At 52.2% G+C, this 62,426-nt stretch overlaps 3 protein-coding genes and 1 long non-coding RNA gene across 5 annotated transcripts; 3 read left to right on the forward strand and 1 right to left on the reverse strand.

Annotated features, from left to right (window-relative positions):
- The first annotated feature begins 13,978 nt into the window (after positions 1 to 13,978).
- Positions 13,979 to 20,235, forward strand: CCL22 (C-C motif chemokine ligand 22). The gene is made up of 3 exons (XM_003998096.5): positions 13,979 to 14,100; positions 15,503 to 15,626; positions 18,503 to 20,235. Exons 1-3 carry the CDS (start codon positions 14,028 to 14,030, stop codon positions 18,585 to 18,587), a joined length of 282 nt encoding a protein of 93 aa, XP_003998145.2. The 5' UTR covers positions 13,979 to 14,027; the 3' UTR covers positions 18,588 to 20,235.
- A 7,238-nt stretch (positions 20,236 to 27,473) lies between these two features.
- Positions 27,474 to 39,333, forward strand: CX3CL1 (C-X3-C motif chemokine ligand 1). 2 transcript variants are annotated; one of them, XM_023245001.2, is made up of 3 exons: positions 27,474 to 27,676; positions 34,142 to 34,262; positions 36,162 to 39,333. In XM_023245001.2, exons 1-3 carry the CDS (start codon positions 27,607 to 27,609, stop codon positions 37,270 to 37,272), a joined length of 1,302 nt encoding a protein of 433 aa, XP_023100769.2. In that variant the 5' UTR covers positions 27,474 to 27,606; the 3' UTR covers positions 37,273 to 39,333. The 2 variants fall into 2 exon arrangements, with proteins under 2 accessions (XP_023100769.2, XP_023100770.2); XM_023245002.2 differs by lacking the exon at positions 34,142 to 34,262 and having other exon boundaries at positions 27,519 to 27,676.
- A 1,980-nt stretch (positions 39,334 to 41,313) lies between these two features.
- Positions 41,314 to 45,014, reverse strand: LOC123382253. Its single transcript, XR_006590347.1, has 2 exons — positions 44,450 to 45,014; positions 41,314 to 41,389 (listed from the first exon to the last, which is right to left on the reverse strand). It is a non-coding gene; the product is annotated as an uncharacterized LOC123382253 (long non-coding RNA).
- A 9,741-nt stretch (positions 45,015 to 54,755) lies between these two features.
- On the forward strand, positions 54,756 to 57,132 carry CCL17 (C-C motif chemokine ligand 17). Its single transcript, NM_001009849.1, is given in 3 exon segments — positions 54,756 to 54,825; positions 56,267 to 56,384; positions 57,021 to 57,132. Coding segments are annotated over 3 exon segments (300 nt in total).
- The last annotated feature ends 5,294 nt before the right edge of the window (positions 57,133 to 62,426 follow it).

The raw sequence follows: 62,426 nt of genomic DNA on the forward strand, positions 1-62,426 counted from the left end.
CAATCTGGCAGCGCGAGCATTACTGATCCCCATTTCACAGGACTTGAACCTGAGCCCAAGGGGCATGAGGCTTTTTCAGCCAAGCTCTCACTGCCAGGCGGTGGCAGAGCTGAGTCAGAGTCGGGATCTCTGAAACTTTAGGGTGTAGGCACAGTAGACACGTTCTACAAGTTTTAAGGTGTCTCTTGTTTTGTGGAATACTGAAAGCCCAAACCGGATGCCCCAAAACATATCAAAATGGCAGAAGGGATAGACAGAATGTGCAGGGCTGCTGGCTTTTCTAAGAGGAAGAAAGCAATTGCGGTTTTACAAGGGGGTTTGCTCTCTGATTCCAGGCCAGAGCCAATGCTCGGCTCAGAATACGGTGCTGGAGGATAAATCACCTTCTCCTTGCCCGGCCCCTGCTCCTTGCGGGACTTTGATAGCTCATTATTTGCAAAGACTGGTTGGCTCATCCTCAAATCTGTTTCCTTTTCTTCTTGGGCACTCAGCCAGATTTTGTTTCCCAGCCTCCCTTGCGGTCAGGTGTAGCCACCTGACTGGGTCTAAATTCTGGTCAGTGGGATGTGAACAGAGCCGATGTGCCAGCCCTCAGGCCTGGACCGGAAAAGCTCTCCTGCTTCACGTTCTATTCCACCTGCCCATCCTTGGCTTCATGCGGATGAACGCAGTGACTTGCTAACAAGAGCAGAGCCACAGATGGAAGGGCCCTGGGCCCTTGAATCACCACTTGCAGAAAAGCTGCCCACCAATCGGGAACACCCATTTTGGACCCTATGTGGTGGGAAATAAACATCTATCACGATTGAGCCCTTATTTAGTTGGAGTCTTATTTGTTACAGCATCTGGTGTTACATTTTCTAGCACGTTACCTTACCTGCTTCCAATGGTCTTTTTTTTTTTAAGCCACAACAGAACGTATATCCTTCGTGTGTTTAACAATTTCTCCATCTCACATTAACTAAAGATATTTTCTTAAACCTCTCTCTGTACCTTAGAAATACAATGGCACCAATGTTTCATCCCCCATCCTTCTCCCTGGGGTGGGTCTTCCTTTCATGAATCTGCCATCACAGAGAATTCCCAGGGGATCTTCAGAATCAGAATTGGGATGCAGAGATTGGAGGAGGGGCACTGGAGGTAGCAGGTGTAGACCCTGCTTCTGAGTTTTGCTGTAAATTGCAGTGTCTGAACGTGACGTTGGGTCAAGACACTGTTTTCTTAAGACAGGAGAAATAACAGTATGGTACATGTCTATGAGATGCTCCAGAAGAGAGGGGAAACTGATGCTGCCGGGAAGAAATGGGAAAATGGACAGTAATGTCCTTGAGTAGGAGAGGGGATTAGTCAAGCAAGGGAGATGCATGTCTGTGGGCAGATGCCGCGGCTGATAACTTCTGATAACTTTTCTTGGGGAAATCAGAATCAGGGTCATCAGCTGAGAGTGAAGACCGAGGAGGAAGGGTTGAAGGTTTGAGTGGAGGGAAGAGAGAATGAAATGATTCGGGGGCAGAGGGAGGGTGAAGGAGCCAGGGAAACGTGGTAGGACTATTGGGCAGCACCAAAGGACCACGGCAGACTGGTGATCTTGAATGGACAGTTGGAATGACTTCGTACTTCTCCCCAGCCATGTCCGTCTGCACTGGTGCAGGTGCACTGAATGGAGCGCTGGGTTTCACTCCAGTCGTAGTTGTGCCAGGAAGTAGCAAGGAGATTGGGAGTTGAAGTTATTTGGGCAAGAGAGCTGAGGGCATAGGCAAACGATGTTTGCAATGAAAGACTGTGGAAGTTGAACTCAGTAAGGAGAGAAGTAAGGACCTGAGCAGGGAGCAAGAGACAAGGAAAGGGGACAGGATTGGTCTGGGAGGGGTGGAAGGATTGTTGGAACTGGATACTCAAAGTCAGTAAACTGGACTGATAGACGGTGGTGGTTGGTGAGAAGTGTCTGAAATCGAGATCACGCCCAGTGCAGTTATGGGTAATGATGTGGTCAAGGGTATGACCTTGGGAGTGAGGGGCTGAGGTGGGTGGAAGATAAGTTCATCGGAGTAGAGGAGATCATGGAGCTGAGAAGGTGGTTGTCGAAATCACCAGCATTGGGACAGAATCACACTGGAGAGAATGACTACGATCCGGGAGCTACAGCTGTCAGCAAGTGGGGGCGGAGAGGGCTGAGACCAGAAATGGTAAGGGGCGGTAAAGTCTGGCGACATCCATTTCAAAGAATCTAGGGGCTTCAAGGAGGAGAGAAGAAGAATGGCTAGCTTGGAAGTAGGTTTGGAGAACAAGGAGGATGCTTATCCCAGCCTTGGCCCCATGGTGAGAACAGCCACTGCTAAGAAGCCTGCAGGGGAAGCAGGTTCCTCAGAGGAGAACCAAGTTTGGGGAAAAAAAAAAAAAAAAAGCAAAAAGATGAAGGGAACCGGAAGACCCAGACAAGGATGTCCATTCATTACAGAACTCTTAGTATTAGTGATCATCTGGAAACAACCTAAATGTCCATTGCCAGGGGAGTGGATAAATAAATAATAGATCCATCCAAAATAAAATTTGCTACACACAACAGTGAAAGCGAATGTGCTAGATCGATGTGGATCAAAATGGAAAAGAAGTTTACAAACATGAACTTGAGTGAAATAAGCAAGTTGCGAAAGGTTACTTATGTAAGGCACGCAAAACAATACCATCTTTACTTATAAAGCTATAAAAGGATACTGACATCCTTGGGAGGGCCCCCCAGCAGCTTCAGTGTGGCAGTTTGTGGTTACACTTGGAAAGCAAGGGAGGGGAAATGGATGGGCGTAGGGGTAAGGTAGCTTTGGTTGTATTGCAAATATTTTACTTCTTCATGAAGAGAGAGAAATGAGCCAAAATACAAACCAAAAGATAGCAAAGTATCAGCTCCCATTGAATCTAGATTGTGGGTCCCAAGATTTATTTTACTTTTCTGTATGTTTGAAAGATCTCATGTGAAAATTTAAGAGATTAAAAAAAAAAGAACAGAGGCCGTAAGGGCGGTAGGGCGGTAATCACGGGCGGTAATCAAGACGGTGTAGTACTGGCCTGAGGATAGGTAGGAAGTTCAACAGACTGGAACTGAGAGTCCAGAAATTACTGCATACAAGTGACTTTTGACAAGGTGCCAAGACAGTTACAAGAGGGGGAGAGAGAATCCCAAGCGGGCTTCACGCAGTCGGCTCGGAGCCCGACGCAAGGCTCAATCCCGTGAACTGCAAGATGATGCCCTGAGCTGAAATCAAGAGATGCTCAATCAACCGATCCATCCAGGTGCCCCAAAGGTGCCAAGACAATAAAGTGGGGGAAACCATAGTCTTTTCAACCAGTGACGCTGGCACAGCTGCAAAAGAATGAAGTTGGACCCCTACCTCCCATCATATACAAAGGTTAACTCAAAATAGATCTAAGACCAAAACGAAAGAGGTAAGAATATAAACTCTTAGAAGAAAACATAAGGATAAGTCTTCATGCCCTTGGATACGGCAATGGTTTCTTAGAGATGACGCCTAAAGCACAAATAATCCAAGAAACAGTAGATACATTGGATGGCATCACGATTACACACTTCGGTGCTCCAAAGGACCCTATCAGTGAAGTGAAAAGACAAGCCAGAGAATGGGAGACAATAAGGATCTAGGATCAGGAAACACGAAGAACGGTTACAACCCAACACCAAAAAGACAAACGACCCGATTTAAACATCAGTAAAGGACGGGGGCACTTGGCTGGCTCGGTCAGAAGAGAATGTGACTCTTGGTCCCGGGGTCGTGAGTGTGAGCCCCATGTTGGGGGTGGAGTTCACTTGAAAATAAAATACTAAAAAAAAGAAAAGGGCAAAGGACATGAATAGACATTCCAGAGAAGACATACAAATGGCGAACACGCACATGATAAGACGCTCAGCATCATTAGTCATTAGGAAAACATACATCAAAACCACGACGATGTATCACTGCACACCCACTAGGGGGGCTGTAATCAAAAGGGCAGACAATAACAAGGGTTGGCACGGGAGTGGAATAACTGGAGCCTCAGGCATTGCCGGAAGGAATCTAATACGGAGGAGCCTCCTTGGAAACCGGCTGGCAGGTCCTCTAAGAGTTAAACGTAGAATTATCACATGACACCCCAATTCCACTCCTACTTACACACCCCAAAGAGCTGAAAATACACGCTCACGCGAAAACTCGGACACAACGTTCACAGCAGCATGGTTCACGATAGCCAAGATGTGGGAACAGCCCAAACGTCCGCTAATGGATGAATGGATGAACAGAAGACTGTAGGTCCGCAAGAAGATATTATTCAGTCATAAAAAAGAATGAGGTAGCGATACAAGCAACAGCACGGGTGAACCTTGAAAAGTCAGGTTAAGAAAGAAGCCAGACACAAAATGCCACGCGTTTCGAGGTTTCCTCTCTGTGAAGTGCCCGCAAAAGACAAACGCGTAGAGACAGAGAATAAATGAGTGGCTATCAGGCGTTGGGGACAGGGGACATTGGAGAGTGACTGCTCATGGATTCAGTGCTTCTTTCTGGGGTAATGAAGACGTTTTGGAATTAAATAGTGAAGGTGGTTACACACCTCGTGAATATCTTTAGAGCCACAGAAGTAGATGCCTTTTTAAAGGGTGACTTTTATAGTACGTGAATAGCATCTTAACAAAAACACCAAACCTAGGATCGAATCCAGACTCCCTCATGTGGCCCCAGCAGATGGCTTCCGGTCTCTGAGCCTCGGTTCCTCATCCGAGGCGTTGGCAACTCAGGCTGCACCCGGCTGAGACAAACTCCACGCGCGGCTTGCGACGGTCTCTGGTGCTTTTGTGCCTAATCTGACCACGGCTGCAGACGGTGAGCGGTTAGAGTGCAGCTGGGCTCTGGTGTCAGACCCGAGCGCAAATTCAAGCCCCACCACTCGCTGGCTCTGACTGTCTCTGTCCTTATGTAACCTTAATCTCCGTTTCCTTAACTGAGAAGGGGGGATGCCAACAGTGGCCCCTTCTAAGTGTGGTTGAAGGGAGACGAGGAGACAGTGAATGTAAGGTACAAGACCCAGTGCACCTGGGACTCAGAAAGCAACATGGGGGGGAGGGGATCACCATCGTCACCATCTTAGCGGCCCCAAGTCTTTTACTTCTTCCTCCCCACCCCTCTCTGTCCATATCAGGACTTCCCACTTGCCTCATCGTCTGTTTGTCTGGCCCAGGTGGTGGCCTGGACCTTCAAAGACCCTGCCTCCTGGTTGGGCTCTTGACTGACTCTCTTTGCCCACAAGCGCCCAGAACTGCCAGCGTGCTGCCCCGTGCCTCAGTTAGACGTGCCCATCCTTCCTTCCGGCTCCGGGGAAAACTGAGGCGCTGATCTTCACCCAGCCAAGTTGGGGGGATGGCAGGATGCCCCCCACGAGGCTTCAGGGCGGGGTGGGGCCCACAGCCACTCCAAAATCAGGGACCTGGTGATTTCTCACAGCCCCACGTGGAGCCCCCTCCTGGGCCACCCCCCACTCCCGCCTTTGCTAGAAAGGGGAAGCTCCCAGGCAGCCGTTCGAGGCAGGGACTTTCTCTTCGCATCTCAGTGGAAACCAAAGCCCGGTCAGTCTACTTCTAGGAATCCATCCGCCAGATGCATTCCCCTTTGTAAGCTTTGTAAGCCAAAATTTATTTTGGCATTTTTTTTTTTTATGTAAGTGAAAAAGACTGGAAAAACCCAAAATGTCCATCAGTAGAAGACTGGCCATATACATTTTGGTATATCCATACAGTGGGAAAGCACACAGCCATTGGAAAGAACGATGTACCTGATGCACTGCAGGGCACTGCTTCCAAGATGCATTTTGGGTGCAAAAGACACGGTGCAGAACAGTCTTTTCGTATTTACTGTACCTGCCTGCCCTCCCGCCCTCCTTCCCTCTCTTCCGTTACTTTCAAAGAAATGCTTTTATATATGTGCTTGCATATACATGCAGTATTTCCTTTTTTTTTTTAATTTTTGTTTTGAATGTTTATTTTTGAAGGAGAGAAAGAGTGTGAGCAGGGGAGGAACGGAGAGAAAGGGAGATACAGAGTCCAAAGTGGGCTCCAGGCTCTGAGCTGTCAACACAGAGCCCGACCTGGGGCTCAGGCTCACAAGCCGTGAGATCACGACCTGAGTGAGCCGGAGTCTGATGCTTAACTGACTGAGCCACCCAGGCACCCCACATGCAGTATTTCTGAGGGACCAACAAGAAATCATTCAATGTGTTTTTCTCTGAGGGAAACAAACAAAACCCAGAGAGGGGGTGGCAGGCAGAGGCGGGAGAATTACTTCTGAGTCTATCCTTTTTGTGCTGCATAAATTAAAAATGGCCTCTTTTTTAAAAGTATCTTTTAAGTTTATTAAAAAAAATTTTTTAATGTTTATTTTTGAGAAAGAGAGAGACACAGAGTGTGAGCAGGCGAGGGGCAGAGAGAGAGGGAGACACAGAATCCAAAGCAGGCTGCAGGCTCTGAGCTGTCAGCACAGTTTATTTCTTTATTTAGGAAGAGAGAGAGAGAGAGAGAGAGAGAGAGGGAGGGAGAACGAGCAGGGGGAGGGGCAGAGAGAGAAGGAGGCAGAGGATCTGAGTGGGCTCTGTGTTGACAGCAGAGAGCCTGACATGGGGTTTGAACTCACCAACTGTGAGATCATGACCCGAGCTGAAGTCAGAGGCTTAACTGACTGAGCCACTCAGGCACCCCCCAAAATGGTATCTTTTTGAGTAACTCAATCATGTACATGGAAAAAAAATTTCCAATCCTACAAAAGGATATTTGGTGGAAAGTTAAGTTTCCCCTCCATTGAACACCCACCCATACATACCCAATACCCTGCTCTTGCCCCAGGGGCCAACCCATGGGATTTAAACTAGGTATTTATGCAAATGCATATTTGTATGTAATCACATAAACTTTTATTGTGGTAAAATAAGCATAACATAAAAGTTCCCATTTTAACCATTTCAGGTGCACAGTTCCGTGGCACTAAGTACACTCACATGGTTGTGCCATCACGGCCACCATCCATCTCCAGAACTTCTCTGTCTCCCCACCAGCGCTGTCCTACCAAACATCCCATCCCCGCCCCTCCACAGCCCCTGGCACCCACCATGCCACTTTCTGTCTCTGTGAACTTGACTACCTCTCGGTACCTCATACAAGTGGAGTCGTCACAGCATTTGTCTTTTTTTTTTTTTTTTTTATTTTTATTTATTTCTAGGCAGAGTGCAAACGGGGGAGGGACAGAGAGTGGGAGACACAGAATCCGAAGCAGGCTCCAGGCTCTGAGCTGTCAGCACAGAGCCCGATGCGGGGCTCCAACTCACAAACCATGAGATCGTGACCTGAGCCAAAGCCGGGTGCTTAACCGACTGAGCCACCCAGGCGCCCCATCTCCTTCCTTTTTTTTTTAAAAAAAAAAATTTTATTTATTTATTTTAAGAGGAAGAGAGAGAGCGCGTGCGCGATCTCGAATGGGGGAGGGGCAGAGAGGGAGAGACAATGCCAAGCAGGCTCCGTGCTACCACTGCAGAGCTGGACTCCGGACTCGATCTCACGAACCGTGAGATCGTGACCGGAGTCAAAATCAAGAGTTGGACACTTAACTGACGGAGCCAGTCAGGTGCCCCAGAATTTCCTTCCTTTTTAAGGCTGAATGAGATTCTGTTATGTGTACATACCACACTTTGTTTATCCGTTCGCTTGTCAGTGGACATTTGAGTTGTTTCCACGTTCATGTATTTTTTAATAACCAAAAATTAACTTAAACAAAGGAAGTTTAGCGAGAGGATCTGATCTGGGAGCTTTTCAGAGCCAGCTCAGAAGGCTAGGGGCAGCATCAGCCGCCCCCTAGGAGGAGAGAAAACGTCCCCTTCATGGGCAACCGCTGGTGGTTCCCACCTTCAGCCCTGAGAGGAACTCCCCTTTCCTTCCTTTGAAAGTTGGTCCCCTGAGCCCTGCCTGGGAACTCAGGGCTCCTCGAACGCTGTACCTGCCTCGGCTCCTGCTCCAGGGAGGCCAAGGGCACTGGGGGAGCAGAGGCTGGCTGGCTGCCGGTGTGGCTCACCTTCCTTCCCAGCCACAGGCAAACGGGGTGATGGGGTGGCAGAGGCTGAGCCAGCAGGAAGGGCTTGGGGCCCTGCTGAGTCCCTCCCTGGGGATGCAGGTGCTCTCCAGGGGGAGCCCCTGTGCCCACCCATGGAGGGGCCTCAGTGCTGGAGGGCCCCATGTCAGAAAACCCCGGGTTCAGATGAAGAACCACCAGACCGGTTCTCTGCCTGTTACTTGCAATTTTCCAATGACGGCTAAGTTTTCACGGGATGACTGCCACATTTAAAAAACGTTTCTTCTTTTCTCCTCACGTTTTTAAAGGGACACTTACATGCTTGGGAATTCTGTAGTTCAATGATCACTAGCCCATCCACTACCTAGCTGCAACGTTGTTAATATTGTGCTATACTCACTTTGTCTCTCTCTTTCTATCTCTGGGATATCAATATGCATATATAAATACATAGACATACACAATCATATATATGTGTACACACACATATACATACACATACGTATATAAGCATATACACATGTACCCTTATACACATACATCTGCATATACAAACACACATATATGCATACACACAACACGCATATATGCAATATGTATACATGCACACACACGTATTGCACATGCACATGCATATACACACACGTATACTCATATATCTATATATACACACACATCTATATATACACATAAATGTACACACACACACACACACACACACACACATATTTCCCCTGAACAAGAACTCTTCAAAGTAAGGTCATCACGATCTTCACCCCCAAATACTTTAGTGTGCATCTCTTAAGAACAAGAACATCCTCCTACATATTCTTAAAGTCTTTATTCCACTTAAGAAGGTCAACAATAAAACCCTAATATAATCTAATATTTAATTTTCCCCATTTGTCCCTAAAAGGTCTTTTTCATGTTTATTTTATTTTATTTTATTTTATTTTATTTTTTATTTTATTTTATTGAGTATTTATTTTATTTGTGAGAAAGAGCACACTTGAGTGGGGGAGGAGCAGAGAAAGAGGGGGACAGAGAATCCGAAGCGGGCTCTGCGTTGACAGCAGTGAGCCCGATGCAGGCTCGAAGTCACAAATGGTGAGATCATGATCTGAGCTGAAGCCAGGCGATCAACTGACTGAGCCACTCAGGTGCTCCTTTAATGATTATTTTTGAGAGAGAGAGAGAGAGAGAGAGAGAGCGCAACAGTGTGTGTACAGGAATGGGGGTTGGGCAGAGAGAGGGCAACAGAGGATCCAAAGCGAGCTCTGTGCTGACAGCAGTGAGCCTGATGCAGGCTCGGTGAGATGATGATCTGAGCCAAAGTCAGAAGCTTAACCTCCTGAGCCAGCCGGTCACCCCCAAAAGGTCTTTTATAGCTGTTTTTCCAAAACTAGAATTCAGTCAAAGTCTACATATTGCACATATTTGGCTATGTCTCTTAAATCTCTTTAACCTTAAATGTCTCTATCCGCTTTTTTTAAAAAACAGCATTGACTTTTTGTTGATCCCAGGATAGTTATCTTGTAGAGGGTCTGGAAGTTTCCACCTTCCAGACATGTCTGTCTTCTCATGGGGCTATTTATCTTGCTCTAGCCTCTGTATTTCTTATAAACTGGGAGTTAGGATTAGAAACTTGATGGGATTCTTTTCTTTTTTTTGAAGACTTTTTTAGAGCTCATTTTTAAGTTCACAGCAAAATTGAGAGGAAGGTATAGAGAATTCCCATACACCTTCTGCCCCCACACATGCCTAGCTCCCCGGGTTATCAACATCCCGCACCAGAGTGGTCCATTTGTTACCACAGGTAAACCTATCCTGACACGTCGTTAGCACATAGTTTACATTACGGTTGACTCTTGGCTTTGTGTTTTCTATGGCTTTAGATAAAAATATGCTAAAGACACATATCCATCGATGCAGTATCATGCACGGTATTTCCACTGCCCTAAAAGTCCTCTGTGCTCTATTTCCCTATTCTCTATTCTCCTCCCTTCCCCTAACCTCTGGCAAACGCTGGTCTTGTAACTGTGCCCATAGTTTGTCTTTCCCAGATTGTCATATAGTTGGAATCATACAGCATGCAGCATTTTCAAACTGGCTTCTCTCACTTTGTAACATTTAAGTAAATTTAAGACTCCTCCATGTCTTTTCATGGCCTGAGATCTCATTGTAACTCATTTCTTTTTAGCACTGAATAATATTCCATTGTTTTGATATGCCACACTTTATCCATTCCCCTACTGAAAGACATCTTGGTTACTTTTTTTTTTTTAATATTTTAATGTTTTAAAGATTTTTTTAATGTCTATTTCCTTATTTTGAGGGAGAGAGAGAGAGTGCTTGTGCACAAGTGGGGAAGGGGCAAAGAAGAAGGGGGGGGAGTCCCAAGCAGGCTCCGTGCTGTCTGCGCAGAGCCCTCCGTGGGGCTCTGTCCCATGAACCGTGAGATCACGACCTGAGCTGAAATCAAGAGAGCGACACTTAACTGACTGAGCCACCCAGGTACCCCCATCTTGCTTACTTCTAAGTTTTGGCATTTATGAATAAAACTGCGATACCGTAGGCCTTTCTGCAGACATAAGTAACTTGTCTTGGTATTTACCCATACTGAGGAGCGCGCTCACTGGATCCTATGGTAAGCATGTGTTTAGTGGTCATGTCTTCCAGCAGCAAGAGGGAACTAATGCAAGCCCCTGTCGTGTGCCAAGGAATTGCCAAACTGCATTCCAGAGTGGCTGTGCCATTTTGCATCCTCGCCAGCGATGAATGGGAGTTCTCATTGTTCCGCATTCTCGCCCGCATTTGGTGTTGCCGGTGTGCGGTCTGGATTTTGGCCATTCCAATCGGTATGCAGGAGTATCGCATTGTTGTTTTAATTAGTATGTCCCTGACGACGTATGATGTGGAGCATCTTTTCACATGTTTTTGTTTTCTTTAAGAGTTATTTATTGGGGCGCCTGGGTGGCTCAGTCAGTTAAGCATCCGCCTTCTGCTCAGGTCATGATCTCATAGTTTGTGAGTTCGAGCCCCGTGTCGGGCTCTGTGCTGACAGCTCAGAGCCTGGAGCCTGCTTCGGATTCCGTGTCTCCGTCTCTCTCTGCCCCTGCCCCACTCGCGCTCTCTCTCAAAAATAAATAAACATTAAAAAAAAAAGTTGCACACTCCTCTGACCTAGCCAGCTAGGTGCCCCTGTTCTCTTTTTTTAATTGGTAAAATATATACCACATAAAACATACCATTTTAACCATTTTTGAGTGGCATTAAGTACATTCACATAGCTGTGCAACCATCACCACTGTCCTTCTCCAGGACTTTCTCATCTTCCCAGACTGAAACTCTGGACTCATTAAGCACTAACCAATCCCTCCTCCCTCCAGTCCCTGGCGACCAGCATTCTAGTGTCCGTTTCTGTGAATTTGACTACGAGCAACCTCATCGGAGTGGGATCATACAGTATCTGTCCTTCTGTGGCCGGCTTTGGGTGACACCTTTTGCCAAGAGGTCTTCCCAGGCGATGCCGTGCACTGAAGGTGCATCTCCGTTAGGAGGCTCATAGGAATAGCCGCTGCCAGGCTCTGCCCGCCCCTGCCCACCTCTCCCACCTGGCCACCACCTGCTCCCCAACCTCTCTGCCCCAGCTGCTCAGCCCTCTCTCACCCTGCCACGGCCTTAGCACTTGCCTTCTCCTCCCTGGCAGGCTCCTTGGTATCTTCTAGATGTCAGCTCGAATGTCTCCTTTTCATAGAGGCCCAAGCGTTTCCCTGTAGCCACAGTCTCTTGTTTTCTGTTTGATTTTCTTCCTGACGCTCCCCATAGCCTGATATTGTACCCCGTTTGGTGTGTGCCTGCTCACCATCAGCCTCCAGGGCAAGATCTACAATAGCAGGGACCTGTTCCCTGGTGTGTCCCAGATCCTGGCAATGCACTTGGCACACGACAGGGGCTTGCATTAGTTCCCTCTTGCTGCTGGAAGACATGACCACAAACTTAGTGGCTTCAAACTACGCAAACTTATGATCTTACGGTTCGGGAAGCCCGAAGTCCTAAATTAGTTTCAGTGGATGGAAATGAAGGCGTTGGCAGGACTGTGTTCCTTCTGGAAGCTCTAGGGGGGAATCTGTTTCCTTGCCTTTTCCTGCCTCCAGAGACTGCCGGCACTCCTGGGCTCACAGTCCTGCGTCACCCAGACTTCTGCTTCTGTCACTCCGTCTCCTGCTGAGTCTGACCCACTCTTATAATGACTCTGTGATTACGCTGGGCCCACCCAGAGAATCCAGGAAGTCTCCCTATTTTACCCTCTTTAACTGAAACACATCTGCAAAGTCGTTTTTACCCTGTAAGGTCACATATTCACAGGTTTCAGAATTAAGATGTGGGCACATTGGGAGAACCATTATTTTATCCACCACAGGGCTCATTAAATACATGCTGAATGAATGGATAAATGAATGGATGGGCCCCTTTGCAAATGGAGTGGTGAGTCCTGAATTCCAAGGCTGGCTCAGCCACTTACTGGTTGTGTGACCTTGGGTAAATCCCCTCTTTCTCTGAGCTGCAGTTTCCTCCTTCATTAGATGTGTTCTGGGCACCCACAGTGTATCCCACTCTCAGTGGACCCTGGGAATACCAACACAAATAACAATAGACCCTCGCCTTCCAAGAGGTAGAGTTTGGCTTCTGGGAAGGGGTATGAGAAGGACAAAACCTGACATAATCTGCTCAGGCCCATGTTCCAAGTCACCCCACTGAACTTTCAAGTCCTGAGGGGGTGTGCTTACCTAGAAGGTGACATTTCAAATGATGCATGAGTAGGAGTTTGTGTGGTAGGGAAGCAGAAAGGGCACTGACGGCCAGGGACGGTCTCTAGACCTCTTTGAGGAACTATGGGGAGTGTGGTGTGATCTCTTAGGGGAGGGAGACCGGTGTGGAAGGGAGCATGTCTGGAAAGGAGGCCTTGAGGGCCACAGTCAGGAGCTTGGGCTCTGTCCTCAGGTCAAAGGGCCAGAGCTGGGTTTTGAAACAGGAGAGAGGCCTGTGCACTGAATCTGGGCCACACTCTGGCCACTGTGGTGTGGAGAGGGGATTGGGGGCCAGCATCTGAGCCCAAGGTGGAGGTGGCCTGGACTGGGCAGTGACAATGGGGACGGAAGTAAGGGGACAGATCCAAGAGACACGTAGGAAGTAGAATCAGTGGGATATGGTGAGAGATGGAGAAGGGGATGGGTGAGGAAGAGCTTGGAGACCGCCGGGAAGAAAGAACAGGCAAGATGGAAACGTGTGGAAGCTCTCTGAAACTGTTGAGGGGATCACGCATCGGCCCAAGTTGGGATTTGGGGAGAAGCGGCAGAAGATGCTAGTAATGGCCACCGAAACCAGCCCAGGGGATTCTCACGCCTCTCCTTTTGAAGACAGATCAGTGATGAAGTTCATCAAGGGTATGGATGGGCCTCTGTTCCAGGTGAGAGTTAAGGTCTGGGCAGCTCCTGTCCACATTCTCACTTGCCCTACAAACAACCACTGGGGTAAATAGGTAGGCTTGTGAAACCATCTCCCCCATTTCCAGATGGGTGAACTGATCCCGGAGATATCCAGCGACATGGTGAAGGCCCTACAGTGTGAGGACTCTGGGGAGCACAGGCCTCTAAGAGGCCCAGCTCAAGGGGGATTTTGCAAGTCTCTTGAGACCCAGAGGGAAGGACACGGCGGGGGTCCCCTCTGAGCTGTTCCAAGCCACAGAGAATTTCCTTTTATTTGGAGGAAGCGGGAGTTCTTCTTTCGTAATGTGAATGTCAGAGATTCTGGACCCACCGGTGACTAAGAGTGTCTGGGGCTCGTGGGTGTCTCGAAGTGCTTAAATACTTGGCCCTCCTGTCATCCGGTGATTACAGACACCTGAGCTGGGACACATAGGACAAGAGCATGGCCAGCCCGAAGATTCTGTTCCTGGCTGTCCTTGTCCTCCTTGCTATGACACTTCAGGCAACTGAGGCAGGTGAGGCTGGGGAGAGGGAGGACTCCCTGTAGAGGCCAGGGTCAGACACTGGGGTGTCTTCCTCATGTAGCGGAAAGAGGAGTGGACTGAGAGCAGATGACCCCGGTCTGCCGCTGGCTCCGGACTAGTCATGTGGCTTCTCTGGGCTTCGGTTTACACATCTGTTAAATGGGTAGTCTTTTATTTCTTAGTTTATTATTTATCTTGACAGAGAGAGAGAGGGAGCATGAGCACAAGTGCTGTGCCAACAGCACAGAGCCTGATGCGGGGCTCGAACTCACAAACCTTGAGACTGTGACCTGAGTCGAGATCAAGAGTCGGATGTTTAACCGACTGCCACCCAGGAGCCCTAAATGGGTAGTCTTGAAGGCCTGGAGTCTAGGATCTGTCTCAGCTGGGGTGGGGGGCTGTGGTGGACATGGCCTGCTGTCCTTCTCCTCCAGAGAACTCAAGCATAGGATGCTTGGGGTGTGGAGAAGGAGCCACCAGAAGGAGCCATGTGGGACGGGACAAGGAAGGAGCTGGCATGAGGGGTGTCCCCTTGGGAAACTGGTCCTGCTCTTCTACCACTACATTTTTGCTCCAGAACCTGCCCTCAACACCGAGGCCTTCCCTTCCCTTCTCCATCTCAGTGTAAATCCTCCTGCCCTGTGTTGGATAAGGGCACGAGCACTGGGCTGGGAGACGGGCAGCCGTCTTTGGGTTTCCTGAGGGCTTTTCCTGCATCGAAGGCCCCATAACTTGGTGCCATTATCACCCCTTCCACCGGAGGAGGAAACTGGGCCTCGGAGACGTTAAATGACTTGCCCAGGAAGGCCTGGTGACTCAGGGCAGAGCAGGCCCCGTAGCCAGGTCTGCATGACTGGACTCTGCCCGGGTCCTTATCCTGACTCTCCAGAGTCCCGCTGTGTGACTCTGGGCAAATCGTCTCCCTCTCTGGATCTCAGCCTCCCCGCGTGCACCGTGAAGGTCACGGGAGGCGTGAGCCGCAGCAGACTTCTTGGATTGCCCGGGGACTCGTCAAGACGCGCGTGGGACTCAGCAGGGCCGGGGCTGGGCGCCGAGCATTTCTGACAAGCTCTAGGTGACACTGATAGCGCTGGCCCACGGACCTCGCCTGCAGTAGCCGGGGCTTCGTCCTGTGCAGAGTCTCTGGGCCCCGCCTAGAGGCCCCGGGCATCGTTGAATCTCAGTGGTTGTGAATCCCCCTGCCTCCACCTGACCGACCCGGATCGGAGACACTGGGCCCTCAGTGTCCCTCAGAGACCCCGAGAATGGGGACTCAGAGTCCTCCGGGCACCAGCCTGCCACACGGGAACAGAAATGCCGGCTCAGAGGCTGGGGCTGAGAGCTACCCGTCTGTGCCCCGCCCGTGAGTCTTCTGCACGTCTCCCTCCTCCAGGCCCCTACGGCGCCAACGTGGAAGACAGCGTCTGCTGCCGAGACTACTTCCGCCACCCCCTGCCCTCTCGCATGCTGAAGTATTTCTACTGGACTTCAGACTCCTGCCGGAGGCCCGGCGTGGTGTGAGTACGGAGCCGGGGATGCAGGGGCTTAGAGAGCCTGCCGGGCTGGCTCAGGAGGGCCCAGGAGCAGGTGGGTGGGCAGACCCAAGGACGGGAGGAGTGCAGCTGGTCTCTGTCCTTGAAACGGCTCGGCCCAGCCCGGGGGTGTACCGAGAAAAAAAAAAAAAATCATGCGATCATTCAACAAATTATTTTGGACGCCTACTGCCTGCCAGGCGGCCTGCCGGGTTCCGGGGATGCAGAGCTGAATGAGCAGGGCACCAGCTGGCGGTTTACACGATCCAGTGCCTAGTGCATGGAGGCAGCGCAGAGCCGTAGCGCGGGGTGCTCCCATCAGAAGCATCTGGGGCCCATCCTCCCCAGCACCCTGGGAGTTGGCGGAGGCAGCCTATTCTTACCAGAAGAAGGCTGAGGTGACAGAGAACGCGTCCTACGGCCAGGCGTGGTTCTGGGGTGACCGTGCTAACTCGGGTAACCCTCCCCGCAGAACTACTAGGAGCGCGATTATTTCTGTTTTTTTTTTAAGTTTATTTCTTTAAGAAAGAGACCGAGAAAGAGTGTCAGTGGGGGAGGGGCAGAGAGAGAGGGAGAGAGAGAGAGAACCCCAAGCAGGCCCTGCGCTGTCAGCAGGGAGCCCGAGGAGGGGCTCGATCTCACAAACCAGGAGATCATGACCTGAGCCGAAATCAAGAGTCAGACGCTCAACCGGCTGAGCGCCTCTGTTTCCGTTTTACGAATGGACAAAGAGGTGCAGGGAGGGGAAGTGATTTGCTCCAGGCTGCCCTGTTAGAACCAGGACTCCTGGGTCCTTGTCCAGGGCTTTCTCCTGGGGTTCTTTTTCTCCTTTGCCTCTTTTCCTCCATTTCTTTACTTCCCTTTCCTTAGCCTGGAGCCCGGGCCTGTGCCTGCCACTGGCCAAGTGACGGGGCCTGTCCCTGGGGCTCCAGCTCCTCCAGACTGCTGCCTGCCAAGCCCCTCACCAGGGTGTCTGGGCTTAGGGGCTCGTGACCCCCTTTGGGGCTCCTTCATTATGTCTTCATTTGCTCCCCCTTACTTCTTGACCATCCCTCACGGTGGGCGGGGGGGGGGGGTGCTGCAGGTGAATAACAAAGAAGGCGGAAGTGGGTTCTTGTCACTTTGACTCTGAGCCTCCGTTTCCCCATCAGTGTAACAGGAGTGATCACCTTCATTTATTTTTATTTATCAGACATGTAGAGAGTGCTTGCTAAATGCAGGCACTGTTACAACCACTTTATAAATATTAACTCATTTAATCCTTGAAACAGCCTTATGTTGTAGGTAGTGTTATGATCCTCTTTTTGCAGGTGAGGAGATGGGCCCAGAGAGGTTTTGGGGCCTCTTGAGTGTCACAGGGCACAGTAATAGTAAGTGGAGGGTGTGATGCTCGATGCCTGACATATAACAGATGCTCAAAGACAGCACGTGATAATTGGATTTTGAGCCAGAAGGGACTCTAGAAAGGAAGTGTCTTGACAAATGGGGAGATCAAGGGGCTGAGTCTTGCCCAGTGTCACACAGCAGCCAGGGCAAGCTGCCCACGAGGCCAAGATCAACACTGCTGCCTTCTTTTTCTTTCTGTTCATTGGTTTTCTGTGGGGTGGGGGGCAGATCAGGGGAGTAAGAGAAGCCAGAGCTTCTAGCTTCATGGACAAGCTCTTCAGAGGCAGGAAGGGAGCAGGGCTGGGGGGGACGGGGGGGGGGGGATGTTTCTGACCACTGGCCAGCTTTAAGTCCACTCCTGCCCACAACAGCTGAGAGCCCCAAGGGCCTGGCCTGGTACTTACTGCACCTTGGGCAAAGTGGGAGACTTAGCCCGCAATTGCTAAGTGATCTTGGGCCAGTGCCTAGTCCTCTGCTTTGTGCTTTGCGCCCCCAGGGGGCACAGTGAATCAGATCTGACCAGCTCAGGCACTCAGGCAAGCTGCTTTACCCCTTCAGGCCCCACTTGCCTCACCTGTGAAATGGATAGAATGATAGGGCCTCATAGGGTTGTCCGTAAGGACTTATTAAGAAAATCAATGTTAAGGGGCACCTGAGTGGCTCAACCGGTTGAGTGGCGTCTCACTCTTGGTTTCGGCTAAGGTCATGACCTCGCAGTTTCCTGAGTTTGAGCCCCGCTTCGGACCCTGTGCTGGCAGCTCGGAGCCTGGAGCCTGCTTTGGATCCTGTGTCTCCCTCTCCTTCTGCCCCTCCCCTGCTCACATTCTGTTTCTCTCAAAAATAAATAAACATTGAAGTAACCTTTAAAAAGACAAGACAAGGAAAAGAAGAGAAAATCAATGGTAAAAGTCCAGGCCAGCTCCTGGCAGTTACGGGGTTCCAGAGCACCTACTATCTATTGCTCTGAACACTTCCGTTTATATTAACTCATCTAATCTTCATTCAGCTCCTGTGAGGACCGCGATTATTATCCTCATTTCACAGATGTGGAAACTAAGGGACGTGCTAACAATGGCAGAGCTGGGCCAGAGGATCTGGCTCCAAAGTTCATGCTCTTGGCTCTCTTCCAAGGCGATATCAGCAATGATCACGAGACTCTTGGGCATTCTATTTCTTGGCCTGACCTGGCCCTCAAGCCTAGATGAAGAGTCCAGGAAATTCTAGCTGCTCTTCTCCCCTCTCCCCGCTTAAGAAGTAAGTTTACATACAACAGAGGCCTCGTAACCTTTGAACCGCTCTAGATAGCAGGTACCCCCCGCATAGGGTGGGTGCCTCATAAATGTGAAGTGACTCTGTCTAGTGGGCATCTCTGCATACAGTAAGTGACTCATAAATGTTAAGCTTCCAGAGAAGGGATGTGGCATTCTTGCTGCATGCTAATGCTCCCTTATTGCCTCCCTGGTGTCTCCTTCCAGCTTCCTTACGGTCAGGGACCGGGAGATCTGTGCTGACCCCAGGCTGCCCTGGGTGAAGAAGATTCTGCAGAAGATGAACCCATGAGAAAGGGCCCTGCCCTGATGACCGTGGCCTTGGCTCCTCCAGGAAGGCTCACAGAGCCCCACCTCTCGGCCGTTACGGCCGCCCCTCAACACAAGCCTGTGCCGATGGATCTCTCCGCAATCTCTTATCTCTGTGCCTGTAGCTGTCACCCTCAGAGGAGCCTCCACACTGTCACTCATCTCCCCTCTTGTCCCTCTAACCCATTCTCTGCCCCACCGCAGCCAGAGGGGCCGCAATCCTGGTCAGTTACTCTCCTGCTCAAAACTCTTCCATGGCTCCCCATTGCCCCAAGCTGAGGTGAGAGCTCCTGAGCCTGGCACCCCTGTCCCCAGCCCTGCCTCATTTCCCTTCACACATGTTGGACTCCAGCTCCCTGTTCTCCAAATCCGTGCCATACATGTCCACTTCCAAGTCTTTTTCCAGGCTGCACCTGACGCCCAGGATGCCTCCCCACCACCTGTGTGTGTCCACCCCTACCAGCCCTCCGAGGCACTGCTCAACCCAAGCAGCCAGCAATTGAGTTTTATTTTTTCAGATGTCCCCTGGCCCTCTGCCCCCTCTTAACAGCCTTGATCACGGTCTACCCAGAATTCTCAGGACTTGGGGAACTCGTCCTACCGCCCCACTGGCTGGATCAAGGTCCCACACCTGTTACTTTGTCCATTGGCCTTCAACGCAGAGCACAGGGCCTGGCTCAGAATCAGGGCTCAATGAATGGCTACAGGCTGAATCAATAAAAATAATGTTCCTCTGCCATGGCCCATCCCCCAAAGGCCCTCACACATCAATACAGAGACTCAAGTTCATCTAGAAAGCAGCCAGTTGAGTCAATTGTGAAACCTCAAATTTACCCAGATTCACCTCTCTTCCCCATTTTACCTCTGTGTTGGGCTTTTTGACTCTTTCTTGTTTCCCTCTTGCTCCTCTAACCTCTGACACCCAGGCTTGACCTCTTCAGAGTTCCCCACTTTCCCTTTCTCCTTCCCCAAATAACTGATAACCAACTTTATGCTACGGTGTGAATGACTACCCTTGGCTTGATATTGCAAGCTCTAATTATATTTCTATAAGAAAAGAGGGCAAATGCTTAAGAGGCCAAAAGGTTGAATGGAAAAGTTTTAGGAACTGTTTGGGAGGGGGACGAGGTAGAACTTTCCTGGCCCTGGGAGTGTGTAGGGTATAGTTAAGGGAAAGAGCCTTGGGTGGAGATTGTTCTCAGCTGGGAGGGGCCAGGATAAGGCCTGGGACTTGGGGCTTTTCTGCACTTCCTTGGGGACAATAGATTCCCCAGGTCAAGGAAATGAACTTTACACGTGCTCCTTTCTCTCCAAGGGAGCGTGGTGCAGTTTAGCAGGGTGGTTGATGCTGTGTGAATCTGAGGAGACCACTGACCCTCTCTGAGCCTCGCTTGAGAATGAGAAGACCCATATTATGGGGTTGCTGTGGGGTTCAGGTCCAAGACATGGGGAGCAAAACTCAGTGTCTTCCAGGGCCCGGAGCCCAGGGTCATCTGCCCACTGTGAACACTGAAAGTGTTAACCTGCCCACTGCCCGCGCATAGCGCCCTCAAGCGTCCTGGGATTGCTCTCCCCTCCTGTCCTGCCCCGGTCCCTCGGGCCTTCTGAAAAATAAACCCTCTACCACAGTGTCTGCTTTGTGCCTTGGCATTTGCTGTCCCTGGGAGGTGGGGCAGGGGGCACGATCGCCACCTCTCTCCCACGGGGAAGCCCTTAACATTACTGACCTGTGAGCTGGCCTGCCCAAGGTCACCCTGTGAGTCGGTGGGAAGCCAGGATTAGACGTCAGACCTGGGGAGCAGCTGTGCTGGTGCCGAGAGAAAGCTCCAGACATTCGTCCACCGGGCCTCACCTTCATCCCCCGCCCCCCCATCCTCCTCCCCCACCCTCTTGTCAGGAGGATCTGATGAAATCACTCATTCGGTCCCTAAGTCTAGAGCTTTAACCAGCATATTCAGCCAGCCAGTCAGTCAGTCATTTAGTCACTGATTCAATAACCCAACCTCAGCCTTCCCCCTTCAAGCGTCACCGCAGAGGAGGAGGAAGGTGTATTAGTCAGGAAAGGCTGTTTCCTGCAACAAACCGCTCCAAAATCTCAGTGGCTCAATTGCACAGAAGCTTTTTCCTTCGCGTGTGACACCTGATGTTGGTCTGGGGGCTCCTACCTTCCACGGGGTCATTCAGGGACCCAGGCTCTTTCCTCCTCACGGCCCCACCCTCCTCCGGGACCCGGACGGCTCCGCAACCTCCCGCGGATGGGGGAAGAGAACATAAACTTGTGCGAGGACTTCACGAGCCAGGCCAGGAAGCGCGGCTCCTCGCCTCTGTGCGCCTGCCATTGGCGGAACTCAGTCACGTGGCCACCCTGCCTGCAAGGGATGCTGGGAAGCACAGCCAAGCTGTGCGCGGGGAGAAAGCGGCAGTGGGTATGGGGAGCGTCTCCTTCGTGTGCTCCTCAACTCCTCTGGACCTGCTTTCCTGGAGTTCTACCCTCAGCTCATTCTGCCCCAACAACAAAAAAGGACCCTGCTGTCCCTGGGACATCTTCGTTATTTTCTCAGTGGACATCTTGGCACAAGTGGCCTTTGCTCCCCTTCAGATCTGGCTCTCACGGTGGGATTTCCAGGGCAGTGGGTTCAGACACCCAAGAGCACTTGTCTGGGAGGCAGGGAGAAGCATCGAGAAGAGCATACGCCATGCATTCAGATAAGCACAGGAACTCTCACTGACTGGGAGTCTGGAGCAAGTTCCCTGGTCTCTGAGCCTCAGTTTCTCCCTCTGTGAACGGAGGCAATAAAAGCAGTTATCACGAGGTTAGCAAGAGTACGTGAGATTGTGAGAGTCCAGTAGATAAGAAGGTATAGCCTAAGGTAAGCCTAAGCCAGTGAGATAAGACAGCCTAATACACAAAATGGGCAAAGGCTTGAATGTATATTTTGCCAAACAAGGTGTATTCAAATGATCAATAAACACATGAAAAGATTCTCAACATCACTAGTCATCAAGAAAATGCAAATCAAAACCAGATGGCTATACCACTCACACTCGTCGGGATGTCTGTTTTAAAAAAGGAAAAAACAGAGCATGCAACTCTGGATCTCAGGGTTGTAAGCTCTAGTCCCACCTTAGGTGTAGAAATTACTTAAAAATAAAATCTTGGGGTGCCTGGGTGGCTCAGTCGGTTAAGCACCTGACTCTTGATTTTGGCTCAGGTCATGAGCTCATGGTTTGCGGGATCGAGCCCTGTGTCGGGCTCTGCACTGACAGTGCGGAGCCTGCTTGGGATTCTCTCTCCCACTCTCTCTCTCTGCCCCTCACCCCACCCACGAGCTCTGGCTGTCTCTCTCTCTCTCTCTCTCTCTCTCTCTCTCTCTTTCAAAATAAATAAATAAATAAATAAATAAATAAATAAATAAATAAGCAAGCAAACATTAAAAAAAATAAAATAAGTCTTTAAAAAATCAAGATAAAATCTTAGGAAAGAAAAAAGACAAGATCGGTGAGCGTCTAGAGAAATTGCAACCTTGTGCATTGGTGGTGGGACTGTAAAGTAGGGTGGTCATGGGGGAAAATAGTATCGTGGGTCCTCAAAAAATCAAACGTAGAATTATCATCTCTTCCAGTAATCTCATTTCTGGGGATGTACACAAAAGAATCGAAAGCAGGGGCTGGAACAGCTATTTGGACACCCATGTTCATAGCAGCGTCCTCCCCAATAGCCAAAAGGTGGGCAGGGCCCCAGTGTCTGACAGGTGAATGGAGAAGCAGAAGGTGGTACACACACACAATGGAATATGACTCAGCCTTAAAAAGGAAGGAAACTCCAGGGGGCGCCTGGGTGGCTCAGTCGGTTAAGCATCCGACTTCGGCTCAGGTCACGATCTCAGGGTCCGTGAGTTCGAGCCCCGCGTCGGGCTCTGTGCTGACAGCTCGGAGCCTGGAGCCTGCTTCGGATTCTGTGTCTCCCTCTCTCTGACCCTCCCCTGTTCATGCTCTGTCTCTCTCTGTCTCAAAAATAAATAAACGTTAAAAAAAATAAATAAAAAGGAAGGAAATTCTGAGCCCTGCTGCAGCATGGCTGAACTTTGAAGACATTCTGCTAAGTGGGACGAGCCAGTCACAAAAGGATGTACACGCTATGACACCTAAAGTAGTCAAAGTCATGGAGACAGAGAATAGGCTGGGGGGTTGTGGGGGCCAGGGGAGGAGTAAGTGGGAGTTACTGTTTAATGGGCCCCGCGGTTCTGTTTCGCAAGGTAAGCAAGTTCTCAAGATGGATGGTGGTGATGGTTACACAGACATGTGAATGTCACTGAACACTCAGAAATGGTGCAAAAGGTGAATTTTACGATATGTGTATCTTGCCACAGTATAAAAGAAGGTATGGCCAGGGCTGTGCACAGACGGAGGAAGGGCCAAGTGCATGTGAACAACTCTTCTCGTGGACCAAAAGAGGTGAGCTGAGCAGAGCTGGATGAGGTGGGGAGGAACTAGGCAGGACTGTCCCCCAGGGGCCCTGGAGATGGCCATCTCACTGGCCACCCCGTCCTTCCTACCATCCTGGGCCCCCACAGGAGTGTCCCTGGCACCCTGCTCTGCTGTTTCTGTTCTGCTCTGGGGGCTCGGGGAGTCCAGCCCATCCCACAAGAACACTCAGGCTGCCTGCTGCCTGGGACACCCAGGCGGGCTCCTAGACGGCCTGAGGAAGGTGTGGGGAGGATGCCCCCTCCCCCTCCTCTCCACCGACCCCCGAGGAACCCTTTCTCCTGCCACCCAGCGCTGTTCTAATTGTTGCTTTAGTTATTCCTCAGCTCAGAACCTCCCCAGCTCCCCTCTGCCCCTGAACAGAACTCTCACTCCTCACACCAGCTTTAAGGTGTCCAAAGCAGCCTCCCTGCCCACTTCGTCCTCAGAGCCAATGGCATGGGACCGTTCCCTATCCCCTTTTTCCCTTGGTTAGCTTTTCCCTCTGCCAGGAATGGTATGTCAAAATCCTGCCTATCTGCCCAGTGCGGGTTACTTACAGATCACAAAGAGGACAGGGGCGCCTGGGTGGCCCCATTGGTTGGGCATCCGACTCTTAATTTTGTCTCAGGTCGTGATCCCAGAGTTGTGAGATCGAGCCCCACATTGAGCTCTGTGCTGAGTGTAGAGCCTGCTTGGGATTCTCTCTCCCTCCCTCTCCCTCTCTCTCTCTCTCTCAAATAAAAAACGAAATGAACAAACAAAAAAAACAAAAAACAAAAACAAATCACAATGGGGATAACCCTTCTCCAGCAGAGAGACCGAGGGTAGGTGCCCATCAATCAGTCCACCAAGGGCAGCGGAACAACCTGTGTGCCATGATGGATATAACAGGTGTAATGTGGAAGATACAGCGTTATTCATAACAGAGTCTTGCCAAGAACATGTAGCTGGGGTCTAATAGAGCCTGTAGATCTGACTGCAATTTACAGGAAGTGAATAGGTTAGGGGAATGAATTAGGTGACATCACAAGGAAACCATTAGACAAATTATGAGATCAGTGCGTAAGACAATAGTTTCGAAACTCTTCAGAAAGTGGATGTGCAGGGGATCTTTTGTAGACTAAAAATAAATGCCAGTTGCAAGGCAGAAACCTAGATTGAACCCTGGTTCAAAAGTAAAAGAGAGAAGGAGGGGAGGGAGGGAAGGAGGAATGGAGGGAGGAAGAAGGAAAGAAAAAAGGGGGGGGGGAAGAAGGAAAGAGAAAGGAAGGTGCAGCTATAAGATACATTTTGGGGACAATGGAGAAATTTGAGTATTAACCAAATATTACATGACATACAGGAATTATTGTTAATTTTGTTAGGTGGGGTAATAGTATATTTATGTAAGACAGTGTCTTTATACTGTGGAGATGCGTGCTGAAGGATTTAGGGGCAAAGTTTCAGACATCCGTAATTTACTTTGAAATGGCTTGGCAGGAAAAAAAAAAAGCAAATGTGGGAAAATGCTAATCATTGAATTTAGGTGCCGAAGATATGAAAGATCTTTGTTCCCTTCCTTCTTCTTTATTGTTTAGAATTTTTCAAAACAACACTGTAAAAGAAACAAAGCAAAATTCTGCCCATCTTCTGATTGAAACATGATCTCTCTCTCCTGCTCACCCCTGCTTTCCTCGATTCCTGGACAAGAGTAAAGCCTTCTCTCCCTGTCCCAGGCCCACAGCCTTAGAGTCTGTGGTAGGACTTCTCTTTCCTACCGAGCGAGGGCTCCTTGGAGCAGGGACTCCGTGTATTTGCCTTTGAGTCCCCGTGCCACCACAGGGCCAGGCACTCACCAGGGCTCAATAGCAAACGCTCACGGCTCCTGCGTGCCTGGCCCTGTGAAAGTCGTTAGTTTTATGAACTCCCCCAGTGAGCGATTTGGTGAAGTCGCTGTTAGCATCCCATTCTACAGATGGGGAAGCTGAGGCTTGGAGAGATTAAGTAACTTGCTGAAGGTGATTCTTTTCACAAGTGGCGGAGTCATGTTTGGCTTCAGGTCTTGGCTGACTTGCAAGTCTAGTTACTGTGTCCAAACTGAATTACCTAAACTCAGTCCTTAACACCTTGATAAGTGGGGAGTCATGACCAGTCTGATATTGCACGGGCGGGGGTGGGGGGGAGGAGCTGGGCCGGAAGAGGGTAGAGATGTCCCCAGGGGCTGAACAAGGAAAAGCTGAGCCGTACTTGGTGTTTGAACACCTTATGGGTATAAACTCACTTAATCCTCAGCAGTCCTCACAGTGGGGATAGAGAGAGGTTGTGTAGTCTGGTGGTCATGAGCTCAGACTCCAGGGCCAGCTGGCTGAGGCAAATCCAGTCTCCCTCACTTCTTGGCTGGTGATCCTCAGAAAAATTACTTAACTCTTGCATTCCTCAGTTTCCCCATCCATAAAATGGACCGTGATAGTGTTTTGCTGACACGCTGGGTCACGGTGACCCAAGTTACTCATACAAAGTGCTTGACACAGTGCCTGTCTCAGAGTTAAGCATGAACTCAGAGAGGTAGGAAAGCTCCCCAAGATCACACAGAAGTAGTACTGCACCAGGGCCAACTGATTCCAAATACTTTCCATTCCAAATGCTTTCTAAATACTTCTTTGGAGCGAAGTCTGGGGCCAGGGGAACAAGCGTCTTAACGCCCCAAACACCTGGCCCAACCTGGTTCTTGTCCTTTGTGAAGTGGAGGGCTTCCTAGGACTTGTCCCTTGCCTCCCCACTTCCCCTTCCTTCCCTTGCCCCTCCTCCTTTCACTTCTCCCCCTCCCCCTGCCCTGCCCTTCCTCCCTCTCTTCTTTCTCCCCCTCCCCCTGCCCCCTTCTTCATCTGCTCCTACCTCCATGGGCAGAGTAGAAAGAACCTTGGACTTCAGTTGTTACACTGCTTGTCCCTCTCAGCACCTCCGTTTTCCCAGTCTTAAGATGAGGGGCTGGACGACGGAAAAATGAAGATCACTGGCTTTATATCTGCTTGGGCTGGGACGGGTTCTCCAAGCCTGGTGCAATGGGCCCGAGCCAGGGGTGCTCCTCCCCATCGAGAAGGGGCTTCCAGCCTCCTACCTCCACGCCCCAGAAGCCTCACTGTGCTTGGGGGAGCGAGGGGGCCTCTGGCCATAGGGGCTGTGACTTCTCTGCCCAGCCCAGCCTAGACCAACTGGCTCTGTAGCCTGGGGCAGTGGCTCAGGGACAAACTGGTTCCCAGTTGGCTGGTAGCCAAAGACACCTAGATAGGAGTGGGGTTCATTGATAACTCCTGGCATCTGGGCTAGGCGACCGTTGAACTCTTCCAGGGTGTCAGGAATTGTTGCCATTGCCTTTAGGGAGGGCCGCCCTCAAAGCGGGCTGTGCTGCACCCACACGCCTCCATGCATTTCCACCAGCGTGGTGGGAGCTGGCTGGCCGGCCGTCACGTGACGGAGGGAGAACCTGGAAAGTCAGAGCTGCGAAGCCCCCCTCCCCAGTGGGTGAGCCCAGCTCCCTCCTGTGCGGGGGGGAGAACCCAGCCGCTCCCCCGCCCCCAAGGGAGGGATGCCTTCTTCAGGGCACCTACCAAGGTGCAGTCAGGGACTGCACCCAGGGTGAGACCAGCAGCCACGCTGTTCCCTGCGGGGCCAGAGCTGGGCGTGGCGGCGGGTGTAAAGGAGGAAAGGAGAGGTCGAGCAGCTGGAGGCAGGGAGGCCAGGGCTCTTTCCTGCGGCCTAAACTACACGCGCCCCTGTGCATGTCTGGTCTGTTCTCCACCCTAGTGCTCTGAATGACCTGAGGTGATTCCACCCCTTCTCTGGGCCTCAGTTTCACCATCTGTCCCTACGAAGTTGGGCCGGATCATTCTTCCAGCGACCGTGTACTGTACTGACGCCCTATTGTTTGGCAGGCTCCATGCGGGGTTCAGGGATACATTGATGAACGAGATCCCCCGGGGAAGTGGGGCTTCGAGGGGGAAAGGTTTGGGGGGGTCTTTCATGAGGTGGGAGGGATGTGTCTCCCAGATCAAAGGAGAGCTTGTCCGATCCAAGCTGTAGGGTCCCGAGGCCCTCCTGGCCTGCTGGCAGCCGGCACTCTGTTCTTCCGTCCTTTTGTTTATTGCTCACTTAGGGCTGGGGTCCCAGGCCAGAATCCAGGGCGGGCGGACGTGGGTAGCCCCGCAGATGGGGGGTTGAGGATGCCCTTTGAATGCTCTCAAGCCCGGTCCAGCTTCCCAGGCAGGTCTGATGTGAGGAACCCTAGTGAGCGGCCAGCCCGGTCCCCCCCTCCCCTGCTGCAGGCCCGAGCCAGCTCCGTTCCTTGGCAACGTCCTGAGGAATCCAGCGGCTGCACGCTGGCTCCCTTCCTTTCCCCTCCCACCGACTGCCTGCGGGGGCTGGAGGCGGAGGCAGAGGCAGCAAGCCCCATTATAAAAAGCGATAGAGCTCAGGCGGCGAGGGCACGGCGCTGAGCTCAGACACCCAGACACCGGCCCTGCCCGGACCCCCGCCCGGACCCCCGCCCGCCCTCGGCCATGGCTTCACCACCTCTCTCGTGGCTGCTCCGCTTGGCCGCCCTCTGCCATCTGACTGCGCTTCTAGCCGGTGAGTGTGGGGGAGACTGCAGCCCCACTCGTGCCCTTCAGGCCTGACATGGGGTGGGGGGCAGACCCCGCCTGGGTAAGGTCCATAGCAGCTCCTTCCAAAGGGTGTGGTACAGGGGGCTGGGCTCCTCCCTGACCCCAGATTCAGGGCTGTCCCTCCCGCTAGAAAGATTTCCAGGCTCGGAGACTGTGCCCGCCTGGCCCAGTGAGCAAGGTAGCTACCGCTCCGGCAGTGACGAGAGGTGGTGTGGACCGCACAAGGGCGCCAGGCACAAAGGGGGTCTTAGGAGGGAGGGGGGCAGGGAAGCCTGAGGAAGTTCCTGCCGGGTGTCTGGGTGGGGGGCCCCTGGCTGACAGCGGGCTGGGTCTCTCCCCCCGGGGTTAATGTGTAACTGGCAGCCCCGATTCCTGAGTCGCAGCCGTGGCCGCGGCCCAGGCCATGGTTAGGATTTTCTCCTGCCCTGGTTTTGAGTAGGGGGCCCAGGAACCGTGGAGACCAAGGTAATTGCAGATCAGGGACTGGGCTTGTTGCTGTTGCTCTGCTCTGTAGTCCCTCTGCCCGTATCTTGACCATGATAGCATCCTCCTCCTCCAAGCATAGCTTAGAAAATGCTTTCACCTCCAAATACTTGCTTTCCGGAGCGTAGGACGAGGTAGGGCATGAGGTATGCATCCCACTGACACGATGAAGATGGAGACCCAGGGAGGTCTGAGCCAGACCATCTGGCAGGTTGAGGCTCAGAGAGGCTAGGAGCCTGCCTTGGGACACACAGCAAGTCTGAGGGAATGAGAGCCGTCTCAAGCTGCCAGGACACCTCCATGGAGCAAACTGCCTTTCGAGTCCTTCTATGTGGGGGAAACCAAGAGCAGACCAGGGAGCAGGTGGTGGTGATGGGGGGCATGAGAGGCCAAGTGCTGCTGGCTTCCTGGGCTTGAACCCTAAAGCCAGAGGTGTTTGGAGGCAGTGAGCACTAGAAGACAGGGAATCAGATGAAAGTTGCTTTGCCATGGCCGTGACCCCAAGTGGGGTCTCGCCTTCTTTGGTCCCAGCGACTACACCCTCGAATATAGCTATTGCCTCCTGTGCGGTGAGGCCCAAAGCCTAGGAAGGCATTTTGGAAGCGGGAGGAGCACGGGTGCTGGAGTGAAGGGTTCGTATGGTAAGATAAAGAGGGATCCCAGGTCGGGGTTGGGGGGGACCCTGGACACTCTGTTTATTTCTGCCCTGATCTTGGTCACTGACTTTGCCGGAAGATACACTAATTCAACCCTTCTGAGCCTCAATTTCACTTCTTCCTCCTGGTATTGGGCTAGACTCACCTTGGAGGTCTTCACCCACACTGACGTTTGTGGCTCTGAGAGACCCCCTGGGAGGCCCCACAGGACGAAGGAGTGTATGGCGTGGTCCAGAAGCCAGAGACACCCCAGGGGGTGCTGGGAGCTTTGTGGCTGCAGCTCTGGCTGGTGCGGGGGGGCAGGTGCGTCAGTCCCCAAATGTGGGTTTGCGGGGCTGTGGCAGGAGGGAGGCTCCTCTGCTTTATATAACAAACCTGCAGATACAAGTCAGAGCAGAGAATTTTCTCCCCGAGCACTGACGCATTCACTCCTACTCAAACCCTGACAAGAAAGAGGGGGGAAAAAAAACCTGTTTTAAGCTGCCGTAGTCTGTCCCCCGATTAGCTGTGGAGGTGGATGGGGAAGGCACGGGAAGATAAATTCAGACTGTCAGATCCAGGCCCCGGTTGAATTTAAATAAAAATTCCTCTGTTTCTTCGTTGGTTCAAATTGCATGTGCCACAGAGTGCTTTCTTGTGAATTTTGTTCATTCATTGAACAAATATTCGTTGGGCATCGACTGGGTGCCAGCCACCGTTGTAGGTGCTGGGGCCACATCAGCGAATAAAACGGCCAAAGATCCCAGTCCTCAGAGTGCTGAACACTCACCGGAGAAGACAGATGATACAAAAAAATAAATCAGTAAACCATTTGGTCTGTTAGAAAGAAAAACATGCTGTGATTTATTCACATTAAAAAAATTTTTTTAATGTTTATTTATTGTGAGAGAGAGCGAGTGGGGGAGGGGGAGAGAGAGAGAGGGAGAGAGAGAGAGAATTCTTTTGCACTGCCAGAGCAGAGCCCTACGTGGGGCTCAAACTCAAGACCCATAAGATCATGACCTGAGTTGAAATCGAGTGGACGCTTAACCGACTGAGCCACTCAGGTGCCCCAACAAGCTGTGATTTAAAAAAACATGGAGGGGGGTTGCGGGGGGCGGGGAGGAGGTGTTGAAATTTTAAGTAGGGGTCAGGAGGGACTCCCGGAGAAGTAGTCATCCAGGGAGGTGAGGGAAGATCTTCATGGGTATCTCTTTCAGGCAGTGGTTCTCAATGGGTGATTTGGCACCCCCCCCCCCAGGGGCATTTGGCAATTTCTGAAGACATTTTTGTCATTACAAATGTCCCCAAATTTCTGGTTGGGGGATGCTCAGAAATCTAGTGGGTAGAGGGCAGGGATGATGCTGAATATCTTACAGTGCACAAGACAGTTCCCACAACAAAGAATTATCTGGTCCAAAATGTCAATGGTGTTGCTGTTGAGTAAACCCCCGGTCCAGATATTTAAAAATCTTCATTCTCATAACCACCCTGTGAAGCAGATATTACCACACCCATTTTACAGGTAAGGGTCCTGAGGCTCAGACAGCCTAAGTGCCTTGTCCAGGACACACACCTGAGCAACGGCTCAAGCCCTGTCTCTATCGCCTCACCCAGAGACCCACAACATTCTTGTCTCCTCCTGCCCATAAGCCTCTTAGCAGTCCTTGAGGTCCAGCCTACAGGATACCTCCTCCAAGAAGCCTCCCTTGATTACTTGCAGTGGGAAGTGGTCTCTCCCTCATGCAAATCTCAGCACATTTAGGGTATATTCTGGAACATGGTGTTTCCACCTGGTGTTTAAGGCTGTTTAGAACGGGGGGAGGTCCAGAGGTTGGGAGGAAAACAAGATCTGCCACTAAGCAGCTGTGTGGCCTCGGGCAAGTCATTTAACCTCCCTGATTATCAGCTTCGGAGTCAATTAAATTGAGGTAACAATACTCCCTTTGCAGGGGTGCTGGGAATCAATAAGAGCAGATGTGCCTGTGCTAAGCACAGGGTCCAGTACAGAGTAGAATAAGTCATGATACTTTGTGGGCATGTCTTGGCTGCCCTTCAGGCTAAGACTTCCTGAGGACAGAGACAGGCCTTCAACTCACTGTGCCTCACAATACCCAGCACGGGGCCTGGCAAGAGGGAAAATCAGCATTTGACTGAGAAAACACCACGAGCTAATAGTGTGGGGTTGAGGCACTCTCTCTAAGCTCAGCACCAGCACCAATGGGAGGAAGGAAGGGCTCAGGGTTAAGAACAAGAGGGCCCAGGTCTTTGTAGATGCTCAAAAGTAATTCAGTAAGTGTTGGCTGAATCAGGAAACGGATGGATAGATGGATGGATGGATGGATGGATGGATGGATGGACGGATGGACAGATGGGGAGGTAGGCGGAGGGGTAAGTAAACTGAGACATTATTTCATTCAATTACTATTTTTTGAATGTCTACTTTGTGCTGGGAAGCACTGTGACACCAAGACTGGCAAGGTCCCTGCCTTCTCAAAACTCATATGACAGTAAATGGCTGGCTGGTTGGAAGCATTATCTCCAATGACAGGAAAGAAAATTTCAGTTCCGAGAAGAAAAGCCTGCTTAGGTTAGTTATACAACCCTTCCCCAGGAACAGAACCTGGCCAGGGGCATTTGGGCACTGTGGCAGAAGGTGGGGACTTTGGGGACAGGCTGACTTTGTGGCTCATTAAAGCCCCAGGAGTAAGCAGTGGCCTGCCCCATCCTGGGACATAGAGTCGAGGACACAGACTCACAAAACCTAGCATATCCCTCCTGCCCACTGGCAGCCTCCCCGTGGCTCTAGGTCACCTGAGGGCACTGTTCCAGGGGTTTTTCAGAGAAAGGCACCTACCAGACCAATCCAGGGGATTGCCTTCCCAGCTCTGTTCAACAGGGTCTATGGAGTATGCAGCCGAGTCATTCCAAAGGCAGGTGATAAGGCAGCGAAGTCGCTTTCACATCCTGGTTCCTCAGAGAGAAAGGGCAGCCTGTGGCTGAGGGACCGGCCACTGGAGTGCTTCCTGCCCACCTCAGGAGCTGCTAGTGCCGCCCCTTGATGGCCCAGGCTAGCGCAGCCCTGCAGATCCTGAACCACCCTTCCACAGTTGGGGTGGGCTGAGGCTACGGGGGAGCGATGGGAGAGGAGGTGGCACATTCTAGAAGGGGTGCATGTGCGTGTGCTTGCACCTGTACTTGGGAAGGCAGAGCCTGTTTGCACATCCATGTCCGTGTAAATACTTGTGCATGAGTAAGGATCAGCTGGGTCCTCCCTGGTTCTGCTGGGCTCTCATTCAGCTCTCCGGACTCCACTGCCCTGGAAGTCCTGGCCTCTAGAATTTTGCAAAACCCTCTGGGGTCTTGCTTCTGCTGCATATGACTTTGACCCAGCTCCGAAACTCAGGCTCTTCCTTATTTTTTACATACCCTTCTTGAGAAGACACCAAGCAGAATAAATGTTGCTGGTGATTTTAGGGCAAGGAGGAAGGAAGAAAGGAAAAGCCATGCAAACAGCTTTTCAAATGTTTACATAAAATATTTGAGCTCTCAACTCTCTGTTGAGTCACCCTCACCCTGTCCTGGGGTTTCTCTCTGGCTACATGCCATCAGTAGGCCATTAACCATCCCACTGTGCCCCCACCCCACGCACAGCCCCCACCTTCCACCCCTTCTCCTTATTCCTGCTCCCCTGTCTTGCCCAGGGGGCTCCAAATGGCCCCTCGGTTCCCCTTAGCAACTACTCCCACACTCCTCTTGGGTCTTAATGGCAGAACAAAGGATCCCCTACCCCCTACTCAGCAGACCCAGCTCCCAGCTTCCTTAGAAGGTGGTTGTACTTGCACATTTAAAATTTTTTATCTATTACACGTGCCTGATCATATGTATGCCTTTATGTGTTTTTTTGGGGGGGTATGTGTGTGCATTCTGTTTGTTGGTGTATGTGTGTACGTGTGTGTATGTGTCATAGGGTGGGCACATGAGATGTGGTGGAGAGAGGTCTGGGTGTATCTCAGAGGTCATGGAAATCCACGAATATGAATCAGCCTGTGAGGGAGGAGTGGGGTGTGTATGCAGGGGGTGGAGGGTCGGGGGGTTGATAGTTGAGCTGGTGACTTACTGGGGGAAAGCGGGGGGGGGGGGTGCGCAGACCCATGGGCCCAGAAGAGATCAGAGCCTGGCCTCACAGGAGAGCCTGTCCCATCACTTGCTGGCTGTGTGACCTCAGGCAGGTCCCTGTCACTCTCCGATTTGTCTCCCCTTCTGTATACTGACCAACGACAGTGACTTAATTTCATTTAAAAAAATTTTTATAGCTTTTAAAAAAGTTTTTATTTATTTATTTTGAAAGAGAGAGAGCATGTGGGGGAGGGGCAGAGAAAGAGAGAGAGAGAGAGAGAGAGAGAGAGAGAGAGAGAGAGAGAATCCCAAGCAGGCTCCACACCATTAGTGCAGAGCCAGATGTGGGGCTTAAATTCATGAACCATGAGATCATGACCTGAGCCAAAACCAAGAGATGCTTACCAATTGAGCCACCCAGGCACCCTAGCTGGCAACTTGATTTTTATTTATTTATTTTTTAACATTTATTTTTGAGAGACAGAGCACGAGTGGGGGAGAGGCAGAGAGAGAGGGAGACATAGAATCCAAAGCAGGCTCCAGGCTCTGAGCTGTCAGCACAGAGCCTAACGCGGGCCCTGAGCTCGGGGACCGCAAGATCATGACCCGGGCCAAAGTCGGCCATCCAACCGACTGAGCCGCCCAGGCACTCGGCAACTTGATTTTTATTTTTTTATTTTTATTTATTTCAAAAAATTTTTTTTAATGTTTATTTATTTTTGAGACAGAGAGAGACAGAGCATGAGCAGGGGAGGGGCAGAGAGAGAAGGAGACACAGAATCTGAAACAGGCTCCAGGCTCCGAGCCGTCAGCACAGAGCCCATCGTGGGGCTTGAACTCACGAACTGTGAGATCATGACCTGAGCCAAAGTCAAACGCTTAACTGACTGAGCCACCCAGGCGCCCCGCAACTTGATTTTTAAAATGAACCTTACTACGTGCCAGGCACTAAGAGCTTCATAAGTGAGACTACATCTTCATTAATTTATATAACATCCCTATGAGGTAGATACTATCACTGTCCCTATTGCACAGGTAGGGAAACTGAGGCATAGAGAGGTTTGGCCGGGGATGGGGGACTGAGGTCAAGGGCCTTGAAGACCAGGGTGTGCAGGGCATCGGCTGTGTCCTGGGACTGGGAAGCCAGATGCCCTTGGACAGTCCTGCTGACTGGGGGGCCTCTGTGGGCTCAGGACAGCACCTCGGTGTGAAGAAATGCAACGTCACCTGCAGCAAGATGACCTCGGAGATCCCTGTGGCTTTACTAGTCCACTACCAACGAAATCAAGAATCCTGCGGCAAGCATGCCATCATGTAGGTACTCGGGCTCTCGGCCTCTACTAATCCCTGTCCACATTCTTCCTCCTCAACCTGGGCTCCCGCCAAGGGCCTCAGCAAATGCTCTTCCTGCTCCTGGCTCCCTGACTCCTCGATGACCTTGATATCTGTGTCCCAAGATAAAAGTGGGGAGCGGCTTCCTGAAAGGCCTTTGGTCTGGAGCAGTCACCAAGGGGTGGTATGTTTTAGGCAGCCCTTGAACCTGCTGGGCAGGTAAAGCACTGTGGTCTCAAGGGCAGGCTCCAGACTCCAACAGATGTGGTGCAAATCCTGGCTTCACCACTGACAGGTTGCGTGGCCCTGCTCACACTCCCTACCCTCTGGGCTTTAGTTTCCTTATCTATAAAACGGGGTAGTTGGGAGGATGAGAGGCGATCGTGTAAATAAGCAGCTTGGCAGGGTGCCCAAAAGCCACCGATGGGAAAGGCAGAGATTATTATCTGCACTTGACAGATGAGGAAACAGGATTCCAGTGAGATTTGGGACAGGGGCCAATCTGAACCAGCCCCCCCATTGGCCCCCCGCCCATCCCGACCGTCGGGACCCTTGGCTGTCTTGGCCGCTTGCTCTCCTGGGGTCCCTCTTGGGTCCTGCCCAGTCACCCAGCCCCAAGACCTTTCCACAGACCGACCTTTGGGCCTGGCGTCAGGAAATGGCCAGCAGGCTCTCAACGTCTAGGCTCAGCTAAAGGAAGTCGTGTCCTTCACTCCACTGACTGCACAGTTACCACGAGGGGCTGCTGCCTGACCTCTCTGCTCACCTGCCAGGGCTTGCTTCCCCCGGACTCCCCCACAAATTTGCTTCTGTTTTCTAGGTAAAGGGGAAGTAGGCAGCCCCAGGGAGGGGACTGTGGCACCAGGCAGCACCTCGCCTGTGGGGGCCTGCAGGCTTATGCTTGCTTCCTGCACTTCTCTGGTTTCCCAGCGTGCCGGAGCCACGCACGTTCGCGTTACCTCTCTGAGCCTCGGTTTTCTCATCTGTAAAATGGGGATGGGCGTGGTAGCCACCTCTCAGGATGGGTGTGAGGTTGAAACAGGCAAAATGCCTGCTAGCACGGTGGCATGGAGCGTGAGCCCCAGGCAGCTCTGAGCTGTGTGCTCGGCAGTTAGCCAGCCAGAAGAAGCTCAAGATTTGGATGGCCCTCGGGGTCCCGACGGGACCACCATATATGTGGCTGTAGCTCACTAAATATGTTTTCAGCCTGAGGATGCACACTAAGAGAGGAGGTAGAGGTCTGGAGGGCAGCCTGTAACTGAGGGAGAGGAGGAAGAGGACATTTAAATCAGCTCCTTCCAGAGAGAGGAGGCCTTACTTACCCAGAGCTCACCAGTCACACACCTGACGGCAGGGAACAGCTGTGGACGCCCCCCCCCCCCCCCCCCAGTCAGAAGACTCACAGCCCAGAGTCCCCTGCCTTAATGGTAACGATATTCTTATTAACAGTGGTCCTCTGAGTCTCCCACTCTGAGCCAGGTGCTTTATATCATTTTCTTTTCTTTTTTCTTTCTTTTTTTTTTTTTTTTTTTTACAATAACACAAAAGTGGGGTGGCCAACTTGTCCCAGTTTTCTGGGACTTTCACAGAGAAGTTCCAGATCTTGAGGACCCCCCCCCTCTGTCCCAGCTTTTCCGGGGAGGTTGGTCACCCCGCAGAAGGTAGGTATGCTATCTCTATTTCTCAGGCGAGGACAGGGAAACCCCAGAACTCAAGCTGCCCAAGCTAATCAGCTCACAGCTCACAGCTCACAGCTCACAGCTAATAAGTGTTGGGGGCAGGATTTCCGGCCGGGTCTGCTCACCTGCAGAGCATTTGCACGATGCCTCTACTCCACATGGCATCTGGGCATCACCAGGCCCCTGTCTTCCTTCCTTGTAGCTTGAGGACCAAACAGAACAAAATCTTCTGTGCTGATCCAAAGGAGAAATGGGTCCAGAAAGCCATGGAACATCTAGAGCGCCAGACTGCTCTGCCGGTGCAAAATGGCGGCACGTTCGAGAAGCAAATTGGCGTGGGTGAACCCAGGACCACCCTGGCCGCCAGGGGAATGGACAAGTCTACGGTCACAGAGCCCAAAGCTACCCGGGAAAGCAGTGGCCAGGAGGCGCAGAGGGCCTTGGGGACTTCCCCAGAGCTGTCGACAGGAGTGGCTGATTCCTGGGGGACCAGGTTCCCCTCCACTTCAAAGGCTCCAGATGGAGGGCCTCCAGCTGGGTCCCAGAGGACTGAGCTTTTCAACGCCGCTGCCCTCACCACCCCGGCGTCCTGGCAGAGCTCTGCCTACAAACCTGGGTCGGGCCTCTGGGCTGAGGGAAAGGCCTCTGAGGCCCTCCCCACCCAGGCCCCCGCCACCCAGGCCCCCGCCACCAAGGCCCCCCCCACCCAGGCCTCCTCCACCCAGACCCCCTCCACCCAGGCCCCCCCCACCCAGGCCCCCTCTACCCAGACCCTCCTTACCCAGGCCCCCTCCACCCAGACCCTCCCTACCCAGGCCCCCTCTACCCAGGTCCCCACCATTTTACACACAGCCTCAGAGGACCAACCTGTGTGGATCTCTGGCCCCATGCCAGAGAACTCTCTAGGGCCCGTGGAGATGGGTCCCATTTCAGCTCACACGGATGCTCTCAGAGGGTCTGACAGCATGCCCCGTCTCTCCATGGTCCCTGTCTCCTCAGAAAGTGTTCCCAGCAGAGAGCCAGTGGCCTCAGGCAGCTGGACCCCTAAGGCTGAGGAGCCCGTCCATGCCACTGTGGACCCCCAGCGGCTGGAAGTCCTCATCACTCCTGTCCCTGACTCCCAGGCGGCCACCCGGAGGCAGGCAGTAGGGCTGTTGGCCTTCCTCGGCCTCCTCTTCTGCCTGGGGGTGGCCATGTTCGCCTACCAAAGCCTCCAGGGCTGCCCCCGCAAGATGGCAGGAGACATGGTGGACGGGCTTCGCTATGTCCCCCGGAGCTGCGGCAGTAACTCGTACGTCCTGGTGCCCGTGTGAGCTGCCCACCTGCCTGCGTCCAGTTGTTCAACTCAGACAGCTGCCTGGGGTCCCCCATCCTTATATCCACCCTCCCCCAAGGCCTGACCTGAGCTGGGATGATCAGAGCAAGGACGCAGGATCTTTCGCAAGGAACTGCTCCCAGCTCCCGGGCACGCCCCAGGAGGCCGCTCCTCACCTTTGTTGACCTACCCGGGACGGGAGTGGTGGCCTTTGCAACTCACTCCCGTGTCCCCAAGTCAGGAAACTTCTGCTGCTGGCTGGTTAGAGGTTCCCTTTGACACAGTCCCAGACCCAGTAAACAATTATTTATTGAACAGATGCCCGGCCCCTCTGGTTCCCATGCCCACACGTTACCACGGTCATCCCATCTCACGAATGAGCCTCAGGCCAGGCCCCTCCTGCCCCACTCCCTCAGACCTCATCGTGTCTCTTGGTCCCGCTGCAGTCGCCAGTCACCCCGGCTACCTGCGGTGCTATCTCCCCCATCCCCTGTACAGAGCCCACACCCAGCCGGGGACCCGTCTTCTCTTGCATGAGGCTAGTGTGGCGTTTCCTGGGACTGCCCCCAGGAAGGCTCTGCCCTCGGTTAGGCATTGTGGGAAGGGGAGACCAAGTGACCTGGTGGCTTTGATTTGTGTTTCTTCTCAGTCGATGCTGTGCAGAGGAGGGACGTTGACTTTGAGGGTGAGAGCTGGGGTTCTAGTCCCGGGCCCATCACCAACCCAGCAAGGCATCCGTACCTCTGGTTTTCCATCTGGGGAAGGAAAGAGTCATGGCAAATGTGTGACAGTAACCTGCCCTGACGGGCCTCACTCACTGGTCCAGAGACCCCCCTTTTCCCAGACCCTGGGTGTAGCCACACAACAGAACACCTCAGCCGGTCTTCACCCACCGGGGAGCCCGGCACGCTGCTGGGCTCTGAGACTGGGAGCGGTGCCGAGAGAGAGATCTGATAGCTCAGGTCCTGCTCTGTGGGAGGGAGTCAGCTCTGTGCGCCCCCTGAGGGGACCGGGCTGGCCTACGTGAGGGGCAGGCCCCTGCCTGGCTTTGAGAACAGCCCTCCCAGGGTCACCAGGCTTGCAGGGACACCCGGACAAGCCCAAGTGATGTGTGACAGGCTGAGGAGGAGTGGAAGCCTGCGGGCTCCCCGGGGGGGCTGAGGCACTCAGGAAAAGGAAGGGGGAGGCTGCAGGGGGCAGCCGCTGGCCTGTGTGAGGGACTTGGGCCCTGCGTTTGCCGTTTCTGCAGCCTGGAGTCCTCTTCTGCCTCTCTCACTCCCTAACAACACTGCTGTCCTCCGGTCCGGGTCTTCCCTCACCCTCCAGCCCACCGCAGGCAGGGCCAGGATTGCAAGGACATTTTCCATGGGATCAGAGTCCACCGCTGAAACCTGAGGTTCCGTGTTTACCTCTGAAAGACTCCGTCCTGTGGGGAGGGAAGCTGTGGGCACCAAGTCAGGGGTTCCCTTTTTGGGTGCTGAGGACTCAGGCAGGCCTGACAGGGCCTGCGGGCCTCACCCCTCAGAGTCCCCAGGGGCAGCTCTCCCCCTCCCTCTGTCCCTGACGGTGACCCTTGCCCCCCACCTGGGGAGCCTCCCATGGGCCAGGCTTCCCCCAGGTGTGGGTGACACTCTACTTGGCAGATAGATGCTCAGAGGAGGCAGACACAGCTCTGGCCCACAGAGAGGGGCCCTCCTGCACCGCCTGCTGCACATGACCTGGGATGTTGGGGCCTGGCTCTAGTGGGGGGCACTCTGATGGCTTGGAGGGCGGACAGCAGGTCTAAATGCACTTTTTTGGGCTCCTCCAGGTTTGGAGAGCCCTCAAGGAGTGGAGCGCCCATGATGGGGCTCCCTACTTTTGTGAGGAGACAGCTGGGAGCGGCTAGTTCCCCTTCCACAGACTTGATTAGTCCCCCTCCCCCCAAGCAGGACATGGGCAAGGACAATTTGGGGGGGGGGACTTTGGAAGGAGTTGGTTGATGCTTTGCTTTTCCAACCCTATCACCAGTGTCTGTGCCATTTTGTATTTTCCTAATAAAATTGAAAAGTCTTGTGAATCGAATAAAGTAACTTGCTCTAGGGCAGGCTCAGCAACCAGACCTCAGGAGCGAAGGCATAAAGGAGGGGCCTGGGATCTCTGGGTCCAGCCCGCCTGGGGTGGAGGAGGAGTCCTTTACAGTCAGCAGGAGAAGCAGCACTAGGGATAGGGGTGAGGAGGGTTGAGTCCCTGGCCTGGCTTTGTTCTGCTCCGCTGTGTGACTTTGGGCAGTGCCTTCACCTCTCTGGGCCTGTTAAACATCAGGCCTGAGACTTCTCCTAGTGGCTCCCTTCCCTGGCAGGAATCAGAATCTCTTATGAAGCCACTCCTGTGCTTCCCCGTGCCTACTAAACCTCCATCTCCAGGGCCTTAGTAGCACCATTAGTGATCGGTCATCCATGGGAGCACAGTGGGCCACATTTTCTTCTTGGCTACTTTGACTCATTGCTGGTCCAGATAAAGATCAAAAAGAGATTACTTCCCAAAGGACTTGGGTGTTCACAGACAGGACCCAAACACAAACCTCCTGGTGGCCCCTAAGCTGTCCAATGTCCCAGGGTGGCATCATAAGAGCTGCTATGTACAGTTGTGTAGATTGGGAACTGCACAAGTTTCTACAGATCAAGTCCAGCCTATCATTACACAATATTTCACGGATCCTGAGATGCACATTTTTTTTGCATTGTGACATCTTTGGAATTGGGATTTGTCCTCCAATCCATGGCTTGTCATAGTTTAATTGACAGGTCTTTTTTTTGTTTGTTTATTAGTAGTTTACTAAATATCAGAGTGCCCTACAGCCAATGGCATTTTAGATTAGATATCTACACGGTGTTTTTAAAAATTAGAGGCAGTATGCAAAAATCAGGAAATTACACACACAAACCTATTCTTCTGTGTTCTGTCGGGTGACTCAGAAGGTCGGGCCCTACCATGACATCAGTGGGTCAGGCCCCAGCAGCAGCTTCCTCTTGAGAAGGGGCAGGCCAGGGTGAGACCCCCCAGTTCTCTAGCATCCCCTAACTGCTTAGTGCTCTTGGAGCTTGTGACCATGTCAAGTACCGTTTTTCATCACCCTTCTCTTGTTTATCTTAGAGCAAGGATATTTTTGTCCAAACCCAAGTCTGCACCGAAAGTGGGACAAGGTCATGATGGGCACATGACTTTTCTTATACCCTGCTGCCTTCCTCCTTCATTTTACTACCTGCCAAACCCCACAGACACGTGGGTTTGAGGGTCCTGTGTGAATCTGAGGTTGCTGCCTCTGTGCAAGCTGCCCATCCTAGTACGTCCCTTAGCAGCGAGCCACAGCTCTGCCCGAGCCCCCTCAAACTCATTTCCTCCTGCTTTTGCCCATTCCACACCCAAGGAGGAGCTCAGAGGCAAGGTCACAAGCCTCCAGCCTCTCGAACCCCATCATTTCGGCAACATGGAACATGACCAGAGGCTTTGCAATTTGTTTTGTTTTTTAATCACATTGTGAGGTAAGGTTTAAACTCCTCTTGCTCCAGAAGAGGATGGAGACTGGGAGAGACCTGAATTCTGGCTCAGTCCAGAGCGGTTCGGGGATCCTGGAGCGTTCGGTTTTCTTTCACTTAGAGGGCTACACTTCACACGTGGTGCCCAAATTCACTCAGAGTTGGAAGGAGACTCAGAGGCCTCTCAAATCTCTGACAGGGCTGTGGGGTCTCTGAGACGTCATCAGATAATAAAAACCACTGTTTGTTTAGTGTTTACCCGTGCCAGGCAGTGTGCTAAGTTCTTTGCATACAATGTGCCCATCTTGCAGTTGAGGAAAGGAAGGCTCTCCAAGCCCAAGGTTAAGTGGCAGAGATGGGGGTCTGACCTGCAGTCTTTCTCCAGGACTTGAATGTTAGTCTTTGTTTCTGGAAGTATGAGCCATCGATTCTTTTTATTTTTTTAACATTAAAAAAATGTTTATTTATTTAGCAAGAGTCAGTGGGGGAGGGACAGAGAGAGAGAAGGTGAGAGAGCATCCCAAGCAGGTTCCACGGCTGTCAGCGCAGAGCCGGGCGTGGGTCTCCAACTCATTAACAGTGAGATCATGACCCGAGCTGAAATCAAGAGTTGGACTCTTAACTGACTGAGCTACCCAGGCGTCCCTGAACCACGGATTCTTAAAAGTACAGACACCAGGCCCCCACTTCAGAGCCACTGGATCCAGACTCCAGGGATGAAAGCACCTTTAAGCTGCTGTCCTTACCCCTTCCTCTCCTGCCTGCCCCCCTCCGCCCTACACTGCCCTCCAAGTTAGAGATTTGGCACCTAGCCCAAGTTTTGGAGACCCCCCCCCTTCCCTGCCCCCATCCCTTTCCAAGGCCCGCCCACTCCATCCCCCACCGAGGCTTGCAGGGTCCTGTGGGCAGTAGCCACTAAGAGCCTTCCCACTCTCTGCCCTTTGCCGTTAGTCCCTTCCCTCCCCTGTGTCCTCTGTACATTCCCCAAATGGGTGAGGCCAGGCAGAAAAATAAAGAAATGAATGGCTGGGAATTTCCAGGGTGAGGCTGAATAGGCTCCTGGGAGCTGTGCGTGCGTGTGTGTGTGTGTGTGTGTGTGTGTGTGTGTGTGTCTATGTGTACCCATGCCCTGTTGTCCTACGTGTACAAGAGCTCAGGAGACCACCTGTGTCCCATTCACTTCTGCTCAGTCATGTGCTTTCCCGGACAAAGAATGTTTCAGCCGCTGGGATTTAAGAAAAGATCTGGTGCCAGGCTAGCTTTCTTAAACTGACTGCAAACTTCCGTGGTTGGACCCATGAGAGATCTCCTTGATCTCACCACATTGGTGGAAGCGATGCCCCTCTCTTAAATTCAAGGAATCTCTTGCCCGCAAAGGACAGGACAGAATTATTTGTAATGAGCAGCTTTTTTTTTTTTAAACCAATACAGGAGCAGAATACAGCATGGAGATTTCTGGGTACATAACTTTGGGCAAGTTGCTTAACCTCTCTGGGTCTCAGTTTTCTCCATTGCACATAGTGAGCTCTCGGGTAATAGAACCTATGATCATGCAACGGATGTTTCCAAAGGGTTTGAAACATCCTAGTTCTATTCACTTTGGTTACTGGATACCCAAACAAGACTGTGGAATCCTAAGTATTAAGAAAGTCAGCCTTCTTGGTTTTCAGCTAAAGCAGGGTAAAGAAATGTCACGGTGCCATTATGCAGCTGTTCAAGTTGATGTAACTTTTCTTCTATACATTGCTTTTGAAACTGACAAGGTCAAAACTCATGAACCCCAACTAAATTGATACCAGAGGAGCAAGAGGCCTGAATCTCAGACTTAAAAAGAGAAGTTTGTTAGTTTCAAGTCCTGGGAGACTGCAATAGTCAGTCTCCTTGCCTATTTCTGGCTTGCTACCCCTTGGGCATGTGGGAGGGCTGCTCTTCCCACCCCCTTGGGGTTTAGGGGGGCCAAAGGAGCAGTTTGGGCCAGTGAACTAGGGGGTGGAAGTAACGTATATCACAAGATTCACATATTGAATTTCTGATGAGAGACCCTTAAGAACTTTCAGTCCTCTGGCTCAGCACCTGGCAACATTCCAGAAAATGATCGCTTCATTACCTTGGGTCTCAGAGCGATGATGGCTCCAGAGTCTCCAGCCCCAGAAAAAACCCCCACTGATCTCTGCAGAAGAAACAAACCTTTCTGACTTTGAGCCAGGGAAAAGTTATTGCAACATAACCTAGCTCATCCAGATGGGTACAGCAATGAAGAAAAAGAAGTATGTTATAGGGATGATTTGTCAATAATCTCACGATGGTGTTAAAGGCTTGAAACATTCATTTCAGGGGAATAAATAGGCTTTCTGCTATCTAGGTCTCTACTCTTCCTTTGCTTTCTTTGCAGATGGGGTGGTCAACAGTATCCTGCCAGCTGTCTGGATTTGTCTGGAATTCTCACTAAGTGGAGCTGGGAGGAAGGGTTTTGTAGTTTCCCTGAGATATGTTGATGCTTGGGAGTTCTAATGGCTCAGATGTGCTGGTGATCATGTCAGCAGACAAGGAAGTAGATGGAGATAGCACTAACATTACTGAGTACCAGCTGTTTGCCAGATGATCTGGATCAGCCAGTCTTTCATGGACCTCCTAAGGCCAAAAGCCCAACCAGGGTAACCCCGGGCCTGTTGGCATAGGACTCGGGCTCTTTTGCACAGTCCTAAGGGCCAAGGCCATGATTGATGTCTTTTGTCTTCCTGGAGGATTTCAGTTGGCACACTGACTCCAGCCCCGTCTCTTTTGCTGCTCTTCCCTCCATCTTGCTTACCCCGCCACCAACAACACCTTTGGCCACACATTTTTTTATATCCCTAGGTCACACTTCTCTCTCGCGCCTCTGAGCCATTGTACTGGCTATTCCCTCTGCTTGGAATAACATCCCCCTTCACTGTTCCTCTGGCAACTCTTACTCATCCTTTGGTTTCAGCTTAGATGTCGCTTCCTCCAGGAGGCCTTCTCTGACTTCTTAGCTTCACGAAGCTTCCCTGCTACGGGTCCTCACTGTGCCTGCACCCATAGTAACCCTCACATGACCTGGCTGTGCCTTCTTGTTTCACTGAGCTTCTGTAAGAGCCATGAGGCCGAACGTCTGTGTGTCTTGCTCCCTTTTGTGCCCCAGTGACCGACCACAGGTCTTGGAAGAAGTGAAAGAGGGGAAGGGCCAGCCCCCACCACCATCCGCGTTCCAGTGGCGCTTTCTGACCTGCTGCTGGTACCACATGCCTTTCTGATTTATGGAAACCCACCCAGCCATGTGGGGAGCTGCATTTCAAGGCACTTCCTGGCAAAAAACCAAAATCTAATTGCCTCAAAGAGATGTCAGAGACTGAGAGGGGCCATCTGTGAAGGTGTGTCCAAGTCACTCTTGAACCCCTGTGACCCTCCACCATCACATCTTGGTCAAGAAATTGCTCCCCGGGCCCAGCCAGGACAACCAGGAGGCCTGAACTGGGTCAAGGCCCTGACTGTCTCCCAAATTCTCCAGAGGAGCGAGCAGGGAAGGGTGGAGTCTAGCAGCCTTGGGATCTCCGGAGTCTGAGAGTGGGAGCGTCTGCCCCCCTGGACATCTTCCTGGGTCCCCCCTTCTCCTCCCCACCCCCTGCTTCTCATCTGTACCTGTGCAGCCTGTTTTCCAGTTTTTATGTGTGGTCATGAGCATCATCAGATTGATGGAATTGGAGTCCCGTGCACATGAGCGCTGAGATGCCAGGTAGACAGCCTAGGGTCCCCAAGGTGTCAGGGGCAGAAGCAGTGGGTCCCTGCAGGGAAGCAAGGGCAGAGGAGGAGTCATTCAATTATTTCCAGAGATGGATAAGACACTAGCCTTCCCCTTGTGGGGTTCACTGTCCCACTCACACACCGCTGTGAGCCTTTGAAGGAACTTTCTCATATAGTCCCTGCCCCAGCTCTAACATGGGTCCTACTAATATGAGCCCCATTTTCTAGATGGAAGTGCCAAGGCACAGAGAGAGTGAGGAATTTACCCAAAGTCACATAGCTAGTAAGTGACTAGGCCAGCAGGCAGTCCCTCTCTAGCGACCCCACTTAAAAAAAAAAAAAAAAAAAGCAAATTGTGGTCTGGTACATTGTATGGAATTGCATAACTGGTGAAAAAGAAATAAATACACTGGTTCCTGTCAACACACATGACTCTCAGGTTCAATACTGCAAGATGTGAAAGGACAGATACTATATGGTAATATTAATATAAAGCTTAAAAAACTGTATCAACAATGCCATACATTGTTTAAGGACACACAGGCATGTGTTAGGAAAATGAAGAAATGCTTGGGACTAATGGACGCCCAGTTCAGTTTCTGCTAGTCTGTAGAGGGAAAGAATAGGAGAGGCACAAAGGGCCTCAGTGATGGTAATATTTATCTCTGAACCCAGTGGTGGGGACCTGTGGGTGCCCCAGCCAGAGCCTCTCCCCTTCAGCTGCTTTTATTTCTGACAGTCTGGAGCCCCTGTGGGGGCAGGAGGGAGCTGCCCCTGGGACTTGCCTGAGGCCAACACCTTTGCTGGGCTTCAGTCCCTTCCCTGCCTCCATCCCCCCTGCTCTTCCCCACCTCCCCTGGGAGCACAACCTTAATGAACCCAACCTCAGACAATGGACACAGCCAATCACCATGCTCCCCAGCCTGCAGCCCACATTGGGGTCTGGAATGAGGAGTTGCTGACTGGGGGAGGAGAGCGAAAAGGACTTCAAGCAGTAGAATGGGAAACCAACGGGAAAGACAGCTCCCTAAGAAGGCCTATACATTGAACGTGACACCAATAAGAACACCAAATTATTTTTGGAGCTAGGTTAGACAGTTTCGTTTCATTGAGGGAAAAAGAAGCAACGAGTCCTGAGAGCTGTAAGAAGCCCAGGCAAAGCAGGAAGAAGGGAGGACCCTATGTTAAGCCAAGTGGGATTGAGGAGAGAGCTTCTGTCTGTGGAAGGGCAAGTCACAGCCTGTTCTGGCCCGGCCCAGAGGGCTGCTGAAGTGCCTGCTTCTCTCTAGAAAGAGAACAGGACCTCATTCTCTTCTAGAGGCACATGCTTTCCAGGTCTGGACTTTGCTCAGAAGTGGCCACACCCTTCCACACCCTCAGCTCCCCCTGGATGAGCCAGGATCCAGGTAGGACTGTGCCATGTATCACATGGCCAAATGCTGCTGGTCTTTCCCCTGCTGGCTTATTTGCAGTGGCTGAGATTGGACAGGAAGGCAGGGAGATCCTTCACCTTTCAAAGGGGCCAGATCCACCAAGATCCATAGAAAAGGTGCCTTCCAGAATGTGTGTTCTTCCCGGAGGCTGGGCTCTTGGCGCTGACCCTGGTGCTGAACAAACCTTCCTTGAGAGCAGAGAGGGTCCCATTTAGTGGGAAAGATCCCCCCCTCCCCCTCCCCAGGCAGCCTGCCAGGTTCAGAGAAGGCTGCAGCAGGCCTCTAGCTTCTACAGGAAGGGTCCATCATTGCACCCTGAGGGGTGAGCCTTGAATTGGTCACTTGGCTGCACAGCCCTGGATTGTGCCAGTGCTGTCTGGAGACCAAAGCTTTGCCTGTGAGATAACTTGGAACCAGGGACAAAGTTTCCCTGGAAAGAGAGGGTTGGACTCGAGCAGTGAATGAAAGTAATTGATTTACAGGGCTGAGGGAGGAGCCCAGATGGAGAGCTGAGGCCCAGGCACAAGAGAGATTGAGACAAGTCCACAGTAAGAGCAAGACTCCATTGAGAAGTGTTTATGTACTTGGCTTTGGGAATAATAGCAGCCATTTATCCATTCACTGGATTCAACAAGTATGTATTGAGGGCCTACCACGTGCCGTGGGATATACTTCACTGCATAAAAGAGAAAGAGCTTCTGTCCTATGGTACTTACATTCCAGTGGGGATGTCAGGGGGAGACAGGCAACAAACAGCAGGTGTAACGAGTAAGTCAATGGTGTAGTGATTGGGGGTGGTAAGTGCTGGAGAGGGAAGGAAGAGAAAGAAAGAAAGAAAGAAAGAAAGAAAGAAAGAAAGAAAGAAAGAAAGAAAGAGGAAAAGGAAAGAAAGGAAAAGCAAGCAAGCAAGCAGAGAAAGAGGTGGGGTAGGTTGCAATTTTAAATAGGGTAGGCCTCATTGAAAGGTGACATTTAAACAAAGATTGAAGGAGGTGAAGGAGTGAGTCATGCATGCATGTGGGGAAGAATATTCTAGGCTGAAAGAACAGTGGAAGTATCCTAAGGAGGGAGAGTGTCGGGCACGTTTGGAACATGAAGGCGGCCAGCGAGGCCAGAGCGCGGAAAGCAAGGTGGGGCCTCGTGGCTGCTGTAGGCTCTTTGGCTTTCCTCTGAGTGTAGGGGAGAGCCTGGGGGATGGTCTGAGCAGAGGAGATTCACATTCCTGTGACTACTGTGCTGAGAATAGAGCATAGCAGGCAAGGGTGGAGGCAGGGACACCGCCAGGAGCCAGTGTAGGGATCCAGGGGAGGGATGGTGGGCTCCGGATGAATTCTGAAGGCAGAGCCAGGAGATCGGCTGACAGATGGGAAGTAGGGGGTGAGAGGGAAGAGGCGTCAGGATGGTGCGCAGGATTCTGGTCCAAGTAACGGGAAGGCAGGGGCTGGCAGGGAACAGGGGGGAGCACGTGTGGGGGTGGATGGGAATTGGGAATTCGGCTTTGGACTTGATGGGTCTGAGATGCCTGTTCAACACGCTCAGTAGGCAGCTGACATACAAGCCTGGAGTTTGCAAGAGGAATTTGGGAGTCTCTGGCATATAGATGATATTTAAAGTCAGGAACAGGTACTATTTGCCAGATACAGGCACTAAGGCAGTCGATAAGCACCAAAACCTTCTAATGTACTTACTATCATTATTTTCATCTTGCAGATGTGGAAACTGAGGCTCAGAGAGAAGTGACTTGCTCCAAGTCTCACAGTTCCTTGATGGCAGAGCTGATTCAAACCTGGGGTACCTGACCAAGGGTCTTTTCTCCTAGCCCCTCACTTCCACAGGGACGCCCTTGTTTAATATTTTATGGCATGTCATATATGAAAAGTGGATACAATTTGGTTCAGGGCGCTGGGTAATCCAGTAAAGAGGAGGACATAGCAAACCGAGTCACACGGTGTGAGGGCACACACCGAATCTGTGGGAATCCCTGAGGTAAGACTGATCAGGAGGGATGGCGGGGCGTACAGACTGACCTGAAGACTTTTGAGGGACAGGGAACAGGGAGCCATTGGTGGTTCTTGAGGGCTATAAGCTATATGTAGCAAGAGCAACTCTTGAAAAAGACCCCTCAGACATGGGCATACAGGAGGACCAGAGAGGAGGAAATAGGTCTGGAAGTTGTCGACACTGCCCAGGTGTGAAGGATTCAGGTTGAGCCAGTGAGAACGAGGAGAGAGTGAGGAAGCTGAGCACCACCAGACATGGCTGGCAGAATCAGTGCTTGATGCGGCGTAGGGGCTGAAGGTGAGAAATGAGTCAAGGGCAAAATTACAGACCAGTGGGGCAGATGGGAGGTGGGGAATGACGCCAGCCTGAACAAAAAAAAAAAAAAAAAGGGGAAGCTGGTCAAGAGGAACTTGGTCCCGCCTTTCTTGTTCTTGGGCTGAGTGAACCACAGAGGGACAGATTTTTTTTGGGGGGGGGACCCCACAGACTAGACTGGCCAGGCTACAAGGTAGAGAGAGCTAAGGTATCTGACAGCAGGCAAGAGGAGGCTAGAGGATGGGGTGGGGTGCAGTGGGTGTCTTTGATCAGAACTGGTTGGGGCTGGGAGAGTTAGGAAACATCCATCTCAAGGTCAAAGGCCTGAGTTAATGACATCAAGGAGGGAGAGAGGTTGCTTGAGACAAAAAGCCCAGGACGGAGCCCCAGGCACGCTTCATGCTTCTAGCCTTGTGTACCCTCGGACCAGTTTCTTAACCACGGTGGTTGGTCCCTAATTTCCTCATCTGTGAAATGTAGATAATATACTTCTTACCTCCTAGGGTTGTTGTGAGAACAAAATAAACTAATAGATGTAATTGCTGAGAAACCTGTCCAGCCTGTGGTGAAAGCTCAGAGATGCGACTGAGAAGAGGAGCCCAAAGAGAGTGCAGGGAAGAACCCTAGCCCGAATCCCAATGGAGAGGACTGTCACAAAGGGAAATGGTTCCCAGTGATGACAAGGAGATCCATCGAACCAGCTGGAGACAAGGAAGGTTACATAAATCACCTCAGTTAATTTTCCTAGCAATATCAACATGCCCACGTTTCAGATTGAAGACAGGGCGGCTCATGGACTTGTTCTTGGTCACACAATCAGAAACAGGTGGGAGAGGGACTGGGACCCAGGGCTCTAGAGAATGAATGCTTCCAGAGCGTCTGCGGGTAACCGCTGCCATGTGGGGCAGCGGTTACCCATCCCCTCATAAAGGGGATGGGAAGTTCAGAGAGTGGCCATGGGTGGTTGAAAGGCCCAGAGAAAGTGGCTTCCCCAGAGTGTGAGGGCCTTAGTGCTGAAAATTAAATCACACATGAGCAGAGAGGAAATGGTAGTGGGAGGTGTAGACCACACACGGGAGAAGTTTGGTCATGAATTAAAGAAGAAATAGGAGGACAGCGTGTTGGGGATCAAGGGGAGGTTTTATAGCAGCAGAGACCCTAGATCGTGTCATCAGCAGAGGGGAAGGGGACCACGGAAAGGGGGAACACAAAGAGCCGGAAGGGGGGAGTGTAACTGAGGGAAGGAGCCCTCCTGGAGTGGAGAAGGAATGAGAGCAAAGCCACAGTTGAAGAAATTTAGGTTTGACGGAAGGCAGGAAATGGCTACAACCCACAAGGAGGCTGTAAACTAGATAGGAAAGAGTCAATGAGTGCCTTGGTTGGATTCTTCTGCCTCATTCAAGACAGGAGAATTCAGGTGTGTCTCATGAAGTGGTGGCACACACTGAACCAAAAAGAATTCATGCTGAGATAGAATGTAAGGTGCCCCTGAGATAGAGTGTAAGCTGTGCTCAAGCTATAGTTCAGAAATTTGTAAGCGTCCATCCATCCATCCACCCATCCTTCATCTATCAACCATCATCCATCCATTCATTCACCCACCCATCCATCTGACCATCCACCTCTTATCCATTCAATAAACATATTTTATTGAGCACCTACTGGGTGCTAAGTCCCGGAGCTATGGGTCGGAACACAGAAAAGATCCTGTTTTCAAGTTCACAATCTTCCATGTAAGACCCGGGAAGCAAACCAGTGCTCACAGTGCAACGTGACGAAAACATGATAGGGAAGCCAGTGACCTGTGAGGACACAGAGGAAGGTGGGGGCCAAAGGAAGGAAGTGGGGATTTAAGCTGTGATCTAAGAAGGGTAGGAGTGGAAGGAAGTGGGGTGTGGGGGAGCAGGAGAGAGTGTTCCAGACAAGGGGAAGAGCCTGTACAAAGGCTTGGGTGTCAGTGAGAGCCTGGCATTTTCAAGGAACTGAAAGAAGGTCCATGTGGCTAGAATAAAGTAATGGTGTGGGCAGTGGGGCTGGGGGCAAAAGTTGAGTCTGGAAAAGTCCGTGAGAATCTGGACTTCATCCTGAGGGCAAGGGGGAGGTATGGAAGCATTTTGAGAGGGGAGAGCCTTGCTCAGATTTGTGTTCTGGAAAGAGGTCTGGGCTTTAGAGAGGAGAGTGGACTGGAGGGGTACGTGGGGGAGCTGGGAGACGAGTGTTGGGCTGTGGTCCAACAGAGAGATGGTGGGGAGAAGGGGACTGATTCAAGACACATCCAGGTGGCAGGCTGAACAGGCCTTGCCCATTGACCATGAGAGGGGAGGGGAAGCCCAGGGTAACGACTACTGCTGTGTTTCTGACCCAAGGAATCAAGCCGACCGACAACCTGTCAGGAAAGGCTCACCAGTGAGCACATTAGGCCCTTTGGACAGGAGGGTGGGACACATTTGGGGATTGGGGGATGGGGGTAACATCTGGGACCTTCGCGTCTCAGCCCCCACGGGCAGGACAAGACCATACAGTCTCAGCCGTCAGAGGATGGGGCTGGATGGATGAAAGGCTGGATCCTTACTGGGATGTTCCAGGCAAGTCACTGCATCTCCTGGAGCCTCAGCTGACATGGGACCTGACACCCCAGTGACAACTGTCATCTGCAATTTGAAGACAATAAAGAGCTTCCATCTCAGAAACCTGACCCCTGCTCAAGGGCTCGCGGCTAAGTTCTCGGGGTTGTGACAACAGCCTCCCAGCCCACAGCAGAGCCAGAGGTGGTGCGGGACCCCTCCCTCCCTCACTTTCAGGGTGAGGGCCCCAGACTCTGGCCGGTGCAGCCCCTTCAAGCTAAAGTGGGGACATAGCGATCCTCTCCACTCCCCAAGGAACTCCCCGTGGCAGTGGTTTCGGGGCTGGGGCAGGAAGGGTGGCAGGTGTACAGGCGGCGTGTCCAGTCGGCTTGAGTCAGAGGTGTTGAGACAGGCAGTCACCCTGGCTTCCTCCTCCCACTCAGGTCCAATTCCCCTTTACCTCTGTGGTCCTACTAGGCCTGCATCTGCTCTGCTTTCCCTGCCTGTGCCCTGGCCTTTCCTCCAGCGCCCTCTCCGCTGCCACCCTCCATAGAACTCTGCCTCACCACCGCCTCCTCCAGGGAGCGTTCCTGATTCCCCTGACCGACTTCCAAGCCCTAGAGTCTGCACAGCACCGTAAAGGTCTCTCGAGGCCCTTAGCATAGTCACGGACTCTAGGACATTCCATCTGGAAGGTCCCTTGGAATCCATTTCATAGCTGGGAGAACTGAGGAGGAATAAGCCACTTAATCCCGGGCAAGAAAACCACCTCTAAAATGTCCCTGGTCCGTGCTGCCTCCAAAGTGAGGCGGAGAGGTGCTCTGTGCCCCACGGTTCCTCCCCAGACTCTAGGTCCTGCTTGCCTCCTTGTACTCGTCTTCTGCCCCCTCTTCCCCGGTCAAGCCTCACTGAAAGCGTCCTGTGTGCGGGCGTGTCTCATGGTTATGGTCTCCATGTCACATTGGGACCATTTCCCCCAACAGAGTCCTGTGCTGTTTCTCTCATTTATCTCTGCACCCTCCTCTGCACCCATGCTAAGTGCTTCCCTCATGTGAAATGTCCCCTCCTCCTTGTCTCTCTCTTTTTTTTAAAACTTTTTAATGTTTATTTTTGAGATTGACAGAGAGAGAGAGAGAGAGAGAGAGAGAGAGAGAGAGAGAATCCGAAGCAGGCTCCAGGCTCTGAGCTGTCAGCACAGAGCCCGACGCGGAGCTCGAACTCACAGACTGGGATCATGACCTGAGCCCGAGTCGGACCTCAACTGACTAAGCCACCCAGCTCCCCGGTGTGAATCCTCCCAGTCACAAGGCTCACTGACTGCCGCCTCCATGAAGCCCTCCAAGGTTTCTCAGCCAGAAGCAACATCTCCCTGCCGTGGGCCCCAGCCCTTTATGTCACCTGCACATTCCTGTGTTGGGGCCAGGCCTCGACCCCTCTACCAGCTGCTGGACACCCTCCCACGGCCCCTGGCACAGCACCTGACATGCAGCAGGTTCTCGTTGGCATGCTTGCTGCTCTGATCCCCCCCTTGCTAGGCATCCTGCACCAGCCCAGGGCTAGTCCAGAACCTTCTGCTCCTGCTGTCACAACCAATTCCCTAGAAGGGACAGGGGAATTTGGGTCCTTCTGGAGAAAAATTCTGAGTCTGTGGCAGAACAAGGGGGACTCAAACCCCACTCAGGGGGTTTCCCCGGCAGTGGGGGCTGGGGTGGCCTCGCCGGTAATAAAGCTGCTAATTGCCGTCTTAACAGTCCCCTGTTGTCCAACACAGAAGAGCATTCCGTGGCCTCTGTGGTGGGTGGAAAAGCTACTGGGCAGAGGGACTGGAGGACAGAGAGGGTCATGAGACACTCCGCCCATCAGGGGCAGTATCGGCAGAGACATCCTCTGCCCCTCCTAGGACCCAGGCCCTCCCCAAGCACCTCTGGTCATTGGCATTTCCGCTGGGCCTAAGGCTCTGTCTCCGGGCCAGAGCTGCTCTTTCCCGGGCACAGTCACCAAGGGCACCGGCACCCATTCTCCTGACCAGACAGGCTTCCTCCAGCTCTGCAGGATGGGGCCTGCCGGCTGCCTCTCTGTTTGGGGTGGAGGTTACCCCCACTGTCTGCAGGAAGCCAGCACCGAAGATGAGCGCAGGCAGGAAGATCCACTCCCTTCTCCGCTCTGCTGCCCAGGCAGATGGCAGCCTGTCCCAGAGACAGGGAGAATGGCTCAGCCAGACAGGCTGGGGGCAAGAACCCCTCTAGCTGCGGCTTGAGGAGTGGGTGATGTGAGCCTATGAGAAGCAGAGAAATGCTGCTGTGAGATCCACTAAGAGAGGACCCCATCTTTCTCAGATCTGCCATTCCGGCAGGGTCCCTGGGACAGTCCAAACATCCCTCCACGGGTGGTGAAGTGAGGCCCAGAGAGGGTCTATGAGCTGCCCAAAGTCACATAGCAAGATGGTGACGGAGGATCCTGCCCGAGGGACGTTTTGCCATGGACGGGCACTCCCCCCCCCCCCCCCACTCCCCGCATGAAGCGAAACAGCCATAGCCTGCTAAAGTGGCCCTGGGGGACAAGGAGGAGCACTGGCCTCACCCTCCCTTGATCTTGACCATGGCTTCCTTTCACAGGTGCCCTGTGAGGACCGGCAGGCAGGATTACAGTCTGAGCACCTCCCTTGGTGGGGCTGGGTTTCAACAAACAGCGCCCGCTGTGGTTATCATCACCGCTGATGACAATTTAACAATGGCTCCAGGTTAACCCAGAGCCAGCTGTGCTGAGAGGGCCCCGTGCACCTGACAACATGTTGCAGGGGCCTCATCTCAGCTGCTCCTGGTCCCTTGGGATACAGTGGAGCCAGGCCCGGATCCCATGTGTTAAAACCAAGGTCAGGGGTCACCCTGCTGAGATGCTGTCCACCTGGAAGCGGGCACAGGACTCTCCTCCTGGTTAAGGGACTCCCACCGTCTGGCCCAGGGGAGCCCTAGGCAGACAATTGGCCACTTTCTCTGGTGGCCGGGGGTGTGGCCTGATGCAGGGATGCTGCAGCCCATGGGGTGGATGGAAAGTCTGTTCAGGGCCTGGCTCGCGCTGGACCCTGACCACGTGTCCACTGTAGACCAGGTCCTCACAGACCCTTGCGTGCTGTTCTGCAACCCAGGGTGGGGTGCCCCATGTGGGGGAACCGGGCTTCCAATCTGCAGAGGCGCCCATTTGGATTAAATGGTGATTAAAACCTGTCGGGCTCTGGTCTCCTGTGTCAGGGCCCTGCTTGGGGAAGCCCCCCAACCAAAGTCGTGTGGGCCCCAGGCCTTTCTCGGAATGAGATGGAACAGGGGCACTCCCTGTGAAGACGCCCTGTGCCCATGCGGCCTGCGGACTCCCCCTCCCCCACAGGAGGCCTTCCTGGAGGCGGAGGGGGAAGCTCCTCCAGGCCTGGACCTCAGGTGCCACCGAAGCAGCCCTCTTGGCTCCTGCCTGGCTGTCCCCACCCCACACACAGGGCTCGATGGTGCTTGAAGGAGGCTCACCAGCCTCGGGGCAGATGCTAACCCGGTTTAGGATAGAGGCTTCTCAGCCCTGCTAATAGAGGAACCAAGAAATGTCCCTGTGAAAAGAGAAGTATGTCACCGTCGTAGCCCCCGGACACACATACCCCACCTCTGTCCTCAGCTGAGTGCCCATTCTCTGGAAAGCCACAAACATTCCAAGACCGCATTTGTGCTGAATCATCTTCAAACTCCACTGCTGTAGGGAGGCATGTGGGGGGGGGGGGGGAGGTGACAGGAGGTGGGGCAAGGTCCCCAAAGAGGTTAAATAGGTCACCTCCACACTTGGCTGTCATCCTCGTCTCTCCTGGAGCAGAGGGATCCACACACACAGATCTTCTCCCGGGCTCCTGGCACCATGATGTCCCTGAAGCTGCTGTTGCTGGTCATGCTCCTCCTGGGGGCTTCTCTGCAGGTCACCCATGCAGGTGAGGGCAGAGGAGTGTGGCCGAGGAAGGCGCCCTGGACAGGAGGGGTGGGGGCACTGAGATCATAGCAGCAACACTCACTATTTATGCATGAGTTACAGCCCACCTGCTCCTGCAGAAGGGGGAGGCCGGTGGCAGCCGTAGGACTTTGAGGGAGGCAGTCAAGGGAAAATGAGGAGGAGGGTGGGGAGGACGGAGAGGAGGATGCGGCCCCCGAGCTTGGGGATCAGCTTGGGGAGGAGCAAAGTTCTGGCCCGTCTCGCGCCGCAGTGGTTGTGGGGCAATGACCGGGCCTGTGTTTTGACAGTGGAACACGACCCCTTCTTAGGAGTCTTGGTTAGCATCGGTTTTATTAATGGGTCTACACTGAGGGAATCAGCATGAACGCGGCTAGTTCCCAGAGCATGTGCAAGAGGGAGGTTTATATGCAGTTGGGGGGGGAAAGGACAAAGTAAGACGGGATGTGGGAACACAGCTGGGCTGGTTAGCGCCCAGCCTTTGCCCGTGACTGCTCGTTTACTCTCACTTCTGTAAGTCACCAGCCAGGGCAGCATCGTGGGCTAGTCAGACCAAGTTCTGCCCCCGAGATGGCTGGAGGACAGTTGGGGGCTTCTTAGAAAACACTCCAGCATGGCATTAATTAAAGCCACACGTCTCTGGTTTGCCTGTTTGCAAGTATTGGTACTTTATCTTGTGCAAAGATAAGGAAGCCGAGCCCCAGGAAAGTGTCTTCACGCCTTGGGCTTCCCCATTGTCATCTGTGAAATGATAGTACCTGTCTCTAGGTGCACTGCGGAGGACCAAAAGAGCTCCTGCAGGCAGAGGCCCAGCCCAGAGCCTGGCCCGGAGGAAATTCCAGGGTGGTTTGGGGCTGGTATTTGAGTGTGTGCACACACAGGTGCACACTCATGCAGACACACGGGACAACACGTAGATGCATGCCAGTATATGTGCACAGACCCCCTGAACACACACAGAGACGTGCTAGCACACACACACAAACACCCAGGACCCCCGCGGCACACAGATCTCACACACAAATGTGTACACACAGATACACACACACACACACACAGACACGCAAAGACACACCTTCACAGACACACACAGAGACATGCACACACAACTCCTCCCAAACACACACAGATATACGCACAGAGAGACACATAAGCACACAGGGACCCCCCCCCCCCCAAGCACAGAGACCTCATGCACACACGTGTGCACATACTGACACACACAGACACACTCACAAGATCCCCCTACCAAAAGACTCCCAAACACACACACGTGGACCCACTCTGATACCACACACACACACACACACACACACACATACACACACAGACATGCACACGGACTCCCCTCCACAGCCATGGACCCCCCCCACCCCCCACACAGACACTCACAGAACACCTGTTCCTGTCTCCCCTCTCCGTAGCTCGAGCAACCAACGTGGGCCGGGAGTGCTGCCTAGAGTACTTCAAAGGGGCCATCCCTCTCAGAAGGCTGACAGGGTGGTACAGGACCTCGGGGGAGTGTTCCAAAGACGCCATAGTGTAAGTGTGCCCTGATCCCACCCTCTGTCCCCGCCCTTGCTCCTGGGAGCTCAGTCTGGGAGAACGCAGACCCAGGAGCTCCCAGAAGGGCCACTGGGGAGAGGAGAGAGCAGGGCTTTTGTGGTCCCCTTCCCACTCGGGCCCTGCTCCTCAGGGAAGCCCCTGCACCCCACATTGTGAGACCCAAAAAGCCCCAGGCTGTGAGGTTCAACTCTTCATTGATTTATGGAGAAACTGAGGCCCTGAGAGAGACAGAGCAGCCCCGTGTCACACGGGCAGTCCAAAGCCAATGTGGTCACTTCCCATGGCTTGGTCTGAGCCGGGCCCCTCCTGTGCACCCCTAATTCCTAGGCTTCAGGTGGGCATGGGTGTAGCTGAAGTAGGCGGGCAGAGGCTTTGCAGTTCTGGCTCCCTGGGAGGGCCAGGACTGGCAGGGACCTTGGGAAGGTCAAGAATCACTGAGGATAGAGCCGGATGTCCCAGATCTGTCACCGATGTGCTATGTGACTTCAGGCAAGTTCTTGCTCCTCCCAAGGCCTCAGGGTCCTGATCAGTGCAGAGCAAGGCTGATCCTGGGGCTCTGGGAGGCCTTCTTGCCCTGACGCCCCCTGGACGGGGTTTCTCCCTTTTGTGTAGGTTTGTAACTATCCATGGCAAGTCCATCTGTTCCGACCCCAAGGACACCAGGGTGAAGAAGACAGTCAGATATTTGCAAAGCATCATGAACCCTGTGCCCCAGGAGTCCTGATTTCTGCCTGGACCATTTGGAGACTTCCTGCCTCAGTTCACGACCCCAACCCCAAGCTGCCCGAGTCCAGTGAAGGCCCTACAAGGACAAAGAAGACCCCTGCCCTCTTTTCTGGTCTGGAACCATGGCATGAAAGAGCCCTGATTAAAGTCTCTCTTTGTACCTTAGTCTGGGCCAGCGTGTTCTGTCCACCTAGCCTGTCAACACTGGAAGGGCCCTCAAGAACATCTACCTGGTCCTGCCTTGTCCAGGCCAGGAAGGGAAACTGAGGCTTAGAGGGGGACATGGCTACCGCAGACTACATGTGAGGGCAAGCGAAGGCCCCGGTGACAGCGGCCCAGGCAGGGGAGCTGAGGGGGTCTGTGGGATGAGCCCAGCCTCCAGGAGGTCTTCCCCAAGAATGGCTGCCCATCGGGTTCTCTCTCCTGCTCCGATGCCTCTGGCTCTTGTGGACCGTGGGGCAGCCTGCCATGATGGCATTGTTCTCCCAGTTGACCCCTTTGTGCGTCTGTCAGTCCTGACTCCTCCACTGAAGGGAGTTCCGTGAGCCAGCCAGGGCACCCCACAACCTACATGTTAAGAAGGATGGGGGATGGGGAAGTTATGGACTCCCTTCCCCCAGACCCCTCTGTGCAAGCCCAACTCAGGGCTGGAGCCACAGCGCGTAGGGTGCTGGGGAGAATTAGGGTCTTTGGATTCTAGTTCTGTTTCACTCTCCTGATCAGCCAGGGCCTCATGGCTTCTCTCTCTGGGATGCTGTCTGGGGGCAGGAGCACGGGGTCCTTCTCTTCCTAGGGGTCTGTGATCTGCCTTGTCCGAGGGGGCTGCAATTAGGAGTCATTTTTAGGGAAAGTTTTGCCTCCTGTTTCCCCCTTGTGGTCAGTTGTCTTCTTGCAGGCCCGATGACAGACCCAAGCCCACTTTCCAGTAGGGGCAGGAATAAAAAAAGAAAAACAACAATAATGAGGCTGATGGTGAACTGGCTTCTTTGTAGCCCCAGGGTCTCCTTGCCCCCAGGTGGGCTCTTCTCCTGCCCTGATCCCAAGGAGTACCCCGCCAACGACTGCCTTGGACCTGGAATCCTGGGACAGCCTCGTCTGAGTGCTTTGTGAAAAAGTGTCTTCTGGATCCACTGGGTGGGGCCGCAGGGTGGGGGGTGGGAATTGGAGGAAAGATGATCTCAAAGTAGAGGGAGGCAAGAAGGAGCCCCTGTGACAGCAAAGGAGAACAAGGGCTGGGGCGGGACCCCTCACCCTTGCCGTCCCGAGCCTAAGACACTCAGGACACACATTTCATCCACGTACAGAGAAAAGTTGTTTTAAAAGAAACAAAACCTTTTTGTCCAAGCGAAAACTTCCTCAGAGGCCCATTTGTAAACTCAGAGGAGTAGAGCTGCGTGGTGGACAGTGAGGATGTTTAACAGCAAGATCAGGATGGAACGTGGGTTGGGGGGGCAGCGAGCGAGATGCAGAAGGGATTAGCCACCATATCCCTCTGCAAAGGGGCCATTAATGAATTGTGACTCGCGGACTCCCCTGACTGGTGAGAAATAGACCAGAAAGGGACCAGAGAACAGAGAACAGTGAGGGCTCTGGCATCACATCGTTCCTTCCACCAGGAAGGCACGTCCCCTCCCTTGACTGAAATCCAGTGTCCCTTCAGAGCTCAGCGTGGCTATACTGACCCTCCATCAGCCCCCAGCTCTGCCTTCAGCCTGACCTCTGTCATACCCTGCCCCCTTTATTATAGTTATTGGGCGCTTGTCTTGTCAATGAGCTCACGGGGGGGGGGGGGGGGGTGCTGGTATTTGAGTCAGGCCCTGCCTTGACTCAGTCCCTGCCTCATTTGTAAGGGGGTGGGAGAGAGGTGCTTCGTGCATAGTGGACATTTGATTTACATCTTCATCAACAAGCCCCCGGCTGAACTCCACGAGGGGCAGACACAGAGAAGGAGCAATCCCGGAGGAACCGGTGCGGTGATAAAACAACCGGATTTCAAATTTGGCCTTTAAGCGGAATTTAGAATCGACTTGCTCTGCGCTTGGCCACCAGAGGGCGCGTCGGCTTCCCGATAAAGATTGAGCCGAGGTGCCTGACAGCCAAGGCCAGGCCTTTTTGCTCTCGCCAGGGGCCGGCCCGGTTTACCCGCTTCTGATTGCAGCCACTCAGGGACCGGGTCAGGGTGTCTGTGTTCAGTGCCCATACACACATGTTCGTAGCAGCGCCATTCACCATTGCCAAAAGGCGGAAGCAGCCCAAATGTCCATCAGTGGACGATGGGATAAATAGTGGCGTATATACACGATGGAATAGTATTCAGCCCCAGGAAGGAGTACTGATACAGGTTGCAAGGCGGATGGACTCTGAAAACATGCCGAGAGAAGCCAGACACAGAAGGTCCCTGCGGTCACCTACCATTCCGATAAAATGCCCAGGATAGGCAAGTCCCCAGAGGCACAATGCAGCTGGGCGTTACCAGAGGCAGGGAGGCTAGGGGATAAAGCACAGATGCTTGACGGGTACAGGGTTTCCTTTGGGGGTGATGGAAACGTTCGGAACTAGACAGAAGTGATGGCTGCACAACACTGTAGAGGTTCTGTTGTTCACGTTAAACGGTTAATTTTGTGTTATGCCAATTTGACCTCAAAAGGACACGTTTCATATAAGCTCTTTTCTGCAGAGAAATGATATAAAAGCAGCATGGGTGTGCCGTGCATCAACTTCAGGAGAGAGAACACCTCTGGGGAGGGCAGAGAAGGGAGAGAAAGGGTTAACACAGCTGTGAACGCCACACGTATTAAAAAAAAAGAAATAGAGTTGATCTAGACGGCCTCTCCTCTGCTGTCCTGCCAGCTGCTTCCTTGCAGTGTTTTCAATAAACTTCTCCTTTTTTTTTTTTTTTTTAGAGTTGATCTGAATGAAAAACAAACAAATCCAGCTGTGTTACAGTGTATCTAATTGTATTTGAGATCTGGCTTAATGTAAAAGAAAAAATGTTGAAGTAATTGTAAACGGAGAAGAGAGTAAGGGAGGAAGGGACTTTCGACCGCCTCTGAGCCCCGCTGAGCCTAAATGCAGCTTCCAGATCCTCCAAGGCGGAGGCCTCATGCTAGACGGTGGGTGCGGGGTCAGGTCATACCTGGACCACCCGGAAGTGACAACGGAAAGTGAGATCTGACGCCAAGGAGGGGCTGAGTGGAGCCTTCGGTCCCTAGCCCACTGTCCAGCTGTCCCCACCGCGCTCCACCCTCCCTGTTCCCAAGTCTGTCACTGTGACAGAACAGCCACGGAAGCAAGGGAAGACTGAGGGAACAGAGAAGCACAAACCTGAAACTTTTCTAGACCACAAAAATCTTCATTGCACTGATTTACAAATCGCATCACCCTGTTTTAGCGGTAAGGGAACTTCAGAATTAACAGCGAGCGCCTCCTGGATAACACACAGCACTCTGCATGTGCCGGGGTCAGGGACCGCAGCTAGGAAAACCGTTATCTTTAGTATTGAACGTTCTGTACCACTTTTTCCTTCAATGTATAGATCCACTCTTGCTTTATTTCTGGAAAATTTCTTGAATTGTATCTTTTTAAAAAAATGTTTAATGTTTATTTTTGAGAGAGAGAGAGAGAGAGAGAGAGAGAGAGAGAGAGAGAGACAGAGCCTAAGTGGGGGCGGGGCAGAGAGAGAGAATCCAAAGCAGACTCCAGGCTCTGAGCTGTCAGCACAGAGCCCGACATGGAGCTCAAACTCAAGAACAGTGAGATCATGACCTGAGGCGAAGTCAGACACTTAACCGACTGAGCCACCCACGTGCCCCTCTAAGTGATTATTCTGAGATGCTGTGTTTCTTTTACCTTCTGTGACTAAATCATCTTCTAGCTGATTCTCTCATTTACACTTTGTTTTGGTTTTCTCAGAGCCCGATGTGAGACTCGATCCCATGACACTGGGATCATGACCTGAGCCAAAATCAAGAGTCGGAAGCTCAAGTGACTGAGCCACCCAGGTGCCCCTGCTTCGTTTTCTTACCCCCGTCCTCACCGCCCGCCCGTTTTTAGCATTATCCATTCCTCCTAGCCCTCCCTCTCACATCGACTTCATCTTTGGGGTTTTAGATTTCTTCATGCCTTGCCTCAACTCTGCTATTTCAGGTTTCCATCACAGGAATCCCTCTCTTTCTCCTCATGCCTTATTAATCAGTTCTCAGCTCTTGAATCCCTGTCCCGCACTTTCTACTACATTTGTGTGATTTGCAGCAGTGTTTTTGGTCACAGACAACACTCATCTGCTTTGTTATTCTTATGACTGGTGTCGGTTCCACTTTTACAATTTCGAATGAAACTTTAAGTGGGCCAAAAGATTTCCCGGAGGTTCATGTCAGAGAAGTGCGGGACTGTGTTCTGGGCTGGCGGGCATTTTCCTGAAGACCAAGGGTTTTATGGATGGATTTTCCTAGGTTTTTTTTTTTTAATGAAATTTCTTATAAATACAAAATAGTTAATGTATATGTAAGGTATACAAACCAATAATAGAATGAGCACCTGTACACCCACCCTCCAGCTTAATAGAATCTTCCTTCTGCTTAGAAGACGCATTTCCTCTTACCATCTTTCCATCGACCTCCAGAGACAATTATGTTTTTGAATTTTGTGTTTATTATCCTCCATTTTTAAAAAAATTTATTTTGAGAAAGTGCCAGTGGGGGAGGGGCAGAGAGAGAGAGAGAGAGAGAGAGAGAGAGAGAAAGAGAGAGAGAATCCCAAGCAGGCTCTGCACCGTCAGCATAGAGCCTGACACGAGGCTGGAACTCACGCACTGAGAGATCATGACCTGAGCTGACGTCGGATATTTAACGGACTGGGCCACTCAGGCGCCCCTCTCCTTGATTTTCTTTAGTTTGTCACATACGTGTGTGTATACACAATATACATATGATATGTATCTCTAATGTTGATGCATGCTGTATGTTTTCAAACTCTGCGCTTTATAGGAGAGGTGAGGTTTTTCATCCGCACACTCTCCCGTGACTTGCTCTTGTGGCTCTGCGTGGTGTGAGACTCTTCCACGCTGGTGTGCACAGCTACCCCTCCTCCTTTCTCACCACGACTCATTCATCTATCCTCTTGTTAAAGGCCATTTGGGCTACTTCCAGGTTCCAGCTATTACAAATAGTGCTGCATTGGTTAGCTTGTCTTCTGGTGCACGTGTAAAGAGTTGCTCCAGGGCAGTGGTTCTCAATCCTGGGTGCATTTCAGAATTGATTGCCTGGGAAAGTTCTGCATGTATGCGCACACCCT

Source organism: Felis catus, chromosome E2, assembly GCF_018350175.1.
Source record: "Felis catus isolate Fca126 chromosome E2, F.catus_Fca126_mat1.0, whole genome shotgun sequence".
Lineage (NCBI taxonomy): Eukaryota > Metazoa > Chordata > Mammalia > Carnivora > Felidae > Felis > Felis catus.

Bases quoted from the DNA above. Each gene is read 5' to 3' on its own strand.
- CCL22 (XM_003998096.5), top strand. From the start codon at position 14,028: ATGGCCAGCCCGAAGATTCTGTTCCTGGCTGTCCTTGTCCTCCTTGCT. The intron at 14,101-15,502 runs GTGAGGCTGGGG...TCCCTCCTCCAG, and splicing joins ACTTCAGGCAACTGAGGCAG to GCCCCTACGGCGCCAACGTG. The intron at 15,627-18,502 runs GTGAGTACGGAG...GTCTCCTTCCAG, and splicing joins TGCCGGAGGCCCGGCGTGGT to CTTCCTTACGGTCAGGGACC.
- CX3CL1 (XM_023245001.2), top strand. From the start codon at position 27,607: ATGGCTTCACCACCTCTCTCGTGGCTGCTCCGCTTGGCCGCCCTCTGC. The intron at 27,677-34,141 runs GTGAGTGTGGGG...CTGTGGGCTCAG, and splicing joins TCTGACTGCGCTTCTAGCCG to GACAGCACCTCGGTGTGAAG. The intron at 34,263-36,161 runs GTAGGTACTCGG...CCTTCCTTGTAG, and splicing joins TGCGGCAAGCATGCCATCAT to CTTGAGGACCAAACAGAACA.